Source organism: Epinephelus lanceolatus, chromosome 8, assembly GCF_041903045.1.
Source record: "Epinephelus lanceolatus isolate andai-2023 chromosome 8, ASM4190304v1, whole genome shotgun sequence".
NCBI lineage: Eukaryota > Metazoa > Chordata > Actinopteri > Perciformes > Serranidae > Epinephelus > Epinephelus lanceolatus.
In genome coordinates this window covers 2,257,151-2,308,070 of record NC_135741.1, presented here as the reverse complement: position 1 = coordinate 2,308,070, position 50,920 = coordinate 2,257,151, and the positions used below count along the sequence as shown (strand labels likewise).

The 50,920-nt window shown below is 43.0% G+C and overlaps 1 protein-coding gene across 1 annotated transcript; it reads left to right on the top strand.

Annotated features, from left to right (window-relative positions):
* Positions 1 to 13,385: 13,385 nt before the first annotated feature.
* LOC117258925 (uncharacterized) lies at positions 13,386 to 45,308 on the top strand. Its single transcript, XM_033630169.2, has 6 exons — positions 13,386 to 13,865; positions 38,319 to 38,469; positions 38,605 to 38,672; positions 38,781 to 38,890; positions 40,043 to 40,134; positions 41,489 to 45,308. Exons 1-6 carry the CDS (start codon positions 13,590 to 13,592, stop codon positions 42,085 to 42,087), a joined length of 1,296 nt encoding a protein of 431 aa, XP_033486060.1. The 5' UTR covers positions 13,386 to 13,589; the 3' UTR covers positions 42,088 to 45,308.
* The last annotated feature ends 5,612 nt before the right edge of the window (positions 45,309 to 50,920 follow it).

Below are 50,920 nucleotides of genomic sequence, written 5' to 3'. Positions count from 1 at the left end.
TAAGTTAAACATGAAGAGCAGGTTGTAGTCAAGCTGCTCCATCTCTTCGTTTGTCCCAAACAATCCATCCGAGACTGCTGTGCAATGCATGATGGGATGTACTGCTTGGTCAGTGACCATAGGTTGTACTCTACTTTTGGTGGATTGGTGGATACATTGAGTCCACTATAAATGGGATAATAATTCACACAGTATATCCGGACAGCAAAAATAGCGACGTCACCATAAAGTGTACCATGTAGTGAGGGGTGAGTTAAAGGGATAGTGCACCCAAAAATGTAAATTCAGCCATTATCTACTCACCCATATGTCGAGGGAGGCTCACGTGAAGTTTTAGAGTCCTCACATCACTTGCAGAGATCCAAGGGGAGAGGAGGTAGCAACACAACTCCACCTAATGGAGGCTGACGGCGCCCCAGATTCAAACGTCCAAAAACACATAATTGAAACCACAAAATATCTCCATACTGCTCGTCCGTAGTGATCCAAGTGTCCTGAAGCCCCGAAATAAAAAGTTGTTTGGAAAAACCTCATTTGAACTCTGTTTTTAGCCTCATTGTAGCCTGTAGCTCTGACTGCCTCTCTGGACACTGCGCTCACATGTGTGCGCTTGCGCGAGATCGTGAGACATGGGCACCACCTTCATGTGTGTTCACGTGCTTTTGCTGGTCTCGCACACAAGCGCACACACGTGAGCGTGGTGCACAGGGAGGCAGTCAGAGCTACAGGCTACAATGAGGCTAAAAACAGAGTTCAAATGAGGTTTTTCCAAACAACTTTTTATGTCGGGGCTTCAGGACACTTGGATCACTACGGACGAGCAGTATGGAGATATTTTGTGGTTTCAATGATGTGTTTTTGGACGTTTGAATCTGGGGCGCTGTCAGCCTCCATTAGGTGGAGTTGTGTTGCTACCTCCTCTCCCCTTGGATCTCTGCAAGTGATGTGAGGACTCTAAAACTTCACCTGAACCTCCCTCGACATATGGGTGAGTAGATAATGGCTGAATTTACATTTTTGGGTGCACTATCCCTTTAAGGTGCTCCTTTAATTCTGAACACTCAACCTGGATGAATGACATCGTGGCGTCTTGATGTCACCTGTTTTGATGCAGCGCTGAGTCCAGATGAAACTGGTGAGGAGTAACCTGACTGAAGAGCAGCAGCAGAGCTACGCTCAGAGCCGACAGCACTGTGTGAGACTCAGAAACTCAGCTCAGATTTGAATGTAGAATTCTTTCCCTGCTGATTCAGTTGACTTTTTTTTACATGAAGCGTGATGAGACCGGCTCTGCAGAGACCATCTCGAACACGAAACTTATGTTACAATAAACTTGTCTTTGGCTCGTCTCCACCTTCCAGCTGGAGCACGCTGCAGGACAAAAGCACAAACTGACACTGGATGCTCCGCCTGACTCCACCCTGCGAGGCTCACATATCTGGAAAAAGGATCTGACGGGATGTGATTCACTGCTGTCTTTCTTGTCTTGTCATTTGTTCTCTGATTGTTATCGTATGTTTCTGAAACAAAAAGTGTCGTTGTTATTGTAAGAGATCGCACTCTCACTGTGTTTAAATAAAGCTCCATAACTCCATGAACAATAGTTCTGCCTGGAACATGTTAGAAGAAGAGGATGATTCAAAGCTTCCTGATCTCTTCAACTCATATCTGAAAGCTGACACAAATTTCTTTTGTTTTTTCCAAATGTGTCAGTGCCGGGAACCAAATGAACGAATTTGTTTAGTCTTTGACAAAATCATATATCATGTTTAGTAATATTCTATAAATTTACTTTTAGTTTTAGTCATTGTACTGAAGTTTCAGTCCAAATTGTGTAAACAGTTTTACATCATTTCCATAAAACCAGTAAATAATACAATTTAAAAAAGTGCCATTTTATCTGCTGCGATCAGCTGGTGGAGCTGATTCTCCAGTGGGTGCCATTAAACACTACAGAGGAAGAAGAGCTCCAGCCGAAGCTCAAACGATGGAAATCCCCAGACATCAGGAAACACTTGTTTGAGATATTTCTCATCAGTAATGCTAAATAAATGAATAAAAAGGTAATAAGATGTCATAGTATAGTATGTCACCAAAAGTGTAATAAAATCTGGCAAGTATGGCATAAAAAATGAAATAAAATAAGTGAATATTCTAGAATGTCAGTCATAAAAATGTTCAAATAAATAAATAAATAGATATGAAAAAACAAATTACAAAACTCATGGTATAAAAATGTCATAAAAAAGTTAAAAGGAAGCCTGTCATTGGAACTTACTCTCATTGTGCATTGCTCATTTTATATCTTGTAAGACCTGGTGGCACAGTCAGGTTCTCCCAACCCAAGTCCCCATGGACTGATCTACTGCGGCTGCTGGAAATACTCAAGTACAGGTACCTCAATGTTCTCTACATTTTAACAACAGCAGTTGCAGAGTAAATTGTTTCTAATCAAAACTAATAACTAACATCTACAACTGTAAAAAAAATAATAATAATAAAAAAATAAAATTGCAGTTTGTTATTAATCTGGGGGAAAACACAACCAATTTTTTAGGCTAAAAAGAGTGCATCAAAAACATATCAAAATAGAGGCGGGTTCAGCCGCCGATGTCCTCAGATACTAGAAATACCCTGGGCTGAAGAGTCTGTCAGAGACATACCCATCAGTAGGGACTGTGTCGGTCCTTTAGAACCGCAAAGCTTTTTGACAAACAGTGCTGCTATCAGTAATTTTGTAGTGCATGCATCAAAGGGTTAATGACGCAACCACCTCATCAGGTGATGACGCTGCGTCTCCTGCTTCATCTCCACTCCAGTCAATATGTCGGCCATCAGAGTGTGGCGATCAAAAGTGTGGGCTCACTTTACCAAACCGAATGAAAACTCAGGTAGATGCAATATTTGTCAGAAACTAGTTTTGTGCAAGGGAGGAAACACATGCAACGCCATGAAACACTTGCAAGTCACTCATAATATTAAGGTGACGGAGTGCAGCGTGTTTGATTGCCAGAGTGTCAAGTAACGTAGCCTGGCGGCGAGCAACGCGGTGTCGTCCTCAAAGCAGCTTCCCTTCTCCGACCCCAAGCCTGCCTCAGCAACGTCAAGTCAAGGTACGAAATGTAGCTAGCTAACGCATTTAAGAAGGAAGCATAACAAGTTCATGTGTGTTGTTAGTTCAGTTAGCTTAGCTAATCTAATGACATTTAATATACTATTATTATTCTCAGCCATCCAGGCGTAGGCGCTAATGATGGTAAAATGTAACGTCAAACATTTCTTCGTTTTTACTAAAATATTTGGAAAACCTTTTGAAGCCAACCCCTCACACCTTGACTTGAAGATCACTCTTCAACAAACAGCCACTACAGCTCAGCCACCCCCAACAACCCCATTCACCATCGCCAGCAAACGGAAGATGACTGCCGAAAAGACTGAACGATGCCACAGGGCTGTTACTAAGTTTACTGTCAAAGATCTACAGCCCTTCAGTACAGTTCAGTCCAAGTGGTTGCTAGAGACAAGATTTGCTCGCTGATTTTGAATAAAAAAGTAGAATCTTTTTAACGTCTTTTCACGCCATTATTTTTTACACCAAATTATGTATAGTAGTATCGATAAGAACATCGACAAGCAGTATCGGTATCGATAAAATCCTAACGATATACATCCCTACCCATCAGTGGATGGCTTCGGTAATAGATGTCAGTACTCACGAGCTACGTCAACGCACACGTTAAGCTCTCAGGTTTCTGGAGCTCTATATTAAATGTTTTTACTAAAATATTTGGAAACCCTTTTGAAGCCGACCCCTCACACCTCCACCTGAAGATCACCCTTCAACAAACAGCCAATTGAAATGCACTGCATCCACTGATCAGGGAGACTGTGAGGTTCTTACACTTGAGAGGAGGTGAGATTTTAAATCCATGGTCTAATGATTCTTTAAAGTGCAGCAGCTTGGTTAACCAGTTGTAAATGTATTCATCCTCTGTCTGTCCAATCAGAGCAAAATGTAACTTTGTAAATTATGTTAGTGTTTTTCTTAATTATTATTTTGAATGTATTTTATTTTATTTATTTTTTTGCTTTTTGCAAACAGAAATATGATGATTATTTTTTACTGATACTATGCTATACTTAAACATGTTAAAAAAGTCGTAGTTATAACCACGTCAGCTCAGATAGATTCAGCTCTGTGCTTCACACCACCGACATGTCGAGCAAACACGGACGCCACGCAGCCTGTTCGATGTGATAAACCCAGATTTAATGGTGACAGCTTTATAATGTCAAACTGTTTTTAACCCTCACACAACAAACTTGAGCTGTCTGACGTGTGTGTGTGTGTGTGTGTGTGTGTGTTGAAAGAAGCAGAGAGGGTGAAGATATGAAACTGAATCCTGTGGGTCACTGTTTGCTCTGTAACACCGACCTCATGTTGTCAGTCTGCAGGGAGACACAGCACATGTGTGTCCTGACCTCACACACACACACACACACACACACACACACAGGAATGTGTTGCACAGTGAAATGTGAGCCTGTGGGTACAGCTGGGTGTGTGTTATGATGTGATGTACTTGGCTGAAAGAATGAAAACACAGCTTTATGCGAACACTCGCACTGCAAGGCTCTAATTGCATCTGTGCCATGGACACACACACACACACACACACACACACACACACACACACACACACACACATCAGGGTAAAGAGTTATTATTGAGCCTTATAAATGAGGTTGTGAGTTTATTTGCAGGTGTTTAGATCTGCTTTGAATGACCAGACGTGACCGACCTGTCTATATGGGTTGCTGTGGTAGTGATAAAGACGTCAGTAGCTCCACTGGTGACACAGCTGTCCGGCGCAGAGGCATGAGAAGTGGAGGTCTTCGCCTGTATAGAACTGACCCACAAAGTGCCATCAGACAGTTTGTGTCGCCATCTGTCCACTGACTGTTAGTGTCCATGTCGTCCTCTGTAGCTCTACACTAGTAGCAGCACAGATTCTGCTCAGCGCTTCCATCGCTCTGGATTTGATGTCATTGTTGTGTGTCAAATTGCAAGTGACACAAAAGACACTTTGAAATCCGATTTGAGCGTCCGAAGTGTCGGGACTGAGACACCTGCAGAGATCCAGGTGGAATCACATTTTAAACTTCTTGTACTGTTGTACTACATTTTGTAGCAAAAACGCCTAAAATGACATACCCAAATTAAAATGACTGTAGCTTCTGAACCGCTCTGACTACATGCATGCATGAGGTCTTGCCAGAAAGAAAACTCTCTGAAGTTTCTTGTGAAAGTGTCAGAAACACTCTAGGTGATACAGAGACAGAGTAATGGGCCTCTGAAGTCAGTAAAAAATTGAAGATTTTGCCTAAAATAAAATAAAAAATGTGTTTCAGGATGAATAACTGTCTGTGGCTTCATCTGAGCAGGTAAATGACACTGTGGGGCTGTAGGCACACTATCAATGAACACTTGTTTCAAATTTGAAGAAGACTGCTCAAAGTATGACCATTCTACAGTGTTTTTACCATGAAAAGATCCAGGCAAATGACAAGTCAGTCACTCGGCTTCAAAACAGTACTATCAGTGATCAAACAACACTCAGCCAGCTTCAAACATTGTACCTTATTGAAATCAGGTGTGATTATGATAGCTGATGTTGTTTATGACACAGAAACACCATAAAATATCACCAGATAAAGCCATATGAAACGTGAAAGTTATGATCCCACTTTCTAGACGGTATATCTCAGCCAAAAATAGTGGTAGGAGTGAGACTCTTACCTTTTATAAAACAGCTAAGTCCCCGCTAACAGCTCCACATAAGATCGCGAGTAATCCTTTAACTTTTCCCGTCGAAAAACGGCATGACATGACTTGTCACCACTCATCGCGATTTTGGACTTTGTGTGTTTAGGCTGCTCTGGTGCGAAATACATAATAAATAAAAGAAAAACAATGTTATTTTTGAAAAGTTGAGAGCTTCCTGAATCCGGCAATACCAAACATCACATGGTTTGATGACGTAGTGCGCCTGGGAGATACCATTTAACAGAGGAGGAGGGGGGAGAGGAGGTCGGCGTCCTGGTGGAGTTAGAGAGGTTAAAACACTCTGCAACCGACAGAGACTCTTCAGGGTCCTCTGGATCTGATATGCAAAAATTATGATTGTTATGACTGATATACATTTTTTATACTGTCCAGACTTTCTACAGTCCAGCTCAGACCGAAGATTGACGACAAGATGAAACCGTTTTGTCAGCGGTGTGAACTGGCCGGTCTGAGCTCGACTCAAGTCGACTGATGGCGTCACCTGAAACTCAGCTGGTCAAAAGGCCGGCGGCTGGTTATAAAGCACGTCACCTGTTTCAACAGCCAATCAGCTTGTAGTGAAGTCAGCTGGTCAAGTCGAAATGACCACAGGCGATGTGTTGGCTTGCTGCAGCAGGTGCTCCGTCCCCACCGAGCCCTCTGTTTCTGTCCTCACGGTGTGCCGCTGCTGCTGCTGGCTGTATGTGCTTATGCCCCGCCCACACACACATTCTGACTGACTGATGAATTGGCGCTGAGTTATTTATATTATTGTGGCGTATTGATTATGAATACAGTCCATCTGATGCTGGTTTTGTTTCATCACTGCAGCCAGTATCTCACTATCACTATCCTCATTCAGAGTTTAAGAAGCTACAGTAGGTGCCTGTTTCAAATCACGTCGCGAATCTTTGGTCTGAACTGGATTTAAAATCAATCTGGATCTGCTGAATAAAAAGATCGGAGCTTTCAGTGTGAACGAGGCCGGAGAGTCTTTAGCCTCAAGTTTATTTCCAACATGACAGCCTACCTGTTGTCTTTCAGCAGTAAACACGTTTCCCCCGACTTCAGTGTGAGAGAGGTTTCAGGCTCTGTTTGACAGGCGTGCTGCTTGAAACGTACTGACGCCTTTAAACTGACAGGTGATCCAGCTGTGATCCAGCTGTGCAGCCGTCATCAGGAAGTGATGTTACTTCTCATGACGCCAGAGCGGAAAAGACGTCTTACTTCACTAAAAAACATGTTCCCTTGATTCCCCTGTCCTGAGATGTGAGGGAGAGATCGCAGTGAAGGAAACGTGGATGCAATTAAAGGAATTTCACTGAACCCATGAACTGTGACATCACAGCATTAAAACTAGCCAATAGGAACACTGGACCTGACTCAGCTGTACTGATCAGAAGTTGGAACAGGTAAAAGTAGATTTAGATATTCAGATGAGTTTGATCACCTCCGTCAGAAATGTCCCAGTGTCAGACTGTTACTGGTGGCCTCTTAATCCCAGTTTACTGTCCCCTGAGCCCAGTTTGTGTTTGCTGGGAACTTGTTACTTACAGATGTGACAGCTGTGACCCCGCCCTGTCCATGATGTGGTTTTCTCTTCATTGATCACAGATTTCAGACTTCGGCGTTTCTTCTTCTGTTGTGCTGGTCACAACGGGTTGCTAGGCAACAACTACAATAAAAGAGCTACAAAACAAAGAGAAGCATCTTTGTCAGTTCATTTGTAGTTGTCTGAAAACATCTGAACCAGGGTCCAGAGCTTTCACCACTCTAACGTCCACAGTCAGTCCCCACAGACCTCCATGTTAAAACTTGACAGCAGGAACAAACATGTTTACAACCTGGTACAAATACGGTTTTGATCTCTGGAGCTAATTTCAACATTCATGACTGAATTTATATAGAACTCACCTGTTTATATTTCATCAAGGATTACAGTCACTCACATCTCCACCCTCTCTTCTAAATATGGCCACTCCTGGCTCCAAAAATCCAAGATGGTGACCAAAATGATCAACATGTTCTCATCCCAAGTCGTCAGTGGCCTTTCACATCTACATATTACGCACCAGGATCCTCGTGTGTCTGCTGTCGAGGGTCTGGGACCTGCGACCAACAGCCAGGACGTCAACAGAAGCACGCGGTTTGGCTCTAGATTCATACAGGAAGAAAGTGCAACACATTCTCACTCCGACCTCGTCACAAATCAACGGTTGGTCACGGACTTATCACATCCAGATACAGTACAGGCCAAAAGTTTGGACACACCTTCTCATTCAATGCGTTTTCTTTATTTTCATGACTATTTACATTGTAGATTCTCACTGAAGGCATCAAAACTATGAATGAACACATGTGGAGTTATGTACTTAACAAAAAAAGGTGAAATAACTGAAAACATGTTTTATATTCTAGTTTCTTCAAAATAGCCACCCTTTGCTCTGATTACTGCTTTGCACACTCTTGGCATTCTCTCCATGAGCTTCAAGAGGTAGTCACCTGAAATGGTTTTCCAACAGTCTTGAAGGAGTTCCCAGAGGTGTTTAGCACTTGTTGGCCCCTTTGCCTTCACTCTGCGGTCCAGCTCACCCCAAACCATCTGGATTGGGTTCAGGTCCGGTGACTGTGGAGGCCAGGTCATCTGCCGCAGCACTCCATCACTCTCCTTCTTGGTCAAATAGCCCTTACACAGCCTGGAGGTGTGTTTGGGGTCATTGTCCTGTTGAAAAATAAATGATCGTCCAACTAAACGCAAACCGGATGGGATGGCATGTCGCTGCAGGATGCTGTGGTAGCCATGCTGGTTCAGTGTGCCTTCAATTTTGAATAAATCCCCAACAGTGTCACCAGCAAAACACCCCCACACCATCACACCTCCTCCTCCATGCTTCACAGTGGGAACCAGGCATGTGGAATCCATCCGTTCACCTTTTCTGTGTCTCACAAAGACACGGCGGTTGGAACCAAAGATCTCAAATTTGAACTCATCAGACCAAAGCACAGATTTCCACTGGTCTAATGTCCATTCCTTGTGTTTCTTGGCCCAAACAAATCTCTTCTGCTTGTTGCCTCTCCTTAGCAGTGGTTTCCTAGCAGCTATTTGACCATGAAGGCCTGATTGGCGCAGTCTCCTCTTAACAGTTGTTCTAGAGATGGGTCTGCTGCTAGAACTCTGTGTGGCATTCATCTGGTCTCTGATCTGAGCTGCTGTTAACTTGCGATTTCTGAGGCTGGTGACTCGGATGAACTTATCCTCAGAAGCAGAGGTGACTCTTGGTCTTCCTTTCCTGGGTCGGTCCTCATGTGTGCCAGTTTGGTTGTAGCGCTTGATGGTTTTTGCGACTCCACTTGGGGACACATTTAAAGTTTTTGCAATTTTCCAGACTGACTGACCTTCATTTCTTAAAGTAATCATGGCCACTCGTTTTTCTTTAGTTAGCTGATTGGTTCTTGCCATAATATGAATTTTAACAGTTGTCCAATAGGGCTGTCGGCTGTGTATTAACCTGGCTTCTGCACAACACAACTGATGGTCCCAACCCCATTGATAAAGCAAGAAATTCCACTAATTAACCCTGATAAGGCACACCTGTGAAGTGGAAACCATTTCAGGTGACTACCTCTTGAAGCTCATGGAGAGAATGCCAAGAGTGTGCAAAGCAGTAATCAGAGCAAAGGGTGGCTATTTTGAAGAAACTAGAATATAAAACAGTTATTTCAGTTATTTCACCTTTTTTTGTTAAGTACATAACTCCACATGTGTTCATTCATAGTTTTGATGCCTTCAGTGAGAATCTACAATGTAAATAGTCATGAAAATAAAGAAAACGCATTGAATGAGAAGGTGTGTCCAAACTTTTGGCCTGTACTGTACGATGTGAAGCGTACCCTGAGTGTGCTGGCCGTCACCATTCTGGGACCATTCTGTCAAGTTCAGCCTGTTACATGCATTTTCTGTTTTCAAAATACACTTCTTTTCACAGGAAATGTACAGTTTGCATACAGTCTCTTTCAAAATAAAAGCACTTCATCAGTAAACATCACAAATTAATGTTTTTTTTTTTTTCCTCCAACACACACACACACGTGGTTGGGTTTAGGAAAACAGAACAGGGATTGGCTTTACAATCTTATGGGACACACACACAGCCCTCCCAGGTGAAAGTCAGTGTTTCTTGGACCCATCAATCACCCCTCCCGCCTGCCCTACTAGGACTTTTGCTGCCTTAATTTTCTCCTTCTTTTCTCCTTCTCCCGCTGTGTTTCCCCGTGACGCCACCAAGCGCCATTTCACGATTTAACGATAACTGCGACCTGCCGACGTTAAAGGATGACTTTTTTGTCAGTGTCTGACACCACAAATCACTGCCCAAATGCTGGATTTCAATCACTTCGGAGTGAGACGGGGTTGGAAAGTGTCAGGTTTTCTGGATCCGTCCACGTCGCCCTATGGGGACTTTCATGCTCTTGATATTACGGCAGTGTTGGAACCTGATGCCGGCCAGGGGCGTATCACAACACTGCAAAGGGTGGCTTAAGGCGTCAGGTGTCTGACACTGAAATCGGATTTTGACGACTTCAGAATGAGAACAGGCTGAAATGCTGAACTCAAGGCTTTAAATCAGGAGTCCACAAACCAACAGGTGACGTCACAGTAGCTACATTCATCATTTCATACAGTCTCTACCCACAACTAGTTCTTTATGACAGCTGAGAAGCCTCCGTGCACTGATGGAGTAAAACACAGCTGTCGTTTATTCAGTGAAAAGAGAAAACACTCTTCTTTATTGACAGAATCATTTTTAAACTCACCTGCATCCTCCAGCAGTGACGTCGCTCCCTCTCATGCACCAGGTACCAAACATCATGTAAACACACACCTGTGTGTTGACTGCAGAACCACATTAACAGAAGAATGAATCGAGCACAGTGACATGACACACGGCTCGGACAGAGACCTGCAGAAGCAGATGGAAGCAACAGTTTTGTATTCAGCTTCATGAACTGACGGCTCCAGGTGTTTATCAGGCTCTGATTGGATGAACACCTGGGTGAAATCCAACGTTCCTATTGGTTTTTTGTGACCAGTGTGAGTTTGTGCTGTGGTATGAAGGAATAGGTTTTAGTACATAAACATAACAACATAAAAAACATAAAAAACACTGCAGAGATTTAAGAGCTCTTCATACCACAAATGCTTGTGAGTCACAAACTGTATCAGAATCAGCTGGTCAGTGAGTCAGTGAGTCAGTGTGTGTGTGTGTGTGTGTGTGTGTGTGTGTGTGTCCAAACCTCCCCACATTTCAACAGACTTCTTGTTTAAACAGACAGAGAGAGAAACATGTTAAACTCTGTCTTATATTTTCACACATTTCCTTCTTTAAATAATTTGCAATATTTTCTTTTCATTATATTACTGTTGTTTCAGCAAAACAATACGTCACACCACCATTTTGTCAGTGATCTCGGCGTGAGACACTGACGCAGAGAGGCACCTTTCACAGCAGAGTAATGATAATAATAATAATAATACATATACAGTGCTTTTTGGAGTCATTTAAGACGCTTTACGTTGAGTAGGATAAAAAAAAACAGTAAATTCTTTCATCAGTCAGGATTGATGTTGTGATGTAAGTTTGGTTTATGCGTGGGCGGAGATAGCGGTCAAATGTTGGTGATAATGCTCCACCGTCTGTTTGCAGTTCGCCATTTAAAAAGAAGAAGAAAAAGAGGCGGTTACCAAAAGAAAAGCCACTAAGCGCAAATGCCAGTGCACAATTTGAGACAAAACCACTCTGTTGAAATTAGTGCACCGCACACAAAGTCCATAGTGTCCCATACTGAAGTGTACTAATGGAAGTTTGTGATTGGAGACACAGACTCAGTGTTTTTCTGATAGTGTCCGTCATGTAGTGGCTGCTAATGACACGCAAATGTCTCTATCTAGAGTCAGTGTTTGATTTGTCTGTCCTGGGCTACTGTAGAAACATGGCGGTGCAACCTGGCGACTTCTGTAGACGAGGACCTGCTCCCTGTGTCGATATGAACAGCTCATTCTGAGGGAACCAGAACACAATAATTTTTATTTTCAGGTGATTACACACTAAAGTAAACACACTGATTATATTATATTCCATTTCTGCAAATATATCCCCCTGAATCCTACACTGCGTCTATTATTGTAACCATGGCAACAAAGGTCCCCCAACCTTAACTGAGTATATCTTCAACCCAGATCATCATATTTTCTTAAAGCAAACCTTCACCAAAGTGTTATCTCATCATAAAACAGATGATTTGTCAGCAGCCCTGTGGTTAGACCCTCTGTGTGTCACATCATGCTTTCTGGTGGTTTGAATCCACAGTTGCATGGCACCAGTCTTTCAACTTTCTGCACTGTTTTCATGAGCACGGTCTCACTCTGATGTCGTCAAAATCTGGCACTTGGGCAGTGACTGAAAAGCCATCCTTTAACGCTGGCATGACACCCGGCTGATCGCCATTATAGTTTGACAGCGATCGGCTGCGTCAGGGGGAAACATGGTGGGGCAAGGACGAAAGTTAAGGCACCAAAAGTCCCAGTGGGGCAGACGGGAGGGAGGGGTGGTGGATGGATCCAACAAACACCGACTTTCACTCAGGAGAGCAGTGTTAGTGTCCCGTAAGACTGTAAAGCCAAACCCTGGTATTTATTCCTACGTAAACCCAACCATGTGTTTCTTTTTGGAGGAAAAAAACATTAATTCACAGTGTTGTACCAACGTAGTGCTTTTATTTTGAAAGAGACTGTATGCAAACTGTGCATTTCCTGTGAAAACAGAAGTGTGTTTTGAAAACAGTCAATGCATGTAACAGGCTGAAGTTGACACGGCATTCCAGAACGTCAACAACCAACACACCCAGGGTACCTTGGACGTCATATGTGGACGTGGAAAGTCCATGACCAAACGTGGACATGTGACGAGGTCACAGTGAGGATGAGTTGGTTTTATTGACATGCTTTGGCCACACAGGTGTATTTAACTCCATTTTACTGATTATACTTTTAACTGAAGGAACATTTTCAGAGCAGGACATGTACTGGTAACAGAGTAACAGAGTAACAGAGTACTTTTACATCAGTAAAGGATGTGAATACTTCCTCCACCTCTGAGCAGACTCTTACTTGTAGCAGAAACATTGAAATGTTGTAGCCACTTTATTTTCATGTTCGCTGACAGTTTCAGTGTACATATGAACATGTGCAGATTGTTCTAGATAAAACCTGAGCCCACAGGATCCTCTGAATGTCGTGCCAACGAAACAAATTGAAGATGAAGAAGGGGAAATGAGAGAATGAGAAAAGGCTCGAGGAGAGGAGGAGGAGGAGGAGGAGGAGGAGAGAGATCGACATGGAGAATATGGAGAGTAAAAGGACTGAGGGGGGTGTGTTTGTTTTGCGTACCAGTCAGTGCAGTGTGTGAAATGTGAACTGTGGAGTGTGTGTGTGTGTGTGTGGGTGTGTGTGTGTGTAGGGGAGGATCCTCCCTCTCTTAAAGCCGGGTCAGAAACAGAGAGATCAGCAGAGCTGAGAGTGAGAGGCACTGAGGAGGGAACACACACACTTTTACTGACTCTAAAACACACACACACAGGCACACACACACACTCATACAAAGACAAGTGGCCTATTGTACACACAAACACAATTACACTCACACTTAGCTGGACTCTGGACTGACCTCTGGAGGATACATCCCTCAGGACTCTGTTTCCCATCATGCACCAGTGGAGCCTCTCAGAGCTCCAGGGGGTCTCCACCCGAAGGACTACCCAGGATCGAGCCTTGTGGAGCTCCAGGCTGAGGAAGGGGGCCGGTCGCCGGTGCCTTTGCCCGCCGAGGGGAGCCCCTCTCTGGGCATGGCTCCTGCTGGGGGCCCTGGTGGTTCCTGGAGCCTGGAGCTTTCTGAGCGAGGAGCAGGAGGAGCTGCTGGTGGAGCTTCATAACCACTACAGAGGACAGGTCTCACCGAGCGCCTCAGCCATGCTGCCTCTGGTAAGACACCTGCAGCCTGCTCAGCCTCAAACACCCCCACACATCAGCCTGAGTCTCACCATGGCGTTTCATGTTCATTAACATCATCACAAATCACACCAGCTGATAGAAAGATGTAAATAAGGTGAGAGTGATATTAATATAATGAACTAATGATGTCCATCACATGTCAGCTGCAGCATCGTCCTCTGACACGACAGTTTCCTCCCTGCATACAGAGAGGCAAAGTGTCAGGACATTTGATTTTCTCTACAACTTTTAGTTATTAATTATATCTTCCAGTTGGGCGTGGGTTCTTTTGTGAATTAATTCCTCTAATGCAAGATTGTATTTGTCTAATGTATGACTAGTGAATAATTCAAATGTTTAGAGGCTGACAAGAAGAAAACACTGAATATCTGCCATGTTTTTGGGCATTAAACGGTAAAAACACTGGCCGGTGTTGACCTTCAAAATGGTCTTTAAGAGGTCAAAGGTCAGACCTACAGTGTTTGGTCAATAAAGCATTTAAGAACTGAAAGTTCAGATTTAATAAGATGCAGCTGAGGCCCTGTCTACACTTAGACTGATTTTGAGATTTGCCTCTGTGTTTTGGCCTCTTCTCTGCAGTAAAAGTTTAAGGTCACTAAAACAGAGATTTTAATCTGTTAAATCTGTTTAAGACCGATAATGTGTGTGGACGTGTTAAACAGAGCGTTTGGAAAAAGATGACATCATCGTCTCAATTTGCAAATGCCCATTATTGGTTCTGATGAGCCTCAAGAAAGGTTGAGAGACAAGACGACTCACTTCACCACAAGACACGCCCCTCGGACATCTTTTCCTAACCCTGACCGTCGTGTGTCTGCAGCCGCAGCCAGAGCACCAGAGCTCCTTCAGCCTCATATTAAACAATAATCAGTGGGGGTCAGATCTCCAGTGGGTGTTTTGAAAAAGGTCCCACAGAAAACAGCTAATGCAGGCGAGTGTTTGGAGCAGTTTTTGTGTTCTGGTCGTGTCTTGCGGGTAAAATTAATTTGTTAAAATGGAGGGGAAAAATATCTGTTTTCAAAATTATCTGTGTGTGTACAGACCTAGGCAGTAATTATAATATGTAAACTGGGTGGGAGCACACACACACACACACACACACACACACACACACACACACACACACACACGCACACGCACCAATAAAAAAAACCAATTTGCTATCCCATAAAAGGCAACTATGCACCACCGTCCGAACTAAACATGAGGAAATGTAATAATAATCATTGTAATCATAACTACTGGTTCTAATATTACACTGTACTGCAGCTCTGTGTGTAGTTTGTCCATGTGGTGTTGCCATACTCGTACAAGAAGCCACCGCTTGGCTGCTGTGGATCTCATCAACGTCAAATACCACATTGCTTCTCTATTTTATTACTTTCAAATGTATTCTGTAAAACTAAAATGTAATATGAGTCTTATGAAGGCTATATTACTGCGGACTGTTATAGTTTTTGTAAAGTGTTACTAAGTCATAAGAAATGTCTTAATAAGCAAAACATCCTCACTGTGACCTCGTCACATGTCCACGTTTGGTCATGGACTTTCCACGTCCACATATGACGTCCAAGGTACCCCGGGTGTGTTGGTTGTCGACGTTCTGGGACGCCGTGTCAACTTCAGCCTGTTACATGCATTGTCTGTTTTCAAAACACACTTCTGTTTTCACAGGAAATGTACAGTTTGCATACAGTCTCTTTCAAAATAAAAGCACTATGTCAGTACAACACTGAATTGACGTTTTTCACTTCAACAACACACACACGTGGTTGGGTTTAGGAAAAAAGAACAGGGTTTGGCTTTACAATCTTACAGGAAGTCAACACCAGCCTCCTGGGTGAAAGTTGGTGGTTGATGGACCCAAACACCACCCCTCCCACCCGCCCCACTTGGAGGTCCATCCCCTTAACTCATGTTGTTGTCTGGTCGTGTTTCCCCGACACCACCGGGTGCTGTTGAACAATAACGGTGACTGGCCGTGTATCGTGCCGGCATGAGAGGACGGCTTTTTTTGTCAGTGTTTGTAAGAGCGGGTCACAAAACAAGTATAAAATTGTCATTAAAAAATGTCATAGATTAGTATGTCATTAAAAAGTCGTAGTGAGTGTGCTTTTCCCGTGCAGCCTCAGTCATGGTCAAAAAAATTTTGAGAAGCCCACATCCAAGATTTCTGCTTCAATGCGACCCCCCCCCCCCCCCCCCCCCCCCCCCCCCCCCCAACAACGTTAAACAGGTGATCACGGCCCTGGTACAGGCTGGGCCTTACCTACATCACATCTATACCAACAGTTACCTACAAACACAAATGGAAAACATGGAAGACTCACCTTTTCTCTGAATGGTGAGAGTTGGAGTCTCAGTGGAAAAATCAGTTACGCTCTCATCAGCTTTGAGATTATGGGATGTACAGATGTTTTAGCTCTGGAGGACAAACAGAAAAACAGCAGCTTCATTAAAACCAAACAGTGTCCACAGACCTGTGTGAACATTAATGATCTAGATCCACCTGCTCTGTACATTCTGACACGTTCTCATGTTTCTAACCTGAAACATCACTGAGTCCAAACATGAAGTCAGAGTTCATCAGTATTCTTCAGAAGGAGCTCCGGGCATTAATGGATTCAGGCAAATGGCTTTAATAGAAGGCTTCCCATTTTCATGAAGCGTCTGTTATAGATTTATTCAGATGGCACTGAGATGGAGTCGCTCGCTACAGTGCTGCAGATCATCTGCTCTGATTACTCTCCACTCCTCTTAGAAACTGTTCTTGGAGGCAGTTATGAAAATAAGTTTTTATCACATTTGCTGAAACTGTCAAAATATTAGAGAAAGAATCTGTGAAAAAAAGCGTGTTCCTCTTCCTCTTCTTAGGATATTTAGAGGTATTTGGAAAAATCTACTGAACAAAAGAAAAACAAGAAACCAGAGCTGAGGAGAGCTGTCAGTCACTGCTGATGAGCCGTGCTCAAACTGTCAGACTGAGCAGCGCTGGTCAAACATGAATCAAGATTATGTTACTGCGTCGTCTATTTCCAACACATTCGCCCAACTTGTCATATATCTGGGCTTCGTGCCTTTCACGTCTACATATTACCGGCTTGGTGTCCTCTTGCATTTGTTGGTAACACTCCAGGATGGTATGTTATTGTATTTTAAATACACGTCCGTATTCACAGGAAATGTACACTTTCTGCTCTTCAGATGGACACAGGTTTTTTTTCAAAGTAAACACAGCAAAAAAACACAAGCATGTGGTTCTGTTTAGAAAAAAAAAAGTCATGGTTTGGCTCTGCATTCATACGGGAAGTGAACAGCCTCCTCCGCTGTGAAAGTCTAGGGTTTGTTGGACCCATCGACCGCCCCACCCACCCACCCTATAGGGACTTTCCAGCTCCTTAAATTGCGTAGTTATCACTGGCATTTCACACTGACACCGTCCAGCAGCATATCACACCTCTGCGACAGCCACATTACAAACAGGCGCTGCGTGGCGGCATATAACACTGCCACCAAAGATGGCTTTGGTGGTGAAATCACTGACAAAGCGTCGCTATTTGACGACTTAAATGAATAAGAATAGGCTGCTATTTCTCACCACAAATGTTTTCGTTAACATAATATACTGTGCAGCTGTAAAATGGGTCTTCTTTATACCGTCCCCAACATGGCAGCTGGGTCACAAACTGAAATATGTTTTTGAGGTGAGACAACACACAAACAGAATCTTGACTCATGTTTGATCAGTGCTGCCTAGTTCAACTCAGTGTCACTCTGAAGTTGTTGAGTACCGGCGCTCGACTTCCAGCCTCAGACACTGATGAAAAAAGCGTCCTTTCACGTCAGCATGATGAAGGACTGGTTGCCGTTGTTGTTTAATAGCACAAGGCGGTGTCAGGGAAAATGTGACAGATCAACATCATAAGGTGGCGGAAGTCCGAGTTCACCCAGGAGGCTGGTGTAGTATAGGTGCTGTAATATTTCTACATGTTCCTGTAGATCTTTTATGTTTTTTATTGTGTCGTTGTTTGGTTGTAATTTTTGTGTGCTGCTGTCTTGGTCAGCTCTCCCTTGTAAGAGAGATCTTATTCAACAGGACTTACCTGGTTAAATATGGTTTAAATAAAAATGTAGTGTTGTAGCGATGTAGTGCTTTTATTTTGAAAGAGACTGTATGCAAACTGTACATTTCCTGTGAAAACAGAAGTGTATTTTGAAAACAGACAATGCATGTCACAGGCTGAAGCTGACACAGACTCGGTCTCATGTACAGCTGTTAGACTGTAGTTGTAAGCTGCGTCCGATCTGACGGTCTTTACTTCGATAAGGTCGTTGTTACATGTCTCAACACAGCCGACGTCAGCAGACACAAACAGTAATTCTGTGATTCTGTAACGGTGAATGTGTCATGACTGATAATCAGTCATTCAGCAGCTGCTGATGCTGCAATTTTAAGACAGTGACAGCAAACAGGGAAAATTTTGTGCCAACTGTTTATATATTACCTAATTTACATAATTTAATTACATGCAAACAGCACAGGAGCACAGTGTCAAACAGTGTTATCAGTGAAACATGGACCCAACACCTGGTTCTGGCACCTGAAAGCAAGTCGTGCAGCGTGTTTACTGGCTCCTCCCACCGTCCGCAAATGGACTTCTTTTGATCTGACACTTAAATCACACTATTACGAAACTCAGTGGTTGGTCTGCTTTGCTTTCACACCACAAACAAAGCACACCAGAGTTCATTTGACAGTTTTTAAAGAAACAGAAATGAACCAAACTGAACTGCACCAAATATGATGAATGTAAAAGCCTCTTTGGTGGAATTTGCTGAGACGCAAAAACAAATGCAGCTCAAATCAGGAGCTCAGAGGTGATTGGTGTGTGGTGCTCTGCATAGTGACATGTTTTTGTTTTGTTTTTTTCGGTACAAATAAGTTAATTAACCTATATTTAATTCAATAAAGTATCTTAACCAGGTTAGGCAGCAATGCCAAAGAATTATGGACTAGTAACGTAAAACTAATGACTCAAGTCACAAGATCAGAATCAAACAAAAAAACAACAGTAAAATCTCAAATGTGTTGATAGGAATCATATAAAAGATCAAAACCTGAAGAACAGTCTGACACAATTAATATGCATAAATGAGACTATTTTAAAACTATCAAACAATAAATGAACGTGTCCAAAACAAAAACATTAACAGCCAGAAGAGAGAGCAGAGTTTCTGCAGCGAATGTTTGAATCCACAGAAAAAGAACAAATTTTACAGCTTGTATTTTAACAGCAGAAGTTTTTATGAAACTGTCGACAGCAAGCTTCACCCGCAGTAACTGTCGTGCACACGTCACACACTTGCCATTATACTTGGAAACAGACGCTGCTGTTGAGTTTCACTAATCAAATTTTGCAGCATTTTGAGCATCATGAATCAGTCACTGAGCTTCATTGTGTGGGGATGATCTGATATCTCCAAACCTCAGCAGGTCACACTCAAACTATCTGCAGGGAGAGAGAACTGCCCCTTTAAAATAAGTTGATATATTTGTAAAGGTTAGCTTTAAAGTGTCCATTACAACAGCTGATGAAGCGAGTCACTGTTGTTGTTGAAAAGATTCAAAGAACAATCCAATCCTAGGTCAAAGGGTGATGACGTCCAACACTTTGGTTCATAGACAGATATCATGACGACTACTGTCCAGATTGCAGCTGCATTTTCTCTGTAAATCTTCATGATCCCCAGAGGATTGATCTCTGAGCGTGTCTTGTCGCCTCCACTGGGACAAAGGGTGTTCGTAGACAGTTCTGAGGAGCTTCCCATAGAGCTACATACCGTCAAAGTTGTTTGACAATAGGAGCACTGAATGTAATGTGATGTAAGCGCGCTAGTGGTTGATATCACAACTTCTTATATTTCACCTTGATGAGGCAGAATCCTGTTGTATTTTCCCCGGTTGCATATCAGTAAAGCCTGGACTTTAGTATTGGTCCTGTTGTACCTGTTTTCTTTCTGTTTTCATTTGTTACGAGCTGTTGGTTGTGTTTTATGTTGTCTACACCAAACCTCCAGGAACAGTGCTGGGCGAAATGGGCAAACGGGGAATTACAAATTCCGGGTCGGACCCAACAAAGGCTTTGTCCCATAGACTTAAATGGTGAAAGAGACATCTGTAAATCAGTGGATACATTTATTTTGGAGCGCAACCACCAAGACATGACTCAGTTGCAGTATCGGTATTTGATCCATTTGGTTTTAAAATGTTTGGAAAGTCTAGAAGATTAAATAATTTTATGCCCATTCGGGTCAGCGGAGAGATAAACCATGAGGTAGCCAATTGGCCGGCAGAAGTCCTCAGTGCACTCATTTTATTGGCCTCATGATGCAGAACATCTGGGCTATTTTATACCCACAAAGTCAAACTTTTTTTAGGCTTGATGCGCCACTGAGCAACTTGCAGTCAGCACTGTATCCAGTTCTATTTCTATAGTCATAGTTTACACAGTCAACAGGTTCTTAAAATGGCGGTCACCGGTGCTGTATTGGCTCATATGTTTGACGAATCACCGTACACTTTTGTCACCAAGGTTCCTCTTGTGCTGTTAGAGAACCTACTCTGAAATACAACAGCTGCTGTTGCCTGTGAACATCTCGTTACGCCTGATAGGTGTCCACTATCACCGCAGAGGTGTGTGCATTAGACGGCTACCTCCGTGAAGGCTGTTAAAAAGTGATGGACACCCTGTCGGGCGTTATCCTGCTTATACCATGGTCACTTATCAAAGAAAAAAAGTTAGAATATTCATTCATATTTTTTTCTTTTTGCAGTCAAAAGTTTTTCACAAGCCATAACTCAGTTTCCTTGGTAACACCTGAGGGTCTACCTAATACCTGAAACTATCATTGCAACCCTGTAAGGTTCTCATGCAATGGAAACATTATTCACTACTCCAGTAAATAGGACAGACCTTAGATACGACCTAGGAACGGGAGGTATTCTAGTCCGCCCAGCTCATGGAATCCTTTGGCCCAGCTGTTAGCCAGAAAGCTAACGTTATGCTAGCAAGATTCAAAGTCAGTAACAAACAGTAAATATAATCTGACAGTATGCTGAACGGCAAGACGCGCAAGCTGTCAGCAATGTCACTGTCCCCAAATTAATATCAAGATTTTCAGGAAAAAGGATACGCCATGTGTGACGTTGCTGTCAGTCGCAGCCTAAAGTAGCGAGTTGAATAGCGGACAGGATGCGAAATGATTTCTTAACTTCAGAGGGGCGGTGTCGACCTGCAGAGTGTGATACAGTCTCCATCCTGTGGTGCTCAGAGGACGAGACACTGAAGGACTATCGTTACTCTCAGTGTTGTAAATTAATTGTGAACAGATCACAGAGGCGGCGATGTTGCAGTGAGTTAGCATTGTCGCCTCACAGCAAGCTGATTCCTGGTTTGAACCCAGTGTGGGTTTCCTCCAGGTGCTCCAGCTTCCTCCCACAGTCCAAAGACATGCAGGTTAACTGGTGACTCTAAATTGTCCGTAGGTGTGAATGTGAGTGTGAATGGTTGTCTGTCTCTATGTGTCAGCCCTGTGATAGTCTGGTGACCTGTCCAGGGTGAACCCCTGAATGAATGAATGAATGAATGAATGAACAGATTACAGATACTGATACTGTTATGTAGCCGGTGCATTAATTTAGAACGGTGAACAGACAGTATTACTGTAACTACTCGTAGGTGTCTGTTATCAGTTATTAACAGACACCCTGCAGCCAATCAGAATTCACCCAGACTGTGGTATAATTGGCGTTAACAGAGACGTATTCTTATGAAGCCCAACCCTCCAGTCAGTTCAATAATAAATAATATATTATATGGAAATATGCATGATATAACGACCCAATCCTCAGAATGAAATTCGGCAGTGCACATTTCACACACCACGAATATTTTACATTACTGATGCAGCAGATACACAGAAAGGTTCAACAACACTGTGTTAACGTGTGGAAACATGTTGGCACAAAACCACTTGGTTATGGTGAGCATGACCAAGACCATGTTCTGATTTCAAATAGCCAGTCTGGGGGCACAATCATGGCTTAAAATGTCATCAGTGACTCAAACAACCACTTTTGTTGTTTGTTGGTCTGCAGCTTGGCAGCCATCTGATCTGGGTGTAATGCCATGCACCATCACCTCCACCTCCACCTCCACCTCCCGATGACAAGCTCAGCTCATATACATGTAATCAGAGCTACATGACTTTGGAAATGTAGATATGATAAATATACAAATGTAACAAGTCTGTGGTTTGCAGAGACACAGTGCCAACATTTATTTTTAATGTTTTGAGGTTAATGAACAAGAAATAAAGATTTGAAACCAGGTGACTCTTTAATCAAACTACAGTTCTGGACCGCTGCTGATCCTGAATATGAAAACTCAACAAAGACAAACGGAGATGTTTTGACAAAGATGTGATAAATACGTAATATACTTTTTTCTGAGATGTTCTTGGAGACGTCTCTACACTGTCCACAATTTATTCTAATTGTCTCCAGCTGCGAGCTGCTCCTCCATTCCTGTTGTGTATTGTATTGTGGGACAACAGCGTCCATGGAGAGCGCACTCTGAAGTGAAGAGAGTTTAGTTTTTGAGTTTGCTTCACTTTGTGTAAACGATCCTGAGTGCGCATGAAGCAGAGATGGCAGCATGGATCAAACTGCTCAGATCAAATGTTGCAGTGAAAAAAAAAAAAAAAAAGAGGAAGGAGGAAATAGATAAAAAAGGAGAGGGGAAGAGGGAAGGAGACAAGGAAAGAGGAAGCACTAAGAAATAAAACTGACAAATTTACTGAAACACTGTCACTGCATGTTCATTGTTCTCTCACTGATTTTTCTGTGTCTGTTTTCTGAATGTTTCCAGAACACAAAGACGTGTAATCTCTGCAGCAGTTTGCTGGCGTTTGTCTTGAACTTGCTCTGTCTTGTTCTAATTATCTTTGTTTGTATTCATGTTTTCGTGTCTCTTTGCTGATGAAACCACTGAGTTTCCATTTCTCTGCACCAGTCAGTCGCCCTTTGTGGACTCGTGAGTCCTGACTTTACAGTACATACTGCTGGCAGGGAAACTTCTGGTTGTTGTTGTTGTTTAATCCTCCAGTTAAAATGAAATAAGACTGTAGCTCAGTCTGTGGACACTCTGTTGGCCCTGTGAGGCTCTAATGCTCATTACAAACCACAAGAAACAAAAAACAAATCTGACTTTAAGAGAAATGGAGAAACAGAACAGAGACTCTGGACTGATCATGCTGTTACCTAACAGGGGCCATTTTAGGACATCTCAGGCTGTCAGCACTTCACTGTCTGACCCGACTCACATTAAATCATTTAAAGTTGGACTTTGTCAGGCTCAGCTGTAAAACCGTATGCTAGCATGCTAACGAGTTTGCTAGCTAAACATGTCTCATCAGCTCATTTAGGATATTAGCCTCATTATAAATTAACATTAAGCATGTTTGCTTGATAGGATTTTAATGTTTAGTAGAAAACATGCCTGATGCTAACAGTGTTTACTTATGTTCATTATAATATTAGTGTGTCAGTGTGTAACATTTAGCATTGTTGCCCGGTAGCAATATGTAACTTTCAGCATGGTAAGGACACCATGTGAGCTACAATGACGCCCACTCTTAAAGTAGCTGAAGTTGACATTTGTTTTGGAGGTATCCTGTCATGAGCTGGAAATTTGACCTGTTAGTGGCGCCGGACAAAAAGTCAGAGAATCACCAAAGTCATTAGTGTCCATCAGTGGAGCATGAATGTCTGGATAAAATTATTCATTGATTCATTAAATAGATGTGAAGGTACTGTGTTTCACTCTGGGCCAACGAGGGCCAACGAGGGCCAACGGGGGCCAATGGGGGCCAGCAGGCTGACGTCCCCTGGCTGCTGCTGTCACTTATTGGCGCTCCGTATTTCAGGGATAATAAAGGCTAATTTAAAGTTTTCCATTTGTCACGACGCTGCCTCTGACTTGAACAGTTTGTGACTCTCTGTTGGACTCTCAGCTGAACTGAGGGTCAGATTAAATTGGGCAGGTTGGAGCCGGCAGGTTGTTTTGGTTTGGTCGGTGGAGCAGAGAGAAGCTGCTGCTGCTGCTGCTGCTGGTTTAACTCTTTATGGACGTGTAATGATGACTGATGGCCTTTTATAGATGTGGATCTCAGTTCAAGACTTTGTATTAAAGTTGACAACTGTGTCTCGGTGTGGCTGCTACACCTGCATGATTTTATGCAGATTTTAATTAAGTTTGGACCTAAACGTCTTAGCTAGAACAAAAAGCCTGTGTAGAATATCTGGGGCCTGATTGAACAGCTGCACCAGGTGAAACATGTCCAACAAGTTGTTTTTCATACTGAGGAGATGAGTGAGCCAGCAGAGGATGATAAAACAGAATTCCTCTTAATTTGAGGATCCTGTTTATTTTTCATATTTCATGAAGCAGAAAAAAGTATTCCAACATCTAAAGAGAACAGCCTCTGTTACTGTTTCCCACCAACTCTACAAACTGTACATACATTTAAAAGAACAAATACCCATCATTACTTGCTGCACGTTTGCATGGCCTGAGAGCACAGACGGACTTTCTCTTCACGACACATTCATGTGAGCATGAAGGCAGAAGTGTCCAGTAATCCTGTGGAGTTTTGCCTGTGTACATCTTCAGAGAATATGTGACTGCAGGATGAATTTAAACGAGCTGTATACGACATTCAGAGCTTATCTATGATTCAGAGTCTGAGCTTGGATTGCCTCCACACGGCTCTCAACATGGAGATGGCTGAGCCAGCTGGCAGCTAACAGTGCTAACAGTGTGAACAGTGCGAACAACAGCAACAGAGCGGGTGTGACTTCATTCTCTGCTCAGGGCACTGTTATACTTTACTATATCTTTACATAGCAAACAAAGGTGTGTTGTTGTATTAATGCTCTGCATTAGAGGACTTCACTGGGATCGGGATCCTGTGGGACCCAAATCAAATCTTGCCGGAAAGGTCAGTTTTATCTCTGCTGGGGTGGGAGCAGGCAGTAAAAAGAAAATGTGCATGTGAATTAACATGAAGGATGGAGACGCCAACAAATGAAGTGGAACAGAAGATAAAAGCTGCACATTGTAAAACAAAAGAAAATAAAAGCAAGTCGGACATTTGGAGGAATTTCTTTGGAATATCACAAATAATAATTAAAACACTGAATCCTAAAGAAACCAGAGTAAGTGTAGTGATGAATGTAATTAAGCACTAGACCATAATTTTGCTTCTTATCACCGACAGGTGTGCAAATCTTTTACCGCAGTAAAACAATGTGTTTTCCCTGCAGGAGCGGAGAAGACTCAGTCTATTGATAATCAATCTATTGTGCGGGGATGTATGGTCAGAACATTTGTCGTGTGGGTGGGAGCTGACACACACCCTGCGGGAATGGGTGGGAGTAGATAACACACTCTGTGGGAGTGGGAGATGATGGTCAGAAATCCAGCAGGAGTAGGATTAGGAAAACAGTCCAGTGCAGGGCTTTGCTCTGAATGTCACAGAGTGCTGCACAGTGACTGTAAATGCACGAATCAGGATGTCAGGATATGACGTGAGGTCAGCAGTAATCTCTGAACCCATGCTGGACCTCGCACATTCAGTGTCCTAGCCTGTACTGCCACTTGGAATGCCACTTTAATGCTCTCCACCAATGTCCTTATGTTCAAAAACAAAATATAAAAAAAGGGCTGGTGGGGGGCATTTTGGCGACCCAGGCGGCTGCTTATGTTGCCTATAGGACGATCCACTGTTCTGCTCTGAACATACAACAGCATGAACATGTTCACCATTTTGGCCGTCACCATGTCACCATCTTAGAGTGCGTCTCAAATCACATACTGCTGTTAGAACACTTCAGTCTAGTACACTATGGACACTCCGTACTTCTTGCATGGTGCACTAATTTCAAACAGGGCAGTGTTGTCTGAAATTGCGCACTACCATTTTGCACCGACCCGAAGTGACAAGGCCTCTTCTTCTTAAAAAGTAAATTTCAAACAGACAGTGGAGCGTTATCGTCAACATTTGACCATTATCTTTAATGTTAGCTAGCTAGCGAGCTAACGTTAGCACTCACAGTATTGTTGATAGTACCAAATCATTACAGACCCAACAAACATCTCTGACGGCTTCTTTTTTTTTTTTTGAGTTTTGGTACTTAGTGCAAAAAACATGTCGAAGTAACAGGCTCCGTGTTGTCTCCAGCCACCGTGTCAAAAGTCCAGAAGTTTGTGATGTAGCTTCTGCTGCGTCACAAAGATGGCGACCGTTGAGGGTGAGTAGTGTCCATCATTTCACACTCACCCTTTGGACTGTTTTGAGTGCACCAGTAGTACACTGCGATTTTCTGTACAATGAGGTGTGAACGCACTTAACAAACTCAAAATATTAAGTGTTTGGAACTGAATCATGTGATCTGAGACACACTCTTAGTTTTTGGAGCCAGAATATTTGGGTGAGAGGGTGGAGCTGTGGAGGAGTGAGTGGAGGATCTGATTCAATCTGTAGTGACGCCTCGCAAGTAGCCTGTCACTTCAAAAGGCCACACCCTTAAAAATGTGTAACTTCAGTCCTTAATAAAATGTAAACAGGTGAGTTATATAAATATTCAGTCCCTGCACAGTTCTCAGTTATAGAGACCAAAATTGTTTTTTGTACCAAACATGTTTATTTCTGCTGTTAACTTTTAACATAGAGTCTGTGGGGACTGACTCGCTCTTGGAGCCAGCCTCAAGTGGACATTAGAGGAACTGCAGGTTTTTAGTACTTCAGTGTTGGCTTCATTTTTCAGCCTCCGATGTTGCTTGATTGGCACCAAAATTTGTGCAGACATCTTCGATGCTCAGACCATGTAGCCTGATAACTTTGGGGACCCCTTTAACTTTTCCTCTAGCGCCACCATGAAACAACAATCTTCAGAATAGCGGACGACCTGCTCTACCTCCACAGCCGACCGCCCAACGACAGTGACTTTAACTAAAGCTCTGCTCTGCCTCAGTACAGCCTCACAGAGCTGCTGATTGCAGACTCTTAAGTCTTTTTCTTTGTAACTGGTCGAATCAAAGTTTATTTGCAGTCTTGTTTATTTCGTATTATTCTTCCTCTTAGCAGCTTCTCAGAGTGAAAAATAAACTTCCTCCGGCTGATGAATATAACTGAATACAACTGACGGCACAGATCCATTTCCAGTTTTGGTGCCTCGACTCAAAACCTTTATTAACTCTCACAGAGCTGTGACAGTCTCCGAACAAGAACCGCTTCTTCGTCCAGGTTATCAGGTCAGGAGCGTCACTTTTTACGGGACGATCACGACCGAGGGCAGCAGAAATGCTGAGTAACATGCAGCCTGGGTTCCAGGAACAGACGGGTGTTTCCCGCTGCAGACTCCCTCCTGTTATTAACATGAGTGTCAGAGGAGGAATGCAGCGGGGAAATCATCCTGGACGACAGACAGGGAGGGAGTCAACGCTCAGGGTTGAGCAACGAAGGAGGAAGACTGTTGGGAAAGAGACGAAGGGGCGAACACGATGTTTAGATAGAAAGTAAAATGAAAATTAGGTAGTGAATGAATGAGCACCCAGAGGAATGTGTGTGTGTGTTTATGTTTGTGTTCACGAATATGTGTGTGTGTGTGTGTGTGTGTGTGTGTGTGTGTGTGTGTGTGTGTGTGTATGTGTGTGTGTGAACCAAGAGAGGTCTCAGCCTGTCTCCGCCGGTATGGGAGCCCCACTGGGACATTTCCATACTCTTGTTTTTCTTACTGCTTTTCAGCTGGACTGGAGAAAAACAGGGATAGAACAAGAGAAGGGAGGAAAGGAAGGAGTGATGAAAACAGAGAGTGAGAAGCAAAAAGGGAAAAGGGAGGAAGGAAGACGAGGAGTGATGAAGGAGGGAAAGAGGAGAGATGGATGAGAGAGAATATCAGAAGTACGTAATGAGACAAGGACTGAAAAAAGACGGAAGGGAGATAAGAAGAGATGGAGAGAAGGGGAGCCAAAAGAAAAGGACAAGATGAGAAAGGGAGGAGTTGAAAAGTCAAGAGAAGACGAGTGAGATGAGGTGGCCAGAGCTGGAAGAGGAGGGAGGTCAGTGTGTTGAAACTACAGAGAAAAGATTTCTGTTTTTGTTGGCGAAAAAAGTCTGAAGACTGGCCTAAGACCAGCGAACAAACCACACCGACCGGCTCAGAGGAAACTGATAGAACAGCAGAAAAACCAGTCTGACCAGTTCACACAAAACTGATAGTACATAAGAAACCAGTCTGACCAGTTCACACAAAACTGACAGTACATAAGAAACCAGTCTGACCAGTTCACACAAAATGGATAGTACATAAGAAACCAGTCTGACCAGTTCACACAAAACTGACAGTACATAAGAAACCAGTCTGACCAGTTCACACAAAACTGACAGTACATAAGAAACCAGTCTGACCAGTTCACACAAAACTGACAGTACATAAGAAACCAGTCTGACCAGTTCACACAAAACTGACAGTACATAAGAAACCAGTCTGACCAGTTCACACAAAACTAACATGATATAAGAAACCAGTCTGACCAGTCTGATATCAAACTGATAGAAACACCTGAGAAACCAGTTCAGACAACAGCTGAGACCAGTCTGACCAGTTCAGACAAAACAGGTCTGTGCCACATAATAAACGCTGGGAGCAGTCAAACCAGTTCAGACAAAAACAACAGCATCAGAGACACCAGTCTGACCAGTCCAGATCAAACTGGTATTACAGAACAAATCAAACCTTCGTGCTGTGGCTCGGATTAAACAAACAGCCTCAGAGCCTGAAACCAAACCAGTAAAACCAGTCCAGCAGAGACAGAGTGTAACCCCCCACTCAGCAGGAGACACTGTAATACTTATGTTTCCCAATCTGTACTGGACTTGGCTGCTGATTACTGGAAACCAGTAAACCCAGAGGGCAGGTTTTCCTCAGCAGCCGCAGAGAAAGTTACTGACAAGGAGAAAAATGTGGTGAACTGAAACTGAGCGTGTGCCTGAGGAGGAGAAGTGAAATCAATCCGAACTCATGGAAATAAACAAATCACAATTATCATCATTATTTGAAATGATAATAAAGTAAACAGCTGGCAAAACAAGAGCTCCCATTGTTTACAGAGGTAAACAACAGCAGGCTGTAATCAGGGAGGGTAGAAATTATTTTAGGAACCATCTGTGAGTGAAACAACATTTTGTTCAGATAAAACACAAACATGACCGATAACCCCTGAACGCATCGTTATATTCATGGTGCATGTTGATTATTCAAAGAGTCCAGGAATCAGAATCACTGAGAGCTGCAGCGGAGATGTTGAAGGTCCAGCATGGAGGGGTTAGCGAATAAGGAGCTGTTCACATGATGCGCTTTTTTGTGCGCTCAAATCCATTGCTGTCAATATACACACACGGGAGGCGTGCTTAAAAGCAATGATGGTGCCGCTGCAACAACATGGAAGGACATCAGACGCAGCTTTAAGCTACAGTCAGTGAAGACTTTGAAGAAAGATATTCGCACATCCGTCTGTCTCAGATGGAGGTGCGTTAGAAAATACCACTCGAGTCTTTGAACAGAAAATCCTCCTTCACTAGAGTGGTCTCCTCTGGTCTGAATCAGGGACTCATGTTGTTCCAAAGTTGTATAATTACCTAGAGTTGGTTCGTGTTCTCACGGCAGCATTTACAAGAGGACCAGATCAAATGCCTTGTGTGAGAAAGCTGCTCTTGATTGGTCAGAATTTCCATGTGGGAAAAATCCAGGAAGTAAAGCAAACGTTGAAGAAGAGTACACTTGCAAGATAAATGTGACACTTTCTAATGTCACAATGGAGGGACAACTACGCAGGTTGATTTTAGCGCTGCTCATCGTGGACTATATTGCTGTCATTGTTCATTTTAGTCAAAGCATACAGTTTGAAAACGAGGCGCGGCTCCAACTAGAAAACAATGTTTTGATGCATTGGATGTGCTGAATGTGCATATTAAGGCAGTACAGGAGGAGGTGCACATTAATAATCCTCCAGGACTGTAACATGCTCATGTTTAACCCAAACAATGTGTCATGTGACTGCAGCTGCTTCACATCCAGGTCGGAACACCTTCTCACCACAAACCAACCGCACCAGAGTTCCTTTGGAACCGGACTGAGACCACCTCTTCAAGAAGGTCTCAGTCCGGTTGTTTTGGTGTGTTCAAACGAACCGCACTGAGTTTGATTGAACTGAACCAAACAGAGCAGGTGTGAAAGCATCCATAGTAACACTAATGTTTCGATCTTCCTGGACCTTCATCAAGAGTGTATAACACCATTGTTTCCAGCATTGCTTAAAAAGAAACTGCCCCGTCCATTTCACAGGTGTGCACAGGTGTGATAGAATCAATCAGCTGTGGGTGTGTTTCTCAATAAGTGAACAACAGCCTGTGAAAGACAGAAAAACCTGACCTCAGGCTCCTCACACCATAAAGTCTATTTACTTTACTTCTTTATTATTTATTTACAGAACTGATGATCTCATGAATGAACACATCATCCTCACAGCTTTTATAAATCACTCAAAATGTTCAACACTGTATATTCTTATGTTGTGTATGACATATTGACTGAAACATTAGTATCACTAATAAATGAGCAGGACTTTCTGATAAAAGAATTTTACCCTGAGATCAACAAAGTTCAACTTTTTTTAATGCAACGACGCACACCTTGCAGTACAGAGCTGCTATGGAGTCCCGTCTTTATTCCTTCTTTGTATTTTTACACAGAACCAAACGCCGGCGGCATCATGTTGCTCCAGTGTGTGATTTAAGGCCCTGATCACACACAAAGCATTTTAGCAGCAGGAGGCTTTTTGTTCACTGTTTCTGCACTCTGAGCGCCCGGCATTTTTTCATGTCATCTTTTTCCTCATTGTCCAATGGGATGATTTGAGAGGCGGACCTTCTGTGGTGGTCGTGACAACAAGTTTACAGTTGGTAACCAATGGAGGAGAAACTGGTGGTAGTGGTTGCTGGATACCCAGAGCTATACGGCCTGATGACAGACAGCAGGTTGTCAAACTGCCCCTGAGTCATCCTAAAATATGCCTGTAAACGTCCATGATGGAGGAGAAGCTCCTGGACCAACTGGTGGTACTCCCCATGATCCAGCCTCTTTTTTAGGGTCTCATGTACCCACACAGATCTCTGTTTATCTGCTGACAGCCTCTCACCCTCAACCAGAGCTACAGACAGCACCCTCTGCCTCAACATGGCAGCAGCTACACACTGATTACTGCAGGATACAGAAACTGTAGACTGATCACACAGGAAGGTTACGGTGAGGAGGTGATGGGTGGTTGCCTGGCAACAATAAAAAGGTACAGCAAGAGCTTTTTTTACTAGTGACATTCAGTTAAAAAAACGCTTGTGGAATTGTGGAATTAAAGGAGGTGTGACAATGGTGACGTGTAACACAACAACGTCGGGCTATAAGTCCAGCTCAGACCAAAGTTTTACGATAAGATGAAACCGTTTTAGAACGTTGCAGAGAAAAGTGTCAGCAGTGTGAACTGGTCAGTCTGAGCTCAACTCAAGCCGTCTGATGGTGTCACCTGACACTCAGCTGGTCAAATGGCCGGCGGCTGGTTTTAAAGCACGTCACCTGTTTCAACAGCCAATCAGCTTGTAGTGAAGTCAGCTGGTCAAGTCAAAATGACCGCAGACAGTGTGCCGGTGTCAGAAGGTGGGTCGCTGCTGTTGCTGGCTGTATGTGCTTATGCCCCGCCCACACACACATTCTCACTGACTGATGAATTGGCGCTGGTTATTTATATTATTGTGGCGTATTGATTATGAATACAGTCCATCTGATGCTGGTTTTGTTTCATCACTGTAGCCAGTATCTCACTATCACTATCCTCATTCAGATTTTAAGAAGCTACAAATTATATTCAGCCACAAAAAAAGTCTGAAAAACTGCAAATCAGAACGGAAGTACATCTGTGATCAAACTGTCATCAGTGAGTTTCTGTTCAAAGAAACAAAAATCAGCTGTTCACAGAGTGGATGCACTGTGTGTGTGTGTGCGTGTGCGTGTGCATGTGTGTGCAGGCACGCCTGTGTGAATGCACGATTATGTACATGACCTGAGAGTCTTAACACAGACCAGATGTTGAGAGAGCCTGGAGAGAGACAGGAATGTGAAGGAGACCCCTGACTATTGTTTGTGTTGTGTGTCATCACTGGACAAATAAACACACACACACATACACACACACACACACACGGATCTCTCAGTCAGGATCCTGTTGTTCATTTGTTCATTCTTTTGGTATCTTAGCAACAGCGACTCAAACCACAAGATGAAAACAACTGCCTGAGTTACAGACGTCAATCTCTTCATAATAAAGCAAAGTCTGGTGTTATTTTATGTTTCAGTTATTGTCAACAAAACACATTTGTCCATCTCTCAACACCGCCTGACTTCCTGTCCATGTCTCTCAGCTCTGAGCTCATTGGCTGATCAGTATTTTCCTCCAACAGCTGATCGCTGTAGTTTTTATCACAGAAACAGGAGGACAAAGTGACTTTGTTGGGGACTATTTTCAGCGGTGGATTAATCCACATCTGGTGCCGTCCTGAGCGTTTGTGTCAGCAGGACAGTGTGTGTGGGATTGTGTCAAAACAAACTGCGGTGTGTGCGTTCATGGTAACGAAGCAACACGTCAGAGACAGTGTGAAAATTACTTATATCTAAATAAATCACTGACAATCAGTGCTTAAAATCATCTGTATTTCTTTGCTGAGTCATGTTATCTGATGACAGGAGCCACTGTCTGAACCCTGCTGATGCAGAAAAGCTTTATTAAAAAAAAAAATCAATAAGTTATTGAATGACTCACTGTGATATTGATGCGTGGATGGCGGGCGGTCCTGTGGTCGCAGATCTGGCTGTTTGCTGCAGCTTGTCAGACATAAACAAACATCAGCAAACAAGAAAAGCATTATGAACACATTATGTTCCATAGCCACTTTAACCACACCTGACTGTGCTCGACTCTCCTCTCAGACTCTTTCAGGAGGAACTGGTCAGCTTGGAGAGTTCCAGTTGAACCCTGCAGTCTGATGCAGTACTCTGTATTTGCATAAGACGTTTGTTCAGCAGACATTTGAACTTGTAGCAGGAGAAGTGCAGGTGAAACCAATTTTGTTAACGACGGCTCAGAAACATCAGGTGTCCCAGTGAGCCATGACACTCAGTCCGTTTATATGATATCAGAGAAGATCCATTTATTGTGTCAGACTTTTAAAATCCCTGTAAACATGTTAGTGTGAGTGAAATGGTCCTAAAATTTGTCACAGTGAGACTAACACACCCAGATCATGTGACTCCTGCATGTATACAGTCAATCAGACCCAAACTGGCCGAGGCGTTCTGAGCATGCTCCACAGTTTCCGCCCCGGGCTTTGACCCGGAAGTCCAATAGCATTAAATGTGTAAGAGAAGAAGAAGCCGGTAACAACTGGTGTCAGGGGAAATGCGTTACAGTACTATATACATTTTTAGCAGCAATGAGGTAAAATAACACATTACCAAGGCCCTGTCCAAATACCCGCACTTGCGCCCTGAGGTCTTCCCTGAAGTGCACTTGCCGAAAGTGCAGTTAGGGGCGTAAGTGTGCAAGGGACTGACGCTGTTTAAAAAGGAGAATTGGGACAGTTGTGTACACGTCATTTCCGTTTGGGTCCAGCTGGTCCGTCTCCTAGGAGACAAAACATGGCGTTAGAGGAAATAACGTTGTCCGCAGCACTGCTGCTGCAAATGTTAAATAGATCCAATCAGCGAATGATGAGGAGGATTAGGAGCCGCAGGAGAAGGCGGCATCTACATCATAAGGTGTGTGTATGTCACTTACACTTAAAAAGACATTTCTTCTCCATTGCTTTCCGTTTCTTTCCGTTGCTTTCTCCTTCGTCTTCCCATTGGTTGGCTGTTTGAAACGTCACAACACTACGGAGGATTCTGGGTAAAATCCTTCAGCCAAGTGAGGTCTGATGCACACTTTCGGAAGGGGTGCATTAAGGGTGCAGGTTTGCACCCCTTGATAACAACACAAGACAATTGGGACACCCTACGCCCTTGCGCCCCTTACCCTGAGCGTGCAATTAAGGGGCACAAGGGCGCAAGTGCGGGTATTTGGACAGGGCCCAGCAGGATGTGGGGTGATATTATCACATTCACAATGTCACATAATGCGTTATCATCTGAAATAAACTGTTCATTGACTTCATCGTTCATTCACCCACACTGATCCACATCGCTCCACTTGCACCAGTGCGTCACCAGAAAAACATCCCCCCAAGGTTGTTCTGTGTTGTCATGTCACCACAGACTATAGAAGGGTGCCAGTGGTCGGCACATCTGGATGATGTTAGTATATGTTGGGTGTGTTTCCATTCACATCTCCTACAGCTGCAGAGCAACACCGACATACAGTCCTGTTCTTATACATAACTCTCTCTGTGGTGCTGCTGTAGCTGACCGGCACACCAGGAACTGGCAGGTGTGTCTTTCAGCTCTGGTGTGTTAATTTGTGCTCGTCATAGTGACTGACTTGCACGTCATTCAGTTTGTTGTGTTTCATATCATAGCCCCACAAATATTTATCCATATCTCATAATGATCTCCCTGTGTCCAAGGAGATTCAATGTCTTAAAAAGGTCTGGGCTGTTTAATTGTTCTATATCATCATGTTATTATTAATATAAGCAGGGGATTTTAATACAAAGTGGTAACCACTGTGTGTGAACACATGAATGGCTCAGACCTGCAGCACTGGATTTGAAATGAACTGTAATAAACTGGAGCAGCTGTGAAACAACATGAGCCTCATTAATTTAAATCAGTATTAATTCTTCTGAGGTCATTTTGGAGAAAGCATTCTTGGAACCAATCAGAGGCAAACCCCCAATTTTTTGGCATTCCAGTTTGATTTGGGCGGAGGAGGCGAATTTCCTTTTCCAACTTCCATTTATATATAAGTAAATATGCTTAATCATTGCGATGGATTCAGAGTTTGCAGTGACGGCAGTTATGTTCCGCCTCGTTAGTTCACCGTACAGACCGTTTAACCTGGCAACAACTGCAGCCGGCTCAAACGTGATTGGTCAATATCACGCGAACTACAAACAGCCTACAACCGGAAACCAGGGCTCTTCCGCTCTTCTTCCGGAGGCAAGATCTCCGGGGTTTGGCCACAGACTCTACATTCACTGAATGTAGAGTCTGTATATAGAGACTATGGTGAAAGTAACGCAAACATAGTGTAATAAGTAACTTGTTACTGAGTGCAGCCCTGTTAACAGGGAGGGACTAACCAGACTGACGGAAGGCAGGTGTGTCAGGAAACAAGTGGGAAACAGACAAATGTAGGAAGTAACACAAGACAGGACACATGAGGAGATCTTCAGAATAAAGCAGGAAATAAACTACAACAAAACGTAGGACCACGACACCAAATCTCCATCGAAGGTCGGGTCCAAGAAGCTGTAGGTTGAAAATGGTCTTCCAGTGTTAAACAGGTGATTACAGCCCTGGTGTGTATCATCCCAAACAGTGTTTCTTTCAACACTCTTGCTCCTTAAAACACACAAATGTTTGGTGGCTCCTTCTGTTACAGTTCAAATCAAAGGTCCTGCAGCTGTTGGCGTCCCAGCAGCTTGCTGAGCAGAGCGCATGCCATGAAGGCTGAGTCCTCGCTGCAGCGCCACGGGTTTGAGTCTGGCCTGAGGCCCTTTGCTGCATGTGACTCCCTCCCCCTCCACCGTCTTTCCTGCCTCTATCCAACAAAGCACCAAAAACTAATCTGAAGATCTGTGCAGCTGAGTCACGGTCTACCTCTCAACACATCTGTTTGTAAAGAGGAAATTAAACCATCCAGCATGACAGGAAGTAAATACATAGCTCAGACAGGCTGGTGACAGGGTGAGGGTCAGAGACCAGGTCATGGAGAAGATAAGTGGGATATGAGGACTTCCTATTGAATGAGTAGTCATCACAGAGCACACCGCGTCACTGTAACACCTCCTGGTTTTATCTGTGTGTAAAGGAAACAGGACAGAAACAACAAACGTCTTCACATGAAGCCTCTCTGACTGAATGAAGTCATGACAGTGATGATTTCCTGAGTCAGACATGTGAACATGACTTTTGGGTGATGCCAGAGTCAGGGTCAAACACAATGTGCTGTTTATCAGTCTCAATGTTTCTTTACTTTCCTTTTTCCTGAGTATCTTTTGCGCATTTCCTTGATATGATATTAAATGTCACATCATTTTTCAACACTGTTTTTCTTCTGAGAGGTCGTCAAATTAACTTCACTTGCTGAAAACTGAAGACAGCGCCAAAAATCTGTGGTTGATTTTACAATATAGAGACATAAAACCTGTTATATAATAATAAGAAAACACCCTACACTCGCTGTGATAAACGCTGAGTCATTCAAAGGCCTCAAAACGTAATAAATCAAAAACAGCTACACAATAAAATCATCACGCTAATTTAAAGCAGGTTTAAGAGAGAAAAATGAAATAAAGAGGGGATATAAACTGTCACAAAACAATCAGTTCAACTTACGAAAAATTATTTAAACCTTTTTTTGTGTTTACCGACTTCCTGTGTGAACACATGAACACCTGAAACTTCACTGCGGTTCATGTAAAGTGTGCTGGAACATTTTACATGAAAGGATCTGTGTTGTCTCTCTGTTCATGTTTGTGTTTCTTGTTTTCATAAAATGACTCAAGACAGTTAACATGATGGAAAAACTTTCTCTCAGGCCGTGAAAGATTTATGTTCTTCATTCCTGTTAATCAGCCGGACTCACAGGAAGAACTGAAGTCTGGAAATGCTGCATTCAATTATAAGTTGGAACGTGGGGTTTTATACTCCCTAATCGGAGAAAACTTTGTAGTTTGGAGTTTTTGGCGTTGGCCACATTTTAAATTGATCATTGACAAATGAGCCGCACCACAGATCTTCTAAGAAACTAGAATTACCACCACACTGTTGCCTCCACAAACCAGTCACATTGTAGTTACAGTTGGGGCGTCGGTGGCTTAGTGGTAGAGCAGGTGCCCCATGTACAAGGCTGTTGTCACAGCGGCCCGGGTTCGAATCCAGCCTGTGGCCCTTTGCTGCATGTCATCCCCCTTCTCTCTCTTCCCCTTTCACGCTTACCTGTCCTGTGCATTAAAGGCAAAAATGCCCAAAAAATATCTTAAAAAAAAAAAATTGTAGTTACTGTTTACATCCATGTCTGTCCAGACTCATGTGGAGCTGTCACAGTAGACGATGCTTCAAATATGGATGCTGAATATTCTAAAACATGGATGCTTCACACACAGAAGATCTATAGAATCAGCACAGGCTCAAGATTAGAGTCACCAATTCAGTATCTGACCAAATGTCTCCCCTTCTGTTCCTGAGATATGATGTTAAAACATGATGATGTCACAGTCAAGCTGACCTTTGACCTTTTAGATATAAAAAGTCATCACTTAGTAATTGTATTCAGTTAGAAATCTATGTGAAATTTTGTCAGAATTAGTGTAAGAAACTTGAGTTATGGCCAACAAAAATGTTTTATGACAGTGACCTTGACTTTTGACCACCAAATTCTAATCAGTTCATTGTTGAGTCCAAGTGGACGTTTGTGCCAAATTTGAATAAACTCCCTCAAGGCAATCTTGAGATATCACATTCACAAGAATGAGACAAACAACCCAAAACCATAATGGCTATCAGCTATCGCTGGTGCAGAAGCCTGATAACACAAGGGGTGGGGCAGAGGGTGTCTCAGGCTGCTGTCAGCCCTAGAGTCGTCTTGGTCAGAATTTCCAAAAAATTGAAGAAGAGTACACTTGCAAGATAAATGTGACACTTTCTAATGTCACAATGGAGGGACAACTACGCAGGTTGATTTTAGCGCTGCTCATCGTGGACTATATTGCTGTCATTGTTCATTTTAGTCAAACCATACAGTTTGAAAACGAGGCACGGCTCCAACTAGAAAACAATGTTTTGATGCATTGGATGTGCTGAATGTGCATATTAAGGCAGTACAGGAGGAGGTGCACATTAATAATCCTCCAGGACTGTAACATGGACTTGGTGCGGACCTGAGTGTGATTGCTGTGTTCACACCTGCCCAAATAAAATTAACTTGAGTTCGATTCAACTGAATCAATAAGGGCCGGTGTAAAGAAACCCTTAAGTTTTAAGATCTTTCCGATCAAATTCTGCTCTCCATAACTTTCACTGGTTCTTTGCAGAAATGGGACACGAGCCTGAAAGTGATCGCAGAGGGTTATGCTGCTAAATGCGTCTGGAACCACAACCCAGAACTGGAGGACACCGGAGAGAATCTGTTCGCCGGCACCGGGCCTCTGAACATCACAGTGGCTCTGGAGAAATGGTTTCTGGGTAAGTCTGTTTGTAGGACCAAATTCTAAAGTAGCTGCTTCTCCATCTTTGAGAGCGAGAGCAGTGGAATAGTAGACAGACACATTTCTACTGCTCTTTATTTAATGTATTGATGAATGTAATTGATTCCTGTAGAACGTCTGGACTATAATTACCAGAACAACAGCTGTGAAGAAGACAAGATGTGTGGACACTACACACAGGTCGGATACAAATACACACATACTTATACACACGTTAGTATCTGTGGACTGGGTCTGAACTCTGTGTGTGTGTGTGTGTGTGTGTGTGTGTGTGTGTGTGTGTTACAGATGGTGTGGGCAGATACACACAGAGTTGGCTGTGCCTTCCATCTCTGTAACAGCATGGTGGGTCTGGAGTGGGAGAGAGTCTCCTTCCTCGTCTGCAACTACTTCCCAGCGTTAGTACTATTACTGTTACTACTGTTACTCCTGTTACAACTATCATGACTTCTCCTTCTTCTTCTTCTTCTACTACTACAGTACTATCACAAATAATGCTAGTACTGCCACTACTACTACTATTACTTCTACCACAACCTCTACTACTATCATGACTTCTCCTTCTCCTACTACCACCATACTACTACTACAATTAGTACTACAGGTAGTATTGCTGTTGCGTTTACTGGTACTCTTCCCTAATAATCAAACTGCTACTATCACTATTACCACTACCAGCACACTAGTAGTTCTATCTCCACCACTATTTCAACTGTTACTACTACAACCACTACTTCCTCCACCACAGTACCACCATGTCTACTGCAACTAACACTGCTACCACAAAGTACAACTGCTACTATTATTGGCGCTCCTTAAACTAATTTTACTAACTGACATACCACTACTACAACTACTACGAATGAATATACTGTTTCATTACTGTATCACTAAACTACAACCACCACTGGCACTACTACTGTACTGTACCCCTACCACCACTACCTCTACTGCTATTACTACTGCAACTTCTACCACTAGTAAAGTACCACCACTATTTCTAATACCCTACACCACCATAGGACTACTACTATTACTACTACAGCTTGCATTACATGTAGTATTGCTCTTGCCTTTACTGGTGCTCTTACTACTATTAACTACTACTACTATTACTTCCACCACCACCACTAGTAGTAGTTTTTATTTCAAATGTTACTACTACAACTACTACTTGTGCTACTAATTGAAGTAGTGCTGCTTTTGGTTCCACACCTATTAAAGCTATGGCTAGCATTACAGCTTGTACTACTGTTAAATATACTACACTGCTGCCACCATTGCTTTATGTAATAGTACCAGTGTTGCTGCTGCACTGCTAGAGCAACAGCTCCCCCCTGTGGACAGTAATATTTCTCTCTACATAGTCTCTTTGTGTATAGACAGTACATTTATTTACGATTATAGAACAAGACGTTTTATTTGATACTGTAAGTTGGATAAATCAGATTTGATTATAACAAAGACATGAATTAGACATGACCTCACAGTCATTATAGTATTATAAACTAACACCGTGTGTGTGTGTGTTTAAACTTTTGTGTCCTCAGGGGGAACTATGAAGACGAGAGGCCATTTGAGGAAGGTGACTGGTGCTCCAGATGTCCTGAAAACCTCCAGAAATGTGAAAACAACCTCTGTGGTACGTCTTTCCTGCTCTGTCTGTTCCTCTCTCCTCACATCTACCTCAGGTTTAATTCTCTCATTTACACATGAAATGGTATTTTAGCAGCACAAACCCATAAATTCTACACCAGACTGTGGTGCTTAAATCAAACTTTAAAGGGACGTTTATATAATGGAAGTAGATGGGCTCGACTTGTGGTGCTCAAAGTGCCAAAACAATATTTGGAAAACTCAACATCACTGTCTTTCCCAGATCCTGACCTGGTTACTCAATATAATCCACAAACCTTGTTGTCTTGTGTTGTCCTTACACAAACTATACCTGTAAACTGTATCACCGTGTGGAAATAGTAGGTTTAGTGATGGAAGCAAAGATGGAAGTCAGGTGACATAGTTTAAAGAGCGACAAACAAACAAAGGACTTTCACCCAGGAGGCTGCAGTTCATGTCCCGTGAGAAACCAAACGTTAGTGTTGATTTATTTAACTGACATACTGAAGTTTCTTATGTTACGCTGAGTAATGAACATATGTAAGCCGGGTTACCACCAAACACTGAACCTGTACCTAGATCTGTTAAGAGGAACATCAGCTAGTCGTTTATTGTCCACAGAACGAGGCACACAGACATTTTCAGAACAGGCTGCAGTGAGAGTCTCTCTTCATGGGATATTTAAGAATAATGTGTGTGCATTTAGTCCTTGTCAGGCAAGCTCAGGGGTTTAGTGCTGCCGGAGTGCATCATGAGGACAAAACACGCCATGTTTTCTTTCTCCAAGTGATTAGAATATATTTAGCTTACATAATCTGGTTGAAATTTATATTTATATTCATCCTGTTTTCATTCCAAAATCGTCAAAAATCACAGCTTTGTCATTGATTTCACCGTCAGACACCAACACCAAAAGCCACCTTTCGTGGTGGTATGATATGCCACCAGGTGGCGTCAGTTTGTAACTTGGCCAAACCGAAGCTGTCGTGATGTTACAAAAAGGCGTTGATCATCTGGACGGCACCTGTTGCAGCAGTATGACACGCCACAGGACGGCATCAGTTTGAAATGCTGCTGGTAACGATGTAATATAAGGAGCGTGAGAGTCCAGTGGCAGGGGAGGTGGATGGATCCAACATGACCTGGACTTTCACCCAGGAGGCCATGGTTCATGATGGTTTTTTTCTAAACCTAACCACGTGGTAATGTTGACCTCCCAACGTTGGTTCCAGCGTCCTGGAATGTCACCATGCGAATACAGAAGGACACCTAGCGCCTGACGTGTAGACAAAGCGGCGATATGTTATGAGTTGAAGTCTGTTAATCCTCATGAGACAATCTGAGTTTTTTAAAAGTGATATTCTTCTTGTGTTTTCTAGTTGCTGAGGAGGAAGAGGTGTCGTCGGAGGAGGAGGAGGAGGAGGAGGAGGATGATAACGAGGAGGCAGTTGTTCCTTTTCCAACAATCCAAATCCCCCCCCTCCTGCCTGAAGAGGAGGAAGAGGAGGAGATTGTCGTTCCTCCTCCTGCAACCACTGACTCTGATGTCCAGCCGGCCACAACCACCACTGCTCCCAGTATCACCACCACCACCCCCTCCTCCGCCCAGGACTCTGAGGAGGCCCAGCCACCTGACAGCTTCGCCCCTGCAGAGGTCCCCTCAACACCACAGGGTGAGGAGGATGTGGTTGAAGAAAAGATGGAGGAGGAGGACAAGAAGGAGGAGAAGGAGATGAAGGAGGAGAAAGAGATGAAGGAGGAGAAAGAGACGAAGGAGGAGAAAGAGACGAAGGAGGACAAGAAGAAGGAGGACGAGAAAAGAAAGGAAAGTACAGATAAGACGGAGGAAAAGGGAGAGAGAGACGTAACACGCAACATACATGTGAAGACATATGTTATTACCACCAGTGCTGGTTCAGTATCCTCCTCTTCTCTCCTGCTGGCCTGTCTGACTGCCATCCTGACTCTCAGGCTGTGAGGAGGAGGAGGAGGAGGAGGAGGAGGAGGAGGAGGAGTACCGCACATGACCTTGTTAACCCGCCCTGTGGTAACCCCCCCACCCCTGCAGAGTAATATGGGTCAATTAATAATTCACACTCATCAGAAAACAGCTGCAACGTTTGCAACATCTGCACGTAGTCCGGGGCGATATCTGGGTCACATAACGTCTACGTAACCTGCATGGAATACAAAAATATTACTGCCAGTCACTGATGTGAACTATACATGTTCATGAAAAGGAAACATTCACAGCTTCAGTTCGGAGGATCTTCTGACGGTGATCTGAGAGGATAGATGAGGGTTAATGAGGTGAAGCTGTGATTTTGATCCTTTCCATCAGAACCGATCACAGACAGCAGCCTTTAAATCATCAGTGCTTATTCACCTCCTAGTTTGGCCTGAGAAAGACTTTAATGCTCTGCGGGACAAAAAATGTACAAGACTGAGAAAACATGAGAAACCATTTTGGTCAATCAGCCAGTGAGAAACTTTGAGTTGAATGAACGAGGCACCATCTTGGATCATAGAGAACAACCACCAGTCACCAGAAGAACATGTTGGCATTGTACGTTTCTATAAACTACAATACATTTGTAGAGGGGTGGGGGGGGGGGGGGGGGGGGGGTGAATGGCGTGACACCCAGGTGAGATGCCTGGTTGTGTTTCTCGAATCACTCTTGTGTTTCCAGCAGAGGCTCCGCCCCCCAAAAAGAATATTTTAAACCAAAACATTTTTTTTCCCAAACCATAACCAAGCAGCCCATTTTCATTTCAAACTTCAAATGCCGCGGTATGACACACTGCCAGGCAGCATCAGTTTGTCACGCGGCCTGACAGAGTCTTTCTTGGTGGTATGATATGCCGCTGGTCAGCCGGACGGCACCTGTCACAGCAGTATGATGAGCAGACAGGAGGCGTCAGTTTAAAATGCAGCCAGGAACTACGTAATATAAGGAGCTGGCGGGCAGCAGGAGTGGTGGGTCAAACAAACCCTGGACTTTCACCCGGGAGGCCGATGTTTGTGACCCGTGTGATAGTAGAGCCAAACCATGAAGTTTTTTTTTCCAAACCTAACCCCATGCTTGTGTTGCACAAAGAAATAAATACCAACGTAAGTTTATTTTGAAAGGGTCATCATCTAATGAGCAGAAACTGTAACCTGGAAATCCAGATGCCCCGCCCCCAGCAAGTTCAAATGTGCACTGCACGGGGATCTGGCCCCGACGAGCAGAGCCCACTGAATCGCCATAGGACCAATCATATCAGTCTATCTCACAGAGGCGGGCTCTGTACGGGTGTAACATGATGAAGACAATGCTGCGCCACAGGAGTCGTAAAGTAAACAGCCAAGATGGCAGCTGACCGCGTCCATTCAGTTTAGCTTTGGAAGAAACGCTAAGCCAACTACACTTATCTTTTTCCTTGAGAGAGGAACAGAAGACTGCCATAGAGGCCTTCGCTTCCAGGAAGGACGTTTTTAACGTTTTGCCGACGAGATACAGCAAAAGCATAATATATCAGTTAGCCCCACTGGTCAGCAAACAAATGGGTCTTAGTGCAATGAATATGTCACCTTGTTTTTTGCTCTGATTGGCCATCGTGCTATCCAATTGCGCATGGCGGCATTTAAGATGCCTCAGTTAGTGCCGCCCCTTGGATAGGAAGGATGCACTGGTGAGGGCCAGACTCAAAATCTTTCTGGATTTGAGTCTGGATTTCCAGGCTACAGAAACTGGAGATTTCCTGTGGTTTTGGAGACATATTTAGAAAAGACACAATGTCCCTGCACGTCAACAAGAAATGCAATCTAGTGCATAACATGTAGACGTAAACAGCACTGACAAAGCAGCGATATTCAACAAGTTAGGATGAGAACGTGTTGAACCAAGTGGGGGTTTTAGCCTAGCGCTGACCACGTGTTAACCACAGTTTTACTGAAACATAAAGTTTCTTCTACACAATAACCAATCAGCAGCCGCCAGGGCTGAAAAATGAAGCAACACAAAAAAGGCTAATTTCAGGGCTAATTTCACCTAAATATGGTCCATGGCTCCAAAATTCAAGATGGCGACGGCTGAAATGGTGAATTTGAGGCTTCAAAACATGAGTCTGTAAACAAATTGGTCACAGTTGCTACGTCCATTATTTTTACAGTCTATGATAATAACGTAACATATCCACGGTTTCCACAAACTTACAATGCCAACATCTTTTTCTGACAGTTAGGTTGGAACCACGTCCGACTGGATTCAGAGCTCTGGAGCCAGGCTAACTGTTTCCCCTTGTTTCCACTCTTTGTGCTAGGCTAGGCTAATGATATGCACATCATACCTTGAACTGTAAGCATGTATAAATTCTCTCATCTGCTTCAACTCTTTGTGAAACCTCGGACAGGTTAATTTCCCCAAACTCCTTAAAGTATTCCTTTAATGTGAGAGCAACGTTTAGATCTTCAGGCCTGAAGCTCAGAGTCAGTTCATCTCTTTTACCTGAAGGGGTTAAAGTTTATCATGAAGTGATGCTGTTTTGTTGTGACACCATCACAAAATGACTAATACAATACTGAAGCAGTCTGATAACTCATGAAGCTTTACCGGCACAGATGTGCTCAGTTACAGACGCAGGACGCTAAAAAAACAAACGTCTGTTTGCTTCGTGACATTAAAACGTTTAATTTGCTGTTTGTCTGTAAACATACTGAATTATGGGTGATCTCAGAAACACATAGCTTTTGTACTGAAAACCAAAAACAGTTGAAGTGCTGTAAAGAGAGGTTACTCACATGATGTCAGACCGCCTCCTCGTATTTCTGTCTGCAGGGCGTCCCACGGCGGTCTCCTTAACCCTACAGTATCATCTCATGTGGAAGGACCTCTGTAAAGATCAAGTTAAAGCAACAGTTTATTGTGTGTTTAGTGTTTAGTGAATGCAGGAGAAACCATTGCTGAACTGTGTTTGTTGTGTTTCATACTGACGACCCTGCTTCTTCTTCACTATATATATCTACTGTACATCATTTACTCTCTCAGACTGGAGCTACACCTGGACACAGTCTCTAATAATTGACGTGATCTCTGTTACACTGTCGTAGACAACAGGAAGTTACCATAACCACCGTCAATAACTTTAGCAACGATTGCTGTAAATGTCTGTATATAAGATTAATAAAGAAATAAACCTTATTTCTTCTTTTTGACAGATCAGTGTGTGTGAGGCTCTTTTTTACCAGTCTGAGTCCATTTATTATTTTAATCTTTGTCCAGATTTTAATTCACAGTACTAAAGTGGATGAAGAATTCACATCTTTTACTTGAAGGGATAGTGCACCCAAAAATGAAAATTCAGCCATTATCTACTCACCCATATGCCGAGGGAGGCTCAGGTGGAGTTTTAGAGTTCTTACATCACTTGCAGAGATCCAAGGGGAGAGGAGGTAGCAACACAACTCCACCTAATGGAGGCTGATGGCGCCCCAGATTCAAACGTCCAAAAACACATAATTGAAACCACAAAATATCTCCATACTGCTCGTCCGTAATCCAGAGTGTATAAATACTCTGTCACAGCAAAGGTCCTACATTCAACAAAGTACATAAAAGTACAAGTATCAGCAACAAAATATCCTCAAAGCTCCAGTGTGCAGGGTTTCGGGGGGTTACATAATGAGTCTGTTTCCTTTAATTTATAATCATCTAAAAAATGAGAATCGTCGTGTTTTCGTTACCTCAGAATGAACCGTTTATATCTACACAGGGAGCAGGTCCTCGTCTACAGAGATCGCCATGTTTCTACAGTAGCCCAGAATGGACAAACCAAACACTGGCAGTGAGGAAGAGAACTTTGAGAATAACTCAGCTCTCAGTAAAAACCTCCTGAACATCTGGATCTGAAGTTATCAGAGAAAAGGTGGGCACAGATTAGCATGCAGTGGGTGAGACACCCGCCTCCGACATGCTGAGCAGCATCAAACACTGATTTGTAACATGAAACTGTTTTATTCAGTGTTTCTGCTGGTTGTGATCACCTCTAATCACTGTCACCAGGAGCAGATTCATCTGGTTGCAATCTGCAGCCCTCACTGCTGGATACTAACCTGGTGAAATCATCCTGATGACATTAACATTCTGTTTGGCTCTCTGTATCACTCTGGACCCGATGCCGCCCCAAAGTGGGCGGAGTACTCACCTTGACAGACAAACTCCTTCAACAATCAGTGTAACAAAACATCAGGGAACATCATCTTCATCACCCGCAGAGCCAGCCGATAAATCGAGCTTGTGCCAAATCCAGTCAGAGGAACAGCAAAAATGTCTTTTCCTCAGAGACACTCAGCGATGTCATACTCTTGTTCCTCTTTAACCCTTTCAAATCTGGAACGACATAATTTTAGTTGTGCTGCTTTTAGATGCCTTTCACAAGTATTTAAACCTTTGACCACTGAGCAGATCGCTGCTATATCTTTCAGAGTCATGGGGAAATAGGCACTGAGCAACTTGGTAAGAAATGTTCCACAAATAGAATTTGAAATTACTTTTTTTTAAAAAATAGGGAAAGAAGAAAAAATAGGGAAGACTATATTTATTATTATCACTACTACAGTTTTAAATTATGTTACAGAATTTTTATTATTTTCAAGGACTCTGTCCAAGTCATTTACTTGTTGTTGTTTTTTTAAACCTGTTTTTAATTTACTAATTTCTTGTTATTTTTTTGGGTCATATCCCTTTAGTTGCTTGTTGCCTTCCTCCCATGTTTTTAAAAGAACTTAAGCAAATTTGCTCAGCTTTCAAACAGTTGTTATTGACTCCATTTCTGAAATATTGCTGCGTTTCCTAACGTCAGAGTTAGTGCTTGTTGCATCAGGAGCCGCCATTACTGTTCTGCAAGCTGCGGCCTGCATTTTACATCATCAACTACAGCACGGTCACTGATTGGCTGCTTACATGTCAACTACAGTGTGGATTCCTGATTGGTCCCAATTGCATTTTAATTTCTGTATACCAGGCGGAGCGGTGCCGAGTCCAGACTTATACAGAGAAACAGAACGTTGAGCTCACGTCATCACGTCTCACCAGGCTAACTAGATACTGCTAAACCCCCAAACCTGTGGTCGGCAGCCTTTAATATCAAAAGAGCTTTTTTTGGCCAAAGAAGAAAAAAACAATCTGTCTGGAGCCACAAAACATGTTTGAGCCTCATAATAAAGGTAACACAGACGTATAAGTCAAATTCAGCTGATTAAAACCTGTTAAGCCCAAAAGTTGCCCAACTGGGGGACTTTGACAGCGACTTTGCAAGCACAGTGTGAAACAATACACTGATGACGAAGAATATAGTGATGTTGCACATCAAATTAAACAGCAGAACCTGGGCTACACGGCTGTAAAAACCCCTTTTACACGCCCCAAACACAGCTCCAACAACAACTAAATTAACAACAAAAAATCCAACTCCAACAGCACCGATATCCCGACCCACTCGGTATATTTTGGGCTCTAACTTGACAACACATTATGCAAAACACATGCCGTTCATCTCAAATGAAAGCTGAGACTCCGCTGTTTCCACACGTATGCACCAAAGCATCAGAGAGCTACAGGCCAAAGAACAACAACAACAGAAATCTTTTCGCCAAAATATATTTGTAATATCTCTCTTACCTTGTTGTTTTTGCCGTGAAAAGCGCATTCTGCCGTTGAATCACACTTACACTTACCGAGCTGTTGTCCATCATTCAAATGAATCCAGGCAGAAAAACTTGCCGGCCAGAGGTTCCGGGGGAAGCATCAAAATGACCACTCACAGCAGCTGACATCTCCCCGACAATGCATTCTGATGACTCTGATTGGCTTACAGTGCTGTCAATCTCATTTTGGTGGGTATAGCGTCATTGTATTGGCTCTAACAAATCAAACGAGGTGTCAATCACTCAAATCGGCCAAGCCGTCGTGGAGATACAGGCCTCCAAAGCTCAGAATAGAAACTCAGGTTCAAATGTAGTAGGTGTGTATTGGTCAGTTTGGAGTGGGAAATAGAGGAAAAAAACGAAACAGACAGTTGTATGTGTTTATCCTAAACATCAGTAGGGATTTACAGAAACAAAAAATGAAAGATATGGGATTGTACATGACAAAAATCACATGCAAACATGGTGCAGTTTTGGAGAGCTCGCCTGAATTTTCTGTACTAAAACCTCTCTAATATTGTTCTGCTTCACTTTATCAGAATCAGCCTTTGCAGAGTTAATGTTCACATATTGTACTATGATGTGATAGAGGTTTAGAGCTGCTGCTGCATCATTCCAAACTGATACTCATCCTGAAAATGCTTTTTTTTTTTTAGGCGAACCTCAAAATGTTTCCTTTGTGTAGTGTGCCATCTTCATTTACTCCTCACATATAACACATATACTGATATTTACACATCTTAACAAATCTCACAAGTGTTCCCTTTACCATGACACCAAAAGTATTCAAATACACCTTGTGGTTGCAGAGACATATTCATTTCATTATGCGTATGCAATTTTTGAGCAGATGCCTATAAAAGGCTTAGCTTTTTAACATAACTAGTAGATCTAAATAAGCATTCATTTAGCACACGGTGGCTCCTCAGCAGTGGGCTGTTCATGATTATTTGGTACTTTAACTTTGCAGTGCTGCTGATCAAAGCAATCAAATTTGCCAACGTACTATTACATCTTTGATTTTCCCCTCAGACTTTTCCCCTTTTGGATTTGGAATCCACAGCTAACCCAGCGAGGAAGACTCAAGACTACTGAAGCCATCGCTAGGGATGTTTTAGAGGAAAATGACACACGTATGACACATATTAGCTGACAAAATGTAAAGAAGTTGAGCAATGTAAGAATCACTTTAGGCCTACAACAATAAATGAAAATTAAAATGTTAATAAATAAATAAATAAATAAGGGTTATTAGGGATGCACCGAATATTCGGTAACCGAATATATTCGGCCGAATATTGAAAAAAAAAACCACACATTTGGTATTCAGTGGAATAAGTTAAAAGCAAGGCCGAATAATAGTGGAGTGTTTTGATAACGCAATCAAACAGCGTGCGGTGACGGGCAGAGTAAAATGTCGGCAGTGTGGCGATCCGCCCGTCAGGGCACTCGCATTTGCGACTAAAAATAGTTTTGAGCGAGCAAAATAGGCTTAAATCATTCAGCACGCTGTGCGAGCAGCCTACAGATTTCAACCAGCAGCAGAAACGAAAGGCGAATCCCACCGATTGTGGGTTGAACGGGGGTCACAGACACAGACCGTAACGTTAATGTATTCCTGTCAAATACGGCGGCCATCGGCTTACCAGGTGACGGACAATTCAGCTCCAATAATATCCTCTTCTTGGCGTCATGACTGCCCAGAAGTACCTGAACAGCCGAGCCAGTCGAACACAGGTATGTGATGTGTCAGAGGAGGAACGAGCCGTTCACGGCCCACAAACCTCACCGCACTTTAGGGACTGTTCTTTACTTATGAAGGGACTGTTCTTTACTTGTCAGGGGAGGAGGGTGGCTGGTTGATTCTTATTTTATTTATTTATTTTATTTTGATCCCCCCTATGTTAATCACTTATTGATGCTGTTTTTGAAGTATGAATAAGTCAATAAGTAATTTATTCCATTGAAATATCATTGATGTATTATAGAAAAGTGATTTATCTTTTTATAAATGACTACTCAGAACCATGATATTTTCATTGGTATCGTACAGTGGGTCCCAATTTTGGTACCATGACAACACTAATCTGGAGGGGGTTCATCTGCAAAAACTAATTAAAAACTAAACAACAATATTCGGTATTCGGTACTTGGTATTCGGCTAAGCGTTTAATATTATTCGGCTTCGGCTTCGGCCACAAATTTTCATTTCGGTGCATCCCTAAGGGTTATTCATTCCCATATCATTTATCGTCAAAGCCGCAGGGAGCCACTGGAGAGGAGCTAAGGAGCTGCAGGATGGCTCCCCTGCCCTAAACCTTTAAGTATGGTACTTATATGAAAGTACTGAGATACACTCCGTTGTGAAGTTACTGTTTTAATCTTTCATAAGAAGAGATAGACAAGAAGATAATTAACTCAAGATCTTAAAATAACAGAATAAAAGAAATGACTGAAGCCACTCTGAGCTTGTGTACCTGTGTGTTTATCTGGGTGAGCTCCATCTCATGTCCTTTAATAACCTCATTAATGCTGTAGGTGTCACTTATTTCAATAATGGCAGCTCTCCACTTACTGCACTGAATACGTCTCCTGAGCCGTGGAAATGGAGGGACGGTGGCATGAAGAGGAGAAGAAGAGGAGGAGCACAGACCTGAGGAGAGGGAAGATTGCAGATTAAAAGTTTATAGAGGAGGAAATAGAAAAATGCTAATGTGGAGGAGAGAAAGAAAAGTTGAAATATTCATCGCTTACTGCTCTCAGGCTATTTCTGCTGCTACATTAAACTGTGTGTGTGTGTGTGTGTGTGTGCGCAGCTCTTCCCTGCAGCTAAACAGCATTTCTGTTCTTGTATTAAAAAGCTCTGGTTTGAATGTGTTTCTCTGTGTTGCGTCGCTCTTTTGTCTCTGTCTGTCTCCTCCATCACTCTTTCTTTATTCACTTTGTGCAGACGAATTAGATGTGTGTGTGTGTGTGTGTGTGTGTGTGTGTTTACATTCTTATTTGTACATGTTTGTGTGTTTCTGATGGAGGGAGACAGTTGGGGTTTTGAAGGGAAGTGGTCTATAAAGCCTGCAGTCACTCTATCGGCTTTAAAATTCAGACATCGTAGAAAACAAATCTG

Bases quoted from the DNA above. Each gene is read 5' to 3' on its own strand.
- LOC117258925 (XM_033630169.2), top strand. From the start codon at position 13,590: ATGCACCAGTGGAGCCTCTCAGAGCTCCAGGGGGTCTCCACCCGAAGG. The intron at 38,673-38,780 runs GTCGGATACAAA...TGTGTGTTACAG, and splicing joins TGTGTGGACACTACACACAG to ATGGTGTGGGCAGATACACA. The intron at 40,135-41,488 runs GTACGTCTTTCC...TGTGTTTTCTAG, and splicing joins ATGTGAAAACAACCTCTGTG to TTGCTGAGGAGGAAGAGGTG.